We start from the raw sequence: 72,089 nt of genomic DNA, 5'->3' as shown, positions 1-72,089 counted from the left end.
GCAGTTTTATTGCACTCCTCTCTCAGACAAGCCTTCAGTGGGAATGTTGCCAGCAAAAAGTCTGCAGGATTTGGGCTTATAATTATGTGCTGTCACACAAACAAACCCGCATACACACACTCCCATGAAATTTTTACCTTTACTTCAGAAAAAGGAAAAAATAACCCCTTTCCTTGGTGTCTTGTTAACCTGAATTCCCTGCTATTTTGCAGGCTGGGGGAGGGGAGCGCCTGTGCCTGAGACAAGCGTAAACCAGTGCAATTCATTAGCGCCGACGCCCCTGGAGAGCAATTGGCATTTCGAGATCAATCTCTGCCAGGAGCCGGGTAGGAGCATCCTGCAGCAAAGCCGAGCACATTCTACCCTCACAATTAGGCAGCTAAAAATATAATGCTGGTGAAGATGAGGCCCTCGGCAGACCCCAGCGGCCCGCAGGCGCCTGAGCCTCGCTGGAGGCTTGCTGCCCCGCGCGGGGCCGAGCCGGGGTCAGGCGGCGGCGGCGGGGAGCTGCGGCGGGATGCAGGGCGCCCTGCACGTGCAGCTGGGCTCTGGAGGAGCGCGGGGGCGGCGGCGCCAGCCCGGTGCCGGGGTCGCTGTGACCGCTCCGGAAGCACAGAGCCAGGGGAGGCAACCCGCGTGCGTCAGCCAGCGCTGCTGCTGCCCTCCCCGCTTGCATCGGCAGAGCCGTTTCGGCAGTGCCCCCAGCCGCCAGCCCCGGCGCGAGGTCCTCCCGCCCTGCTCCGTCCCGCGCGGCCGCTCCTGAGCGGCGGTGCCCCAGAGGGGGGGACCGGCCTGCCCCAGGCTGCCTCGGCGCGGGAACCAGAGGGGTCTGGGGCAAGAGGGGCCGGAGGGGGCAGAGCCGCCGCGGGCACCGCTGCAGGCGCATCCTCCCGCCCGCTCGCCTCTGCTCCCCCGCCCGCTCGTCCAGCTCCGGGCGACAGCTTCCTTCGTTAGCGTCACCCCTCTGCTCCGGGGATCGGAGCTGCGCTGCTGCCTTCCCGCGGGAGCAAAGCTCCTCTGCCTTTCCAGAGCTGAGCAGCTGGACGGTCTCCATGGACCAATTAGTCACTGGCCTCGGAGCTGCAAAGGACAGCGAGGGGCGCCGCGGACCCCTAGGGCAGCTTAGCGCACAGGGAGCACATCGGCGGCTGCAAAAGCCGGGGCAGCACCTCCTTCTGCCTGGGGAGCTAAGATTAAGAGTGTTTGCAGCTATTTATCCATGCAGAGGGTTGCTAGAGGCTGGCAGTAACGGAGAGGCCCCAGGACAGTGGGGTGTCCCCAGGGGGAGCAGCGGCGGGAAGGTCTGGGGGCGACAGGAGGAGACCATCAAACACGGAGGTTCGACCAGCCTGTCCTCGGCTTGCAGGGGCCATGTCCACACCGCTGGATAAAACACACCTGGGCCAGCGCCCCGACCCTGATCAGACAAGCCTGTTGTGCCCACGTGGCTCAACTCAACTCCTGCCCCCCCCCCAAATTACAGATAGCGTCGCCCCGGCCCGTGGGAAAGTGCTGGCCTGCACACCAGAGGAAAGAAGAAACCTGGGAAGCAGCTGAACCACGGGCTGCCGCAGAGGTCCGCAGGACTCGGAGCCGCAGGGGCCGGACCACGGTCCTGAGCGGGGCTGCCTCTGCAGCAGGGGTCTCCGCGGCGGGCGCCGGGGCGCTGCGCATCTTAGGCTTTTTGCAGATTTACCCTGCGGCTCCGCTGGAAGCCTGCTAAATACTTATCGGCTTCCTTAGGCAGCTAAATACCATAGAAAATCTAGCCAAATAGTGATGGTTATGCTTCAAAGTCACTTACACCTAAGCTGGATTTGGATTTAGTGCATAGCTGAATTAGAGACCTGCTTTAAACCACTTTTTTTAGACTAAATAACCACCGAATTGGACAATAAATGAGTCTGGAAGTGGGAAAGCATGGGGAGGATTAAGCTCTAAAAACAACTCTGGCCTCATCCTGAGAAATAGGCTCCCAGGTGCTCCGCTATGGCCACGCCGGACGGAGGGCGATGGGAGCTGCCGGGCTTCAAACCCGCAGAGCCGAGCACTTCCAGAGCAAGAAGCAGAGCAGTCCTTAGGTCCTGCGTAAGGAAAGCCGCCGCGCCAAAGCGGGAGAAGCCGAGCCCGCGATCCCGGCAGCACGCGGCCGTCGGCTGCTGCTGCCGCCCCTTCTTCGGAAGTGTAAGTGGGAACTGGGTTCCCGCAGGGTAGGTAGGAGTCTGCTCCAGGGAGGCGCTGAGCTGGAGACTTCCAAACAGCACCGAGCGAGGAACTGGATAATGCATTTTTTTTTTTTTATGCCGTGAGGATAAAAAAATCACTTCCTACTTCTTAGATCCCATCTGATGCACGTTTTTTTTCTCCCTCCCTCCAGGCTGCAAGTGGCTGCCGTGTGGGCTGAACACTGTCTTCTGCAGGATCTGCACTAAGTCAAGCTCAGGGCAGCGAAAACAGACGGCGACGGCCACAATCTCACTGCGAGTTCCCAGCCTGGTCCACGCACACGCATGCGTGAGGAGTGCCGAGCCGTGCTTGCGACGCCTGCGTGGTGCCCGCCGCGCTCATCCCCTGCCTTCTCCACCAGAGAGGCCTCAGCAGCTCGCAAGAATTATGTTCTTTCCCACTTAGCATCACCCAAGTGAAATCCTGCTCCAGCACCGTTCTCAGAAACTCCCGGACAGTCTGGCCTGAGAATTTCACGGGCTTCCCCCACGCACAGCAAACTCCCATTTTCTCCTTCAAAAGTTGGCCTGACAAAAAAAATTCAACCAAAACAGAAACTAAAAAATGATTTTCTTATAATGATAACCTGCTCCCAGCCCCGACTTTGCTTTCGTTTATATACACACACGTATATGCACAGAAATAGCAGTGGGAATGCAGCAAAACCAACCTGTCTGGAAGTACAAACACGGATATTTTGAAGTCCCGGTACACCTACACTCTGCCCCATCGCCATGCACAGCGAACACCCCAGGCCACGCCGGCTCGGGCGGCCCGTTTCGGTCCCTGGGCCCGTACATAAATGCATACAGGACTGCACGTGCGCACGCCCCGGTGACAGCCCCGCAAGGCAGAGGAGGGCTGGGGGAGGCCGAAGGACGGGCTCCCCGCGGCAGCAGGCACTGTCCGCCCGCAAGCTCCTCGCCGGCTGCGCATTTTGTCCTCTGATCCTGCAGCCAGCAGCAGCCTCCCTTTATTTATTTTCTTTTTTTTGACCAAAGACTGCATAGCATCTCCATGGCGACTCGAAAGCTTAATGAATTCCTGCTGGTTTAAGTGATTAATTCTCCGGACAGCTGAGACCAAGCCCAGGTGCTTGGCTTCGGGGCGGGCGGCTGCCGGGCGCCCGCACGGAGCCCCTGCTTCGCCCCCCGCGCCGCCGGTCGGAGCGCGGGGCCAGCCTCGGGGCTTCCCAGGCTTGGCTTTTGCAAGGCTAAGGCTATAACGAGCAATGTCGCTTCGCAGTTATGCGCTTTGCAGGCCTCCGATGAAAGCACTTGAGAAATATTATACATCCATCTGCAAGTAAAATAAAACCTACCAGAGTGATATTTTGCTCTTTTCTTCTCTAGGTAAATTCCACATCATTCATTACATGGTGTTTGTACGTATTTCCAGAGTATATTCTTTCCTTTGAAAATTCATATTTAAAATGCCATGAAAATAAAGCAACTCCTCCCAATATTTGTAGAGGAGTTAAACGTGGCACCGGGCGCTATTAAAGCATCAAATCTATTAGCGGCGGAGACAACCCGAACAAACCAGACCACATAAATCTCCGGGGCTTGCTGGGATTTAACGGCTGAGAAAAGAGGAAAGGCACCGCGGCCAGGCTGCAGCCTCCCTCCGACCCCAAACCGGCGGCCCGGCCCGGCCCGGCGACGCGAGCAGCTCCCGGCCGGCGCAGTAGGAAGCTCCAGGGCCAGATCCCACCACGTGGCCCGGGCGCCTCGACGGTGGGCAAGTCACCCCACCCCGGGGTGCTTTTTCCATGAAGAAACCCTCTTTGCTCCAAAATAAAGCTGGGGCCACGCCGCCCACGAGCTTTTAACGTTGTCTCCCCTGCAGAGCCTTTGGATTTTGTAAAAACAAGCAAACCCTCCCCGGTTCGCTGGCGGCTCCCGGCACGGACGGGCTCCTGGCGCCCGGGCCAGGCTTGGCCCTGCAGCCCGCTCCGGTCTCCGATTCCAGCACGCCGCTTCCGCAGTGCTGGGCACGTCACACCGCGCCTGCCCCGGCGTTGCCGAAGAAAAGGGTAAAAAGCAACAGCGTTTGGAAAGAAAATTTCTTGAGCTATGCTTTAGGGTTTCCCAAAACAGTTTGTTTTCATTTAAAAATATTTTTATGTCAGCTTCACTCAGCTTCTGCTTGGGGCGAGTCCCTGTTCTGCCACGATTTGGTGCTTCCTAAACAGACTACTGCAAAGGTTTCAGCTCCTGATTTTTTTTTCTTTCCTCTTGGGAGGAAAAAAAAAACAAATTTCTTCCAACAGAAATTGTCTTTAAAACAAAAACTAAGAAGAAAAGATAATCACAGAAGGGGATTTTCTGGCTCCACCTCTAATTTCCATAATTTCCACAAGAACACGGACCAACATGGGCTGCTGTAAATCTTGTTTCACACCCCAGCTGAGGCTTCTCTGCAAGTCGGACTGGACTAAGGAGCAAAATGTCCAAGTCCCATGTGGGAGGGAGGTTTCCGGTACCGCCGCGTTGCGACCCCGCGTTAACTGTGCTCCCCCCCCAGCCCGCCCTGTGCGCCAGTGCCCAGCCTTACCATGTCCTTCACGGGGTGGGGAGACCTGACAAACACAGAGATGGCCTGCAAGAAAAGCAAAAAAAAGGCCTCAGGGCATTTTCCATGAGCAGGTGAGGAATTTTTCCAAATGTTATATTTTTGGGGTTTAAAAAAAAAAAAAAAAAAGAGCCACAGGTACCTTGTCCCTCTCAAAGTGAATCACATCGCTGGCACACGGGACTCTGCCTTCCTCCCAGTTGGAAGCGGTTTCGAAGTTGGTGTTTGGAAGCCACTCTTTGTACACAGCGACCGCAGCAGCTGGGAGAGGCAAGGAAACCCGCCGTAACGCAACGCTCCTCGAGCGCCGGCACCGCGTGGGCCAGGCCCACGGGGAGCACCACGTCCCGTGCGTCTCCTGCGGTCGCCGGACCGGCGGGGGTTTTACAGCCGCTGCAGCCTAGACCTGCATGGCCACGGGACACCCCCCTGCCGATGCCCTCGGCCGTCCCCGAGGGGCTGCCGCGCCAGCTGGACGAGGCGGCCGCCGCGCAGGGCGTCTCTGCAGCCTGCTCCCGTGGCTGTTTCGGTGCGCTCTTTTACACAGCCCGCCAAGTCGTGCAACAGGTCAGCTGTGCCTCGCTGGGCCAGACGAAATGCTGCGCCCGCGGCAGCGCCCGCGGCTCGCAGGCGCGTGTGGGCATTCACAGCGCTTCAGAGTCCCAGTCCTCCCCCTCCTCCCAGGGCCTCCCTCTGCAAGGGATTTTTTTGGTTTAGGTGATATTTTTATCCCACCCAGGTGGAAAGATGAGTACGGGACCAATACTTCACAAGGAGAGACAAGGCAGCAAAGGCCTGCAGGCAACGGACAAGAATAACGTACAACCAGATACCTAAGCTTTAAGTTCAGTGGTTTCTTCTGAGCTTGGGACCTCAGTACACTAGACACTAATGAACGATGCAGAGAGCCTCTCATCCTTGGTGTTTCTAATCGGAATGAAGTGAGCAAACAGGGCCATGAGGATGAGATAAGAGGAGAAAAGGGTTTGCCCAGAGCACCTGAAGTGAGTCCTGCATGTGTAGCACAGTAAGTTGGCTGGTTTCATGCAGGTGTGTTCGAGGGTAGGAGTATTGTGGTCTCCACTGCCTGAGGCAGCACTGTGTTGGTTGACTCCCTGTGCACATCCTTTCCTCTCCCCTACGAACCCACTAGCAGCATGTTGGAAACTTCTTCGCAGAGGGAGTTAAGAAAGAGAGGAAGGGGTTGGCTGGGGAGATGGAGATGTCCTCACCAGCCATGGCAGTGGGGCTCTCTCAGGCCATGACAGTGCATTGGTGGCACCTGCTTGTAATTCCCAGCAGCAATGGCCCCACTTACTCAGGGAATCTGCCATCACTGAGGTTAGTTCCCACTCTAACCTTTTCTATTTGCACAAGAGCTTCTGAAACTTGCATCACCAAGCCTGACATTTCCCAGGCTTGACTTCCACTTGAAGATGAATCTCAAGTGGCCTGAATTAAATGGCTTCAGGCAAGTGAGTTATGAGAGAGGAAAGAAAAAATAAGAATCTTTGCTGTTAATATGCTTCATCTTTTCCTTCTAGAAAAAAAAAAGAAAAAGAAAAAGAAAGCACAGCAAAATACAAAGCTGGTTTGGGAGGGGATGGGGTAGTGGATGGGGAGGAGTGTAGCTTCAGCGCTGGAGATAGTTGGTGCTCCAGTGGGAGAAGGCAGGGAGAGCAGAGGTGGCGACAAGGGCAGGAAGAGCCACAGGGAGATCCCACCTTGCCTTCTCCCAACCACCCCAAGCCCTTCACCATCCCTGCCCTCCTCACTAGGGAAGTCGTCTCCAGTCGGGCTGCCACTGACTTTCACTAGTGAGGAAAGAAAGTGGCAGGAGAAGAGAAAAGGCAGGCGTGAGCGGGCCTGAATGGCTATGGGTGGCAGAAGAAGTTGCAAAGGAGAAAGTCAAAGCTGCTAGTGTAAATGTCGGGAAGGAGATTGGACTCGTGTGCACTAAGCAGGCTTTGTGGAGGCTTTATCAGCAAGTAATGATCTCCTTTGGAGCCTAATTGCACATTTGTGCTGTCTGACTCTGCCAGGGGCACTGCTGAGACAATTTTTTTGTAAATAGTCATGTCCAGACTAAGAGGAAATGATGTATTTTTAACCTGAGCCCTATGTATGAACAGGCGCCGGAGCTGAGGTGTGCAGCAGTAGGTTCGAGAGGAGCGACGTTGATGAGGAGCAAAGGGGCTTCCTCAGCCGGGCTGGAAACTCATCTGTCAAACCTGCTGAACGCAAGGTCTTGTGGAGGATGGGAGCCCACAAAATGGCTGAAAAACCTTTTGCTAATAGCAGTTAAAGATTAGAGCAGAATCAAAGCTTTCTTCATTTGTCACTCACTAAAAAAAAGACCTTGCTATTCTTTGATGTATGGCTTTCACCAAGTAAAGCGATGCACAACCCACCTGGGGACCCGGCTCTGCACTGCCCAGCCTCTCCAACCCCCTTCAGCGCTGACGTTCATCCACTCTGAGGCTGAATAGCCAAACTGAGGCTATTCCCAGGGAAAGGCCTGATCCAGCGGGATCCTTCACTTTGGCCTGACACTATGCACACAATCTCCCTGAGCTCAACTGTGGGCAACTTCCAGTTCCCTTGTGGCTGAGCCATTAATTAGAGCAAACCCCCCTCCCCCCCCAACATCTACTTTAAAGCTCTTTGAGAGGGAAAAGGACCCTGACAGGGTCCTGATGAGGATCAGACCCGAGGAGCTGCTTTTGGAGTTAAGGATGGCTGCAGCCACAAAAAGCTCGCTGCCTGGGAGACAAAAAAATCTTAAAGCCAAAGCCCTGGCGTATTAATTGCAAGTTGTTCTGCCCATGCTACGGTTGACTGGTGTCCTTCCAGCGGCTGAAAGCTGGGGAAGGGAGAGGTTAAAGCTCCAGCCGAAAGGCTCAGCGGCCACTTTCTGCACAAGCGTCACGTCCCCGCCGGCTACCCGCGGCGGCTGCACGGCACGTTGTCGCGTGTGCGCGCATGCACAGCAGAGAGGGCTCTGCACCCCGGCTCGGCTCGGCCGGCATCGGCGCAGCGCGGCCGTGCACGGCGGCCAGGGGCTCCGGCACTGAGGAGGTTAATCTGCTGGTGCCGAAGCTGTGCAAAGGTTTTTTTTCGTGTGCAGCTGTGCTGATGCATTCCTGCACCTTCTACATCCCTGGAAATATCAGCGTGCTATTTAATCAGCCTTGTCTCCGGGGAATCGCAGTCCTTGAACATCAAAGCTACATTCATATTCAATAGAAAATGGATCCTGTGGTGCAGAGCTGCTGGCTTCAAATAAGAGCAGAAAAGCCTGAGAGGCAGAGATGCAGCAAGTGTGATACATAAATCACAGGCTGAGCACCCAAGCCCGTTCTCTTTCCTTCGCTCTGTCCACTTGGAAATGTATTTTTCCATTTGCATTACAAATACACTTTAAGTGACGGAGCCTCCAGTTCTGCTCTGAAATGGGTTGCCCGAAGTGCACCTGAGACGGCTAAGTCATTGCCCGGCCACCCATGTTCTCCGTTGCCGTTGGGCCCTGGGTGTACTCACCAAGGAGCTGCAGGCATCCGAGGAAGAAAAACGGGCTCTTCATTTTGCAGCCTGCTGCCAGCACTCGCCCTCACAGCCTCAGCCCTGGCCGGACCTTGGACTGCCTGGAGGCACGTGACGGGCTCAGCCCTGGGCCGTCTACAGGGAGACGACTAAACCAGCACTGGGACGTGGGCTTCCCCGGTGGGAGCCAGAGCCTGGAGCAACCCAGAAGCCAGTTTGCCGTTAGCTCTTTTCTCAAGCTCTCCAGTTTCTTGGCATCTGTGCGGAGCTTGAGAAAGCCGTTGGGGAATGAGACAGGGAAAATGAGATTCGTGGGACTTTCCCGCAGCAGCCCCTGTTCACCAGATTAGTGAGTGAACCCATTCACACCTTAGTTCCTCCCTTGGTCGGTTTGGGGGCCTGCTGGAGGGTGGCGAGAGCAAACACACCACGTTCAAGTCCAACACGACTGCTGCATGCTGCTCTCCCCTGCAGCACGCCCGCGACTTTTTCGTCGCTAGTAGGGGTCTCGGTGCATTTTCAATTAGCAGCTCCCGGTGACGACTTGCAGTTGCCATCCCGGCTCTTCGCTCCGGCCCTGGCGCGGCAGTGGGGAGAGGAGCAGCTTTCGCCTCCCGGCCACCGGCTCTGGGGGAGCCACCGCGGATGCAGGCGCAAGGAGGCAGGCGCTCCTGCCCCCCGTGCATGCACACTGGTATGCTCACGTGCACTCAGGTGCATTTGCGTGTGCACACGCCTGTGCACACACACACATACACACACATATGGGCTGGCTTCCCACAGCCCCTGCATGTTGCCAGCTGGTGCCCACCAGCCTCACGACGGGACGCTCCTGATTTGTTTCCTGGGGGAGGTGGACCTTGGGAAAAGGCCAGACCAGCATATCCCATACACGGCTGCCAAATGGCCCACGAGACACGTAGCGGTGGATCTCCACAAGGGAAGTGGGGATGAATGTAAAGTAAGGCACAGGGGGAGAGTAATTGTAATTTCATGTATAAAACCATGGGCTTGGAGCTGACCACGCGGCTCGGGAGCGAGATGACAGAGGAGGGTTGTAGACAGCTCAGTGAGAATAAGCTGCTGGAGCTCAGGAGCAGCCAAAAATCATGATCAAGTGTCAGGAAAGGGGAGGAAAGGAACCAAAACCAAAGCAGAAGCCATCGCCATGAAGCTGTACAAACACGTGGTACGTGCCTGCTGCAAGAGCTTCCTGGAGCCTGGGAGGAGGCCAGAGAAGTGCTTGGAAAGGACGTGAGGAGGCAACGGGCTGAGCAGAGAGGAGGGAGCAGCGGGGAGAGCACGGGGGTGGCACCCCGTGCCCAGGAGTGCCCCGGCTCGGCCCTGGGCATCCCACCCCACAGCAGAAGGAGAGTTGTGGCTCCTGCCCCGTCCTTTCCCGTGCCAGGACGTGCAGCCCCGCGCTGGCCGAGAGGAAAGTCTCATCGGCAGCGGCTCCCTGCCTGGATACGAGTCAAAATTGAGTCAGCGTTTTCCAGGCAGGGAGCTGGCTGCCAAGCGATGTCCTGGAGGTGAAAGGCTCCCTCTCTCGTTACCACTTGCAAATCCCACCCTGGGGACTCTCTGGCTGAAGGCTGGCTGCAGTGAAAACGCCCATGTTTTAATAGGCAAGGAGAGCTGGGGAGGACACGAGGACGCTCAGCGACAGAAGCCTGAAGATCCAGCGTGGGCACTGGCTGTCCCAGCGCGGGTTTGACTTACCTCCTCACCATCTTCTGTGATAATAATATTAGGCCCTGTGGCCTCAAACAGAGAAGAATCGGAGCAGATGCTTCAACCCACCCAAGCGCAGAAGCTCACACCCTGCAGGGTGCCAGCCAGCTGCACAGGACATGGACTTCTGACCACATCGCGGTGCCCATCCTGCAGCTGAAAGAGCACCAGGATGTTCAAATGAAGGAGAAGAGAGCAGACGCTAAGCCAAGGGCTCCGTGGTCACGGCAGGCATGAAACCATTTTGGACTGGTGCAGATCTCAGCAAAACGCTACCCTTGCTCTCAGGGGCAGCTCCTGCTAAAAGCAGCTTGCCAAGGCTGTTCACAGGGCGCGATCACGGGCCCTTCTGTATCCAGCGACGCAGCCGGCATTGATTTGTGAATCTCCTTGGCACAGTGTACTGTTGCTTAAGCTTTGGTCGTCAAGCTAATCCTTAACTATGAGGAGCATACGGTCCCTAAGGTTAGGCAGTCAGTAACTGTTACTGCCTGGTACCTCCCACCCACCTCAAAGCCACCGGCTACTAGCTGTGATGATAGGATGGAGAAAAATCACATCCCACATGGATGTTTTTCTGTTTAAGAGAATGTTAAAGTCCCCATTGCAACAGCACATTTTATGCCGTCATGGTTTAGGCCGATCCCTGGTGGTGGAAGAGCCACGTGCCCATCTGGGAGAGCCACGGCCCTGCGCCACGGGGCCCGTCAGAGCACTAAGGCTGCACATTCAGTCAGCCCGTGAGGGCCACCTGCTTGGGGACTCCTTACCGACTCGGGAAGATGAACTTGTCCTGCTTTCACATGTCCCACAGATATCACGAAAAGGAGCCCAGGCTCATTGAGAAATGGATCACCAGGACCTCCTTCCCCCGCAGCACGGTTCCTCAGCAGTCCAAGAGCCGCGGTGCCTGCTGACCGTGGGGCTGCCTCATAACGTGTGTGGCCCTCACCGCTCGCCTGCACCAGGAGGCCTGTGCCTCCAGCAGTTATGTGGTTACCTTCTCCCAGAGGTAACAGCGAGATGAGAGAAGGTGCCAGAAGGCTTCACAGCTGCCTGCTTTTCCATGCTTAACCAAAACTGCTAGAAAGCCTCTTTCCCAGGGAGGCTGCACTCGCCTGAATGCCAAACCGATGGAGAGGGAGGAAGGGGCGATGCCCACTTGAGCTGGAGCTGTTTCCCCTTCCAGCCAGCACCAAGCCAGGAGCAAGACTGCTTTGAGGGAGGGCGCCCACACCAAAGCGCACCCAGTCCATGCAGCCCTCCTGCCCTTCTGCACACGTGGGTAGGGGTTACCCTGCAGCGCTGCTGTGAGACTGGCCACAAAGGACGGCTTTTATTGGCCAGACAATCAGTGATTTGGGCTGCAGTTGCCCAGAAACTAGAGATACCACGGCTGCCTTCCCTTTGCCATGCCCACCAGAGGACTGCTCTGCAAGAGCTTATGCGGCTTTACAACACTAGCAAGACCTGAGGTACTTTGGCGTTCTCAAATTGTGTAAAATACAGAGGAGCCAGCCAGTGCTGGAGAGCGAGGGGAGAGGCTGGAGCCTCAGCCGAGACAAGGCCCACACGCTTTCCTGGGGAGCTCCTGGAGCGCTTTCCTCCAACGTGGAAGTTAAAGGGGCACAAGCTCTTCCAAGCTCACTCCGTGGGAGAGCAATGTTTGAGTCCGGGCAATGCTGAAGAAGCAATTTTGGCTTCAGAAGGGAGAACAGGATGCCAATGGCCAGGATTTCAGACCTGTCTAGAAGGTGTACTCATACCTGCTTCTTGGCCTGTAGACCCAAGAAAGACAACAAGCAGCTTGCTAAACTTGGACAAGAAGAAGCAGTTACAGCATCAGATTACTGCACCTAACTGCTGCATGCAGATTCAGAAATTTGAGTAACAAGGCCTGTTTTTTCACATGCTGAGCTAAGACCCTGCCAGATACAATAATCGGCCCACATCATCCTGTCCCCATGCTTAGATAAAATTTCTTTTATACTCTGAAGACTAACTAGCCTTCATTTGCTACCCCTTAAACACCTGCTAAAGGAGAAATATCTAGCAAGGGAACAGTTTAAGCCTTGTCTGTATTCCAGCCAGTTGATGGCATCAGTTACACTGAGAGAAGTGTTTCAACAAGCTCTCCTAGAGAGATGCCATTTTTCACCAGCCAGGGCTGTTCTAAATAATCTCCTCTGTGGGAGCTTCTGTGTTGGCACAAAGTGGCAATTCAGCGTCCATAGCAATGTCTGCAAACAACTCGTGTCTCTAACCAGCACAGCTATGCTGTCAAAACACAAGTTTCTGCCAGCTGTGGCAAGTAGTGTAAGTTGTCACCAAACACCTCTTACTCCAATTTACGGTCCATACAGTGGAAGTCATTCCCTCAGCTTCTCTCCCACTTTTACAGAAACGGTCTGTGGGACTTCAGTGCTCCTGCTATCTCCACACTTGGGCCATTTTCTGTTCTTACATGACCACACTAGAGCAGGCCGCTGGTATCCAAGACTAACCGCTAACAGACACAACTCTGGGGTCAGACCAAAAAGCTGAATCACTCATCTCTACACTTTTCAACTCAGAGCAAGCACTGGGGGCTCCTCCGCCCCTGCACTGCCAGAGCTGTTGAGCAATGAGACAAGTTCCACAAACAGGACAACAATACTGGTGCTTCTGTGGTTCTTGGTATGTCCTATTTTGTCTGGGCACTACTGCTCTTTCTAGGTGCCAGTGTGACGTTACAGCTTGCCTTATCAAGGTTATTTCTAAACACGCATCTGTTCCAGGTTTTTTTCAAAGCCCAACTTCTACAAAAAGTAATAGCCCTAAAACAACCGATTTTCTGGTTTGCTTCTTTGAATCGTCAAATGTCTCCAATTCTTGTAGTTCAAGAAAACTTTCGAAAAGAAGGAGCAAAGGGGCATGGGAAGTATGGAAAGACTTAGGTTACTGTTTGTTTAGCGAAACAGTAGAAGCTTCGTGTAGAATGACAAACCAAACACGTTACCTTTCAGCGACACCCTTCACGGCCCAACCCAGCCGTGCAGGAGGGAAACACATGGCTGACTCATGGAAAACTGACTTTGGGGAAAGAAGGCGGAAATCATCACTTTCACTGTTTATTTTGACCACCAGATATTTCCCCCCTTCCTCAGACAGTTCCAAGACTTCATCATACAGAAGCAGGCTATTACTTTGAAAATGAGAATTTTCATAACTATCCGTATGACCAAAGAGTCAGAAGTCCTTAAAAAATATTTTTCTGGTATCTTTTAGGCAGTGAATAGAAAAACCCAAGGCTCTAAACACTTTAGGACTTTAAAATCTTAAATCTTTAAAATCTTTTAAAAACCTTTTTAAAGTCTTAAGAAAGACTTAAAAATAATAATAATAATAAAAAAAAAAATCCTTCCTTCAATTCTTGCAAGAGATGGTCCTAGCACCCCGGCCAGGTTTCAAGCCAGGTGCATGTCCACACAGCACCCTCCGTAGACCAGAACAAGTGCTTTTCATCCCCATTTTCAACTACTACTTTGTACTCTGAGAGCTGGCACTCTCTTCCTGTCATCTTCAGTAATGTATTGCCTTCCAGGGAAAAGCACGCTATAAAGCTGTAGTTGCCTTCTGTGACCTGTCTCATGGAAGAAATCTATAAAAACTCATTCTTGCCAGGAATAGCATAATGTATCATTCCAATTATGATTCATTGCTGGGGGAGGAGGAGCACGAAGGAGAAGGGAGAATCAATGTTAGTCTTCATGTTTAAAGTGATTTGTTTCTTCTCTACTTATCCCGCTACACTGAAATGACAGAAGTCTGAGCAGCACCAAACCAAATTTAGAAAACAGGATCGGCTGTAGGGACAGCAAAGGCTGCTTTTCCTTAAGGAGGGCTCTGTTTGAAGGTGATTCACTTCATTAATAAAAGACAAGAAAGTTCTTTGTCTTCTCGTGTTCCGCAACAAGGAGCGGGAAGAACTTTGCCCAACACAGCCTTAAGAGCTGGCTGTGAGTGCACAAGTGGAAAGCCTGACGTGCAGGGCAGCGGATGCCAGAGCATCTCGAGTTGCTTGCAAGTAGCTCTGATAGCAGAAGTGTATATCCACCTCAGCACACCCTGAACACAGCAAAATTTCTTGGCTACCTTTCCCCTTCTCTCTATGCCTTCTTGCATTCACCATTTGGTTTGTATGTCTTTCATCAAAAAAATCAAAAAAAAAAAAAAAAAAAAAAAAAAAAAAAAAAAAAACCCACCTGCCACACAACACAGAGCTCTGTATCAAGCAATCTGCTTCACCCACACTCCTCAGGGGCTTTCCAGCAATCTTAAACTACCTGCTGCAAACCCCAGCATCTGCTGGCTGATCAGCATGTACTCCCTTTCAGGTATGGTCCCACCACCTGTAGTGCAGCTGCTTTTGCTGTGGTGACTCCCAGGAGAAGCTCTCAAGGCAGCACCTCCAGTCCTACAGCACACAGCTCAACAGCCCTCCTTCTAAGGACAGCAGCATGGCCAAGGCCCCTGTTACCATTGCCCACACTACGATGCAAGCCATGGGTTTGGTCTTGCCTATGAGCACGGACAGTATGTTCCCATGTTGCTAAACTACATGTTACCATTGCAGAGTGAAGTGAAAGAGGGAAAATGGGAACTTCAGTAAGAGGTGACAGGGAAGAGAGTGAACAGAAAATGGAAGGATGAACAGACCAGTGGACTTCGTGAAAATTGCATACTTTATACATCACCACTGGGAACCCCAGTGTCTTCACCACTATACTGAATCTGAAATGTGGTAAACATTATTGCTTCCATGATTTCAAAACTCTACACTACTTCTACCTACAACACACTGTCCCATGATGTAAAACAGTTTTGCATCTGGGAATAGAAGATTTACTAATAACACTGGAGTAGAAATAGAATTTTTTTTTTTTTTTTTAAGAAAATAAAACTATAACTTTTCCCTTCAGTCACCTCTTCTGAGAAAGTAATGTAATACAAATGCAAGGAAAATAATTTTAGTTATTTCTGCTCTACTTGCACATGGACTGTTGACATTGACAGTTTATTCTAACCAAGACTTAACAGGATCCTACTTTCCATGTGAAAACGTAAGACAAGTTTCCTGTGAATAGGAAGGCAAAATGTGCTAAGATAATAAAGGTCTATCAGGTGCACACGAGTGTAAAGCACTAAATAGCCAGGTTTATCAGTGAGTACACAGAAGCAAAAGGATCCATTTTTACCCTGTTTGCAAGTAAACACCAGTCATTCAAATTCAACACAGTAAGTTTTTTTTAAAAATACGATTTCCTACTTAGATTTATTTTTCCTTTAATAACACAGTTTAGCATTTCAGAGTTTTGCATTTTACACTCTTACACACTGTCCTTGTTTATTAGCATTTAAACACAAAAAGACGTAGCAAGACCTCCAAACACAAATAAATACAAAAACACAATATACAATAAACTGAAATACAACATATAATAATGCTATTGAGAAATTAAGACATGTTGCTAATCCTTTTTTTATTATTATTTTAACAACATGGTTATTGCTGAGCAATAAATTATACATTTTAAAGTCGTTTTTCCTCAAAAAAAGAAAAAAAAGAAAAAAGACGAGAACCACTGGTTACCAGATCACTTGCACTGTATTCTTACAGCTATTGATAATTAAGACAGGCAGAATATACACAATAAAATGAGGTTGGCCTTCTTTGGTCTTTGTTTTTGATCATAAACTGAACACAAGTGTACCGTTCACTGAAGAGTATGAGATTAAAGAAATGGTTACACAAGTTTTAAACACATTAATTTGTACATTTTTCTTGATCACTGATGTCTTTTCCATAGATATTTCTTACAGAATTTCTTGGAAACAAATGTCAGCTTTAGTTGTCCCAATTATTACGTTGTTCCATGCATCTTAAAGGTTATCCTACTTGTCTAAGAGAAATGGACCTATGTTGAGCCCATCATCTCCTAATGGGAGATTTTTCACAGCTCTCTAGTCACCATTAAATCATTGGAGTTTTATACTCTGTAGAAAAAATCCTGAACTTCCCCTATTTTTTTTCTATAAAACTGAAAAAATATATAAATCAAACAACAGCTAGAAGAAAAACAAAAGAGGTGGATTCACATGATGCATCAGCAACAATGGAAGCTTGTACCTTCCCATTCCACAAGTACAGATTATACAACTCTCTGCCAGTGACGCAGGTCATAGTTGGAAGATGTGTCCTCTCAAATGCGAGCTATATTCAAGTTCAAAGCTCAGAACACTATGCAAGAAAATGACCTTTACGAATGATAATGCTGGTTTATCTCAATAACCCTTAGACAGAGTCAAATTTTATCACTACGCATCACACTGCCAGCAATGGAGCGTGTGAACACCGGCATTGCTAAGAAGTTAAAAAGTCCTTGCAGAACTGGCAACCAAATTAAAAGCTTAGTTCCAAAGGACCAAAAACACAAACACTACATACAGACAACAAATCCTTCCCTAAATAGGTAGGTTAGTAAGCCACAGAGCTGGGATCCAGATTTGAATTTCACATGAAATCTGGGATGTTTGGATCCAGGATTTTGGTTCAGGCGCTTCTCTGTGAAATTTAGAACTTATTTGAACCCTAAGGAACTAATCCTAACTTGGAGGGAAAAAAAAACCCACCAAAAAAAAAAAAAAAAAAAAAAATCAAACAGCCAAGTATCTACACTAAGATCATGAAATGGAAGACAAAAGCTGCAGTCTTGCCATACATTAGAAGAGAACTAGGAATAGTCAGATCCCTTACATGTTGTACATCTTTGCTCTTCTAAATCTTAAGAGGATGTCCCTGAATCAGCATTCCAGAGTTTTCCACTACCCTCATCTATCTGGTGCTTCTCTGCAAAGGCCTGGGTTAAAAGGCAGGAAAGAACAGTTAAGCCCTCCATATTTTGGTTTAAAGAAAAGGAAAAAACAACAAAAAAAAACCAAACACACAAGAAAGGGTCAGTTGCACTATAGCTGATAGAACCAAGATTAATCCACTGTAAAATGGTATTGTTCTCTCTGCTCCGTTAAGAAAGGTATAAGAGGAGTCTTATTTTGCTGGCCAGTTCTGAGCAAGCAGAGCAGGACACCAACATTTGCTGCTATTATACACACAGACATGTTGTGCTGGCCTTCCACTCTGCAAATTGTGCGAAGTACAGCTAAGTAGTTAGCAATGCCTGGGCCACCACATACGTACAACCCCAAATCATGACAGCTTCTATTTTAATTCTAGCCCTTACTGTCTTGATGTGGGTCTTTAAGGTATGTCAACTTGCTTTTCAGTTCCTTTAAGAGACAAATATATTGGAAGAGTAAAACCAGTGATGTAACATAACACTAGGGAACTGGAACCTTTCATTTAGCCCTGGCTCCAGGAGACTCCTGGAATTTGTGACTCTAGGCAAGTCACTTCATTTCTTGGCCTCCATTTCCTTTTTCCAGAAAAGACAAATAGTACTTGCTATAAGAGAATGTTTGCAGAGACAAAGTGGTTACTACACTGTACATAGCACTAAAACTATTTTCAGACAGACCAAATTCCAGAATTGATTTTTTTTTATTGCAGTAGCTATGATTTCTGGATCAATCAGAATATAGAGGTATTGACTGAACAGGATAGGAATTCCAGAAGGAGGTCCAGCTGCTTTTTATCACTTTTGCTCCCAGATTAAAAAAAGACTAAATTTGCAATTAACAAGATGCCCATAACGATATTTGTTTAAAATACATGAATCTCCTAATTAGCTGAGTATGAGGAAGGACATGTGTCCTAGATGACATTCCAAGGTCTTCAGAGAGGCTAAGCAAACTGCTCATTTCCCATTTGATAACAGCTTTTTTGATATATATATATATATATATATATGTATATATATATATATGTACACACACACACACACATAGGTCTTCAAACCTGGAGGATGGGAATCTAAAGTTTGCCCTTAGCCCAGATGCTCCCTTAGCAGCAGCAAGTTACGTTTGCACCACTTGATTAAATATAACCTGGGGGATTAGGGTTTTGTTTCATCACTTGTACATAAAGCCTTTGCATATATATGTGCATGTGTGTCTGTGTGTATGTGTATGTATGCACCTGCACATATATGACTATTATAAGGAGCAAAAAATAAAAAACTAGGTATGCAACCCAAGAATTTTCCCCCCTCACCTATTTGTATATTTGCATAGTTAAAACATATCAAGGCATCAATACTGCAGTAACATTTTTTACTCTTCTGAGGTGCAGGCAACTTTTCATGTCACTCTCTAGATGCCCCTGTCTTAGACCAAACAGCACCATTACGTAAAAAAGATAAAATAAATAAAAAACAACCCTAAACCCAAACCACTGCATTGTTGGTGAAATGCCTATTCCACATGATGGAATACAGATACAAATAGGTGGTAGCTTTTAAACTCGATCTCAACAACCCATAATTGTGGCAAGCTGAGAAAAACGAACAATACAATCACAACCTAACATGGGTTCAACACGTAAATTACAATTAACACGGATCTCTTATCTTTGCATTTGAGAAATTCACCAGGCACAGAAACAGGCACATATCTTCGACTTTCCTTTTCCATGTAGGAAAACCCACCAAAAAAGTAAATTGAACTGTATTTCATATTTATAAGACAACTAGCACGTTACCCACAACATTTTCAATCAAAATTATGCCACTCTTCGCTTTTTCCTATTGCACGTTCTCTTTGTGAAGAACATTTACAGTACAAGGCTGAAATCAACATTGCATAATATAAGTCAGCAGTTGACTTAAGTCAGCTTAAGTCATGAAGGTGTACCATGCAGACAGTAACTGAAACAAGACCCCTTTAATAAGATCAGAGAATTAATGCAGACATGGTCGTGCATAATGATCGCAGGTTGGTCTTTAAACACTGAAGTAGTTTCATCCTGTTTTAGAATTCCAGACTTCCTAAATGAAGGATACGCACACCCCATACTGAACAGTGTATAAAAAGGGCAACATCCAGCTTCTCACACCTTGGAATCTGCCTAGACAAAGCTAGAAATGGGAGAGACATGTACGTTACTTGGAGAGTCATCACTAAAGCAACAGACTTCAGTTGTGCACTGCTAAGAATTACTAGGCGGGGGGTGGGGGAGGTTCCACTGAAGAAATCCTATTCATGATAAAGCAAATACTCCGGGACCCCCATACGCTCATGGCACCCCACACAATTCAAGTGGGTTTCAAGAGAGTATCTAGGGGCAGACTGTTGCCCTATGAACCATTTTATGTAGACAGTCCCTAAAGAAGTTTGGATACCTGGTCAGAATAAACAGGAAAACAAGAAAGGGTGTATCAATGATGAGAGAAAAAGTTTTAAATAATTTGAAGTGTTGTGTAAAGCACCAGGCATCTTTCTTTTCAATTTAGAGAATATACAGTGGCCCTGTTTTCACAAAATGCTACATAATCCTTGCTGGAAAGCAGAGGAAAACCATTTATATGTACACAGTAAGAACTGTACAGAGACGGTCTGCTAGTTCTGCAGAAAAAGGGGTGTTACAGTCAAGGCTTCAGGTATTCCACAGCAGGCGGTGTTTATGTTTTGTAGCAAGATCCTGGATTTCACAGTATGCAGGGTTGGCAAACTGGAAATTCTCTGGCAGCTTCATGTAGTTTTACAAAATAAGTGCAGTAGGCCTCCATTTTATTAACTGTGATAAAAAGCATATATGCAAAAATATTTTTATATTGATAGCACATTACTGCATTATAAAAGCTGCCCAAGTGAAGCTGAAGATTTTGGCAGCTGGTGCTTTTGGCACTTGGGAGATGTGGAAAGCAGCATAGAGATCTGTGAAACAAGAACAGTGACTGATGTTTCTGCTACAGTGATCGGCATTAATATAGTTAGCAGTGTTCATATTTAAACTTCTCTATGAAGTTTCTGAGTCAATATCCCACTAAGAGGGGATATTCAGATCTCTTAAAGCTACTGGTTTAGGCTGTGTGCAGACTCAGGAAGACTTCCCTATTAGTTTACACTCTTCTCTTGTTCTAAGTCCTCTTTCAATCATAAAGGCTGGAAACTCTTTTTCCTCCTCTTTAAAAGAGCCTGGATTTAGAAGCACAATTCTGTCACAGGAGTTGGAAACTGCGGTCAGAAACCTGCAAAACATGCCGGGCCATGCTTATACCAGAATTCTCCTCCAAGTCCCAGACAGAAACAGGATATAAACTCTTTTGAGATGGCCAAACATTTAAGTTTACAAGACATGCATTAGCAATGGGAGGAGAGTCCTTTGGACATTTCCACTTGGGAATCCTGTTTTCAGTAAAATTCTGTGATGCACAAACACAAAAGCTCAGCTGCCCACATTCACAATTATTAAAATGACACAAGTTGAGCAAACCTTCGCCCAAAAGCCTAAGTGATGGGTTTGTTTATGCAGCCTGCATAAAACTGCAAGTGCCATATAATTATATCTAGAGATACAGACATGGGTATATCTATAGATACTTGTCTCTTGTGCAGAATGTCCTCCTTCTGTGCTAGAAGTGCCAGCACATGCCTCCATATTTTAGCTTGCACCGGTTGACAGCTATGTACCATAAAGGAAATACAGTACCTGGACAATGGAAGGCAAGAACAGGAAGACAAGTTGCTACTGAGGGCTCTGACTGTCAGTAGCAGGCAGTATTCTAGCAGGTGCCTGGAAAACCCATGAAGATCACTTAGCATGCATTGTATAATCATAAATACTTCTTGCAGGCACTGTGTGTGAAGGCACAGCCAAAAAAGACAACAGCAAAGACAAGCTGAAATACAAAGGCATGAATTCAACTGCACCTTAGACAAAAATCGTGACTATGCCTCAAAAAGTAGGAGCTGACACAACCTGATAGTAAAGACTAAGGTGCACCCTCTTCTTTCAAGCCCACAAAGGCGAAACACAGTGGTGCAAGTCAGCTCTGTTTAAGCGGTTCTCGGATTTTAAAAAGCACCACAATCAGGGTATGTCCCTAGATTTGCTTGTCACAGACTATTAAATAGAAGCAGATGAACACAGCAGTTGCAATCAGCATGTTTCAGGGCTTGCAAATGCTTTCCATGAAGTTCAGGCTGTTACAAGAAGGAAGCCTGTGCATTCCCTGTTAGGATGCTTGTCTGCTATGAGAAGCTGCCATGAGCGTATACATTCATAGCCCACAGAATTCTCACGAGTCCGTTTAAAGCCATGCTACTTTCCAACCACAGGCATTAGAGGAAAAATGTTGCCTTCCTTCTCACTGGCCACGGAGACTGTCTAGTCCAAGCTCCATAGGAGCACTGAGCATAACATTCCAGCACCTGATTAAAGATAGATTTCGCCATGGCCAAGCCACAGAAGCTGCAGTGACCAAAAGAAATGGACTTGGGCTTCTATTTTGCACATCATAAGATACCTAAGGGCTCTGAAGATAAGGCTAAACATTATGCCTGACGTCCAATTAAACTACCATTTCAGTTATCAGAATTAATCTGAATAAAAAGCTGTGGTTTATAAGCAGCATAGCACATCTAAGGCACATGTATGCATGCAAGTCACCATCACTGCATTAAGACATTGCTGATTTGTCCTTAAAGAAGCAATGATTGCTAGTACAGAACAAACATACAGGCTTCTTTTCAGCACTACTCCTCCTCCCCAATACTGAAAATACTATATAGTGCTGACAGCATAATGTGCAACATATATAGCTTGATTGGAAAGCATGGGGCAGAACTTTAAAAAATGTACAGGATTCCGTTTAGAACTCCAAAGTTCAACAAATGCCCTATTTTAGGGTGAAAACAATTATATATCTGATAATGATGCACAGCATCCATGAGTGATTTTTCCTTAATTTTGAAATAGTGTCATTAACTACGACATATATTGTAGGTTTACATTTCTAACGAGAAATAACAGAATTGAATAGTTTTTTTTCCTATCACAAGTGATAACCAGTGTTTGGTATCTTCTATTTTTCTTCCAAGAAATATCAGTCTATCAACAGTTTTAAAATAAAATGTTTTCTGTAACAATAGAACTTTAAATAAAAATATGATTTTGATTCAGTTACTTTTAAGAAGACATGGATACTTTTCCAAGATCTTCTGGCAAAGTAATTATTAAAACAGAGACCAGATGAGGCCTTAAAAAGACAATATACTATATTTCAGACAAGATTGCACCTCAGTTTTTCAAATAATACCATAATTGCAACATTACTTCATCATTTCTTCTTTTAACATGCTGACAATTTCCAGCTAGCCCACATGTGAACTTCTTTGTTTTTAATTCTAGCTTAAAGGAATAAGAGTCAGTAATTTATTCAGCACATACTGTATATGTCTTTTCACCTCCAATTGACTATTGATCATTAATAAGTTAAAAAAAAATCCCCTCTGACCATAATCATTATCCTCATGAGGGATAAATGATTCTTCAGAGCTTAAGTGTTTCTAGTTCTATTAAAAAATATACCATGGTATGATTTCTTAATGTGTTGCTACTTTCGCAATTGGACCCTATGCAGTTATGCCTTCAAACTCTTCCTTCTGTTCCACAAGGTGGTTCTGTGAGCTTTAAAACCTCTGATTGAAGACAAACTGATATAAAACCCCCAAACGGAGTTGTCTTCTGCTTAATCTGCCTCCCCCATTGTATGTCAGGGGTCTGGTAGATCCGATGTATCCACTATGACTTTAATAAAAATAGTATCATCTTTAATATACGTTCCATTCTCTAGAACAGTTTGAGCCACAAAGACTGGACAGCCAGATGCAATGTTCATTTCTCCAGTTGGCTTCTTGAAACTGCTGCTGTTTGGATCTGGCTTGAAGGCATCTCCTAAGTGGCGTCGAGACGGTCCCTGATCCATTAGCATAAGAGTCACTTTCTGTTTAAATGGCCAAGGAAGCAATGCATCATATTCTCCACGCATTATGACAAAAAACAGTGACAAGTGCGTCCCTTTTCCCATGCCATCTCCATTAAGGTAAACTCTGGCACACATCTTGTATCCAAAGTATCCAGTATAAAAGGGCTGGCTGTACAAGGACAGAGTCTTCCCCATGACTGCCTCTTGCTTCCGACGTTTATAATCTCGTATTTTCCAAATTAATACTCCGTTGTAACTGGCTGTTTCTAAAACTTGGAATCGAAGGTCCATGTCAGCCAGCCTAATATCATGAACACTCAGCATCTGATCATGTCTGCTCAGCTGGGTCTCTAGCAGGCCTATTAGAAAATGGGAAGGATAAGTGTGAAAAAAGTGCTTTTTCTAAAGATTGTTAAAAAATATATCAGTCACCATAATAAGCAATATAACCAGAGGCTTCCATTTTTTGAGAAAACAGTTAATAGCATTATCTGTAGATCATCATCATCATCAGTGGAGGCCTTAGAAAGAGTCTGATATCCTACATAATCACTCTAAAATTCAGAAGCACCACTGGTTACTCAAAGAGATGCTGCGTCTCATCTAAAGTTGATCATAACAGAACAGAAAATTCAAGCCAAGTATTATCCTACAAGCTCTACATTATGATGTAGATCATTCTACATTCTGATGTAGAATAACCATCCAGTTTGGAAGGGGGTTCATTTTTAACATCACCTTTCTTTCTCTTGCATGAAAGTTAATACATTATTCTTTCTCTTTGCATACTGGCAATGCTGGCCAATATGCAATACAAGGAGGCAGATGCACTTGTAAAGCAGGCTTATCTTACATGATTTTATTTAAATGTTAAGTTCCTTGGCCTGATTGTTTGAACTCTTAAATATGATCTACCCTATCTTGACAAATTCCAGTTTTCATTTTGTTCGGCAAGCAAACAGACCTCCTACTGTTCTTTGGATGAAATATCCCCCTCTGTAATAGATATCAAAACAGGTAGTTTCAGGTGGATACTCACATCATTAACAAAGTGATAATAGTTTCCTATTTAAGAATCAGAAGAATTAGCATTATTGATGTTTCCACAGGGAAAAAACAGTGGGAGTGACATTCAAGGGATATCATCTTTCCTTTGACAAACTGCTGTGTAGCATTTCAGTTCACTGTGCTTACACTTACTTGTGTTTCGAGCTCCTTGCCCTGCAGTTTTATCAACGCTTTCCAGCTCAGTCACTCTGTTCTGGAGGGATTCTACACTGCTCTTCATGCTGTCAGCCTCCTCCCAGTTCTGTCGGAAGGGGCGGATTTCTTTGTCCAGTTCTTTCAGTTTCTCTGCTTGACTGTCTATCACTCGCTTTATTAAACAAATTAGAGTTAAAAGAAAAAAAAATCAAAAAGACAAATTATGCAAATTAAATAAGGATTATATACCTATAACAAGATTTATTTCAAATATAAACAGGTTTCACTAAGGTCAAATATTTTAATAGCACAAAACCTTTAAAATTCAAAAGAATAAGGATGGAATTAAAAACAGAGAATTTAAAAAATTATGCAAACACTCCAGCAGAGCTATCCTCCTTTATTATATGGCCATAAGGAAGTCTCTGGACATCTCAGCTTCCGTCAGTTGCAAAACAAAGTGTCAACTTAACTAAAAGCATTGCTAAACCCAAGTATTTATAAAACACTTGGCAAATAATATTAGAGCACTGTCAGAATAATCAATACAATTAAAAAAAAAAACAAAACTGGTAATGTGCTCTTGCCTTAAAAAAAAAAGTTTTCAGTGTAAGAACAATACTCTGAATACCTCTGTGTCAGTATTACGGGGTGGCATATGTTGGATTAATTCAAGAGTACTTAAGCAATACAGTATGGGCACAGCAATAACTTAGCACAGTGTGAACCAAGTGGCTGCCCACATGCATGTGTTTATCAAGGGGTAAAAGCAAAATAACCTACCCCTCAGGAAATATGTTAGCTCTCTTATACTCCACATGGAGCAAAAGTATGCACATGTGCAGACAAAACAACATTAGTAGCAGGCTATAAGTTCACACAGTAACTTCAGCTTTAGTAATAGCTTTGTGTGCCCATATCCTTAGGAGCGCAAGTCCTAAAGAGCGTAAGTAGAACTAGTACATAAGTAGAACTTAAGTACTTTTAAAATTCCCACACTTGCTTACTAAATTGAATAGGCCATCCATCCTGAAGGTGCTTGCTGGATTTTGGAAGGTCATGAAACATTCATTTATATTCCCTGAATGTAAATTCAGGGAATACAGAAAGTCTACTATTCCCTGAAAGAAGGATATTGCAAGCACCTCAGTACCTTATAAAGAACATCACATTCTCCAGTCTACTTCAAACTTGATGCAAGAAATATATAGTATTTTATATTGTCACAGCTAAGTTGGACTAGCAGGAATTTTAGCCAGAACCTCATATTCAGTTGTGAAGCTTAAATGAGAACAGAAATATTAGAGACAAGAAACTACTTTTGCTACCAGTTACAGTTAAATTCCAAATCTAACTTTATAGTTTATGTACAGTATCATATAGTATACACAACTGTAAAATATTTTTTCAATTAATTATTCAATTAATTTTTAAAAAGTACCTCTGCAGTATAAAACAAGAAAATACAAAGTTATTTTGCACTTGCTTTCTGGTTAGGCGTATGGATTCAGTTTTCCCCACCAATGGGGAAAACCCTTCTGGCTCATGCAGCCTTCACTTCCCCTTTTAGACATTTGCTTTTAATCATGTGGTTTCAGTTATACTGAAAGTCTGTAATGATTAATTGAAAACTGTCAATTTGACAAGTCAACTAGCAAAATCATTATGTTCTAGGGTTTTATTTTGTTGCATCTCAAAACTACCACCTAATTTCAAAATTAGCTATTTACTGCTATGTTGGTGCATTAAAACAAGCTTACATATATCAATTGCAATATTACGACTTTGTAAAGGAAAGCTGCATACTGAATCTGAAATACATGGGCTGTGGTCTTAGACATACCATTCATCAGCTACCAACACATTCATACCCTCTTCTTTTAGACTGATGGTAATCAGAAAACAAAACACAGGACCATTGTTAGCTATACACATAAAATGAAACATACCATTAAGTGGCATGAATTAACATTGTAAAAGCAAAGCCACAAGATTTTGCCAGCAGCTTACAGTTAACATGCAAAAATAGGTGTAAGGTGTGCCTAAATTTGATCTTTCCCTTCTACTCTCAGCAAATAAACTCTCCAAGGAAGGAACAATAACATTGTTACTGGTTTGCACAGTGCCTCATACAGAGAAGCTCTGATTTCTAATTGGGACCTCTTGGCCCTAATATAATATCAAATACAATAAATAAATACATTTTTCAATGAATCAGAAAAGCAGCAAAGATGTAGAACTGTACGCTATTTTTCTTCTAGGAGAAAGTTTTCTGAGAGTTATTACTAGGGGCCAGTTCTTCTCCACCAACTGGTATGCGATACTCCAGCTCTTTTTACACAATCTATTTTAGTTTTTAGCTTATTGTCAACAAATACATAGTATTTCAACTAACTCTTCATGACATACAATAATAAAAATTAGATCTATATTCCACTTTTGTAAAGCACTAGGATTTTTATCATTTTACCCAACAGAGATCCGTAAGTCTCTTGCTGGGAGATACTGACATACTTAATCTGAATTTAATGCAGCAGTGAAGAATTTCATTCTCTCTAATTATGCCATCAGAAATCACATCGATGTCTCACACTGTACTCATAAATTTTCAAGTAGACATCAATTTTCTGCATGGACTTTCTATTCCAGCAACTGACCTCTCCATATCATTAATCTACAGTTGCACATCTGGTAAGTCATTTAGGGTTCTTCTGGATGTTGATTTTAATCTAGTTTTTTTTTTTTTTTTAATAAACTATTTCCAGAAGTTTAATACTATTTTATTAATAAAAAAAACTTAGGAAATTTCATAAAGAACTAAAGAAAGCTATATTTGCAGTTATCCATCTTTTAGATGTTCATAGCACACATTGCCATTGCAACTTACATAGCAAAACTGAAAAAAGAAAATAAAAGGAATTAAAGGTACTACTTGACTGCAGAAATGAACTGTGCATCCTCCCTCTGTGAAGGAATTTATCTATTCAGTCATGTTATATTCATAATGTCATTGCTTCTTCTGTCTTTTTTTCTTTTTGTTGCATGTCCACACTCAGCTTACAACTTGACTTGCTAGAATGCTTTCATGCACTCAATAAGAGACACTGCAAAAGTTCCTTTCCACAAGACAACAATCGAGAAAATATCACATGCCCTCTTGGTAAAGCTAGTAGAAATGAGACAGAAGAAGTAGTAACACTTTCCTTGGAGACTAGTACATACAAAATTAATTTGATCTCAAGGCAGAGCTTCCTGCCAGTGCCCAGACACCTCTCACACTTTTACACTAGTTGCACTAAATGTCTCACAGTACAGGTGATGCCAACTGTGCTCAATAAAAGAGTTGCTCCCAAGTTAACAAAGGTTGCATGAAAACTATTACTGAAACTATACTGGAAATTACTAGCATGCATAGGACTTGGAGACTAAGCAAATAATGCCTGTGTGCCTACACTGGAAATATCTATGGCTCCAGCATAGCCATAGTGGCTCAACACAGCCTGGAGGGGGAAAGAAGAGAGAGAAGAGAAAAGAAGAAGAAGAAGAGAAAGAAGAGAGAGAAGAGAAAAGAAGAAGAAGAAGAGAAAGAAGAGAGAGAAGAGAAAAGAAGAAGAAGAAGAGAAAGAAGAGAGAGAAGAGAAAAGAAGAAGAAGAAGAGAAAGAAGAGAAAAGAAGAAAGAGAAAAAAGAAAAAAAAAAGAAAAAAGCAAGAGGTAACTAATTCCTTCAGCTCCTAGTGAGCAACAAAAGGAGGCTAACCAAATTGCCCAAGGAAAAACAACTGAGGTGCATCTCCAGAATGCCCTTACCAACCTAACTGAACCAGGCCGTTCCAGTAAGCAGAAGAAATCAGGTTGAAACAGCTCTAAAACAGAGTTTGGCTTAAAATAACTAAACTGAAATAGCTGGCAAGAAGCAGTAAAGAGAAGGAGAGACAAAACAAAACAAAAAAATACCCAAATATCCTCTCCACTACTTGTTACAACCAAAATGCCACCTGCTGGAATCTGCCAACTTTTTTTTTTTTTTTTTTTTTTTTAATTTTTTTCTTCATGAACACATATTGTTTGAAAATTTATTCTAGTAACACTCTTGCAGCTTAGGCAAATTGAGACATCGCAACTAATTATCAGGACAATCAAAAAATTCTGCTCTGCTTTTCTCTGTTTCTTTTCTCATTACAGATTGAGAAAGAATGTGTGAAAAGCCACTCTTGCATATTAACTTACCTCCTGGTAGATTCAATTAGCAATACCAATAATTACAAGACTTAATCTCCCAGTGTCAGAATGCAATATTGTAAGCATCAGCCATATTCTAAACAATCATTAGACCAAATAATAGTGACTAAGGAGAGCACGACTGGTTACTACGTGGACTGAATGTGGCAAGAACTAAGTACTATAGAGAGAAACGTTGCTATTGCCAAACTTGTAGCTATCCTTATAAAGCAACATTGAGGGTTCTCCTGGCTCTGAGCTCTTGTATATGATACCCTCTGAATTTCAGTCATACAACAGTTGCTTCTATTTGTATTCCTTTAAGGTGGATGCTAAAGCAGGTATCTGGTACTCTAGCAGTAGATATGCTATGATGTGTAAATGATGTCTTTGTAGCAGTTTGTCAAATGTCTCCTGAGGTTTACCCAATTGTAGTTAATATCATCCAAGATAATACAAATTCCCAACAACCACATTTCAAGTCAGCTCTGAATGCAAAGTAAATTATTTCACCCTGGGCTAAGCACTGTGCTAGAGCATTCACAGGACTTTTGGTTTGACACTGGCTTGTGGGCCAGGCAATTCAGAGCACAAAATTAAACTCAGACCTACTGGCAAAAGACTATATAGATACGTTTTCCTCAGAAGGCTCGAAGACAAGGAACAAAGATTTTTAAAAGTATGTTCAAATGCATTGCACTGGGTTTAGATGAATTCCACACAAGTCTTTTTCACTCATGATTAATGCTTTTTAATATACCAACAAGTAGAAAATAAATATACAACAAATATATAACAGTTTTAAGGGGCCTAATGTTTTCCTCCAATTTGGCAGTAGTTCCTCAAGCAAACTCTTTTTTTTTCAATGAAAGGAAAAAAAAATAATGATGATGATTCTTCAGGTGATATTTGTAATTTTGCTTGTCCTTTTTTTTCCCTTTTTAAACAAATCTTCTCCATTTTAGCATGGGATAGAAATGTGCAATGTTTTAGCAAAGTATTTTACTCCAACAAACATAGCAAACCAGCTACTGACCAGAAGAAAAGAATTTCAGAATACCTTCGTAACAAGGTAGACTCTCCCCCCCTCAGAACACCTCACTTCAACAGAAGCTACTATCATTTCTGCTTTAATGGGGAGATTCTGAATTTCTTACCTGTAAATGAAGTATTTTAGATTCATTATTCCGCAGCATTTCCTTCTGTCTTTCAATTTCTATTTCAAAGCTACAAATCTGATTATGTAAAGTTTGTATACTCTTGTTCTTTTCCAAACTTTCATTCTGGAGCAAGGCCACCTGGAAAAAATTCTACAATTACTCCTGCCAATGTTTATTAAGAATACCTACAACTTCAATATTTTTAAACTATATTACATATATGATTGAGATGAGATCCTAGTAAAATCTCTCTCCATGTCTTGTTAGGGGAAAAATAAATTTTAAAAATGGCTTCTGATAGCTACTTTTCCACTTCCACTGAGTGGTATTGGTACAATTTAGGCTGATAAAGGAGCAGATGGGATACACAAACAGCAACAGAACTTATGTCTAAATATAATCTTTCCTTTATCTGTTTTGCTATTTAATGGTCTGGTTCCCTAGTTTCAGCTTACTAACTTAGGACTGGCTTGGTGTTTTGAGGAAACAACCCATTTAGTTCTAGATTTGTGTTAAGAACCTGAGCTCTGCACAGACAGTAATGCCAGAGAACAGCTAGCCAGGGGAAAGAAACATTAATCTTCTTCAGCTACTTCAATCTATTCTTATCTATAGCAAATTTAAAGAAATATGGCATCTGCACAGGATTGGCTTGGCTTCACAGAATGTGATGGTGATGAAAACTACTGACATGAGGTAATACAGAAGCAATCCATGCATCTGAAGGAAAAAAAAAAAATCCAACAGTGTCTCCTAGTAGAGAGGGACTAAAGAGCTGGAGATGCAGACCGCACATTATATTCTCTCTCTGTATAGATATTTTATGAATATATTCATTAGTGACTCATTCTGATTTTAAAACATGAGCCTTGTTACAAGAATATCATATAATATATATCCTGGGAGACAAAAGTAATACAGAAAATATTCTCTGTCACTGCAGATACACTAATGAACAGAGCACAAAATAGGGTGTATTGGTGGGGTCTTTTTCTGCTTTTTTTTAAATCTCATTTTCCTCAGGCAAGATTATTCAGCTGCAAACTTGTAGAAAATAAGACACAAACATCCACACCAAAATGACATGCAGACATGGCCTGACTGATTAGATCCTAAGTTAGATTCTTGGATAAGAAGCAGCACTACTTTTGATCCAATAAAACACTTTGAAAATACTTCCCATTAAGATCAATTATTTGTTCATTTCACATGCCAAAAGAATCTAACCCATTTCAATACAATTGCTATAGTTTATGAGGTCAAGTAACTTTTACCTCTAACGTGGATACCCCTGTGGTAGTCCACTACCTTAGCTGTCCTCTGATCTGATGAAACTGTATTACTTATATGTCACTGTATACCTACACTCAAGAAGCTACTCTGCTGTATATATAAAACAGTAAATAATTTTGTTCCCCAAACTAGCCAAACTGGACATAAAAGGATTGTCAAAGGCCTGCAGACTTTCAGCATGTTCACTGGACAGAGGCCCAAAAATACAGAGACCATTCTTATATGTGTATATCTAATTTTCAATATAGTACAGCATGTGTGTGTCTGTATGTATATATCTATATATAGATATAGATATAGATATATATAGATATAGATATATACACACACATAAATACATATATTAGTTGGTTATTTTATATATGAAAAACTAGCAAGATAGGCTCACAGAAACGAGCCAAAGCTAAATTTGCCAGTACAGAGAGAAATAATCCTGATGATGAAGGAATACTTGCCTAGATACTGGAAATGATTATCAAGAACAAGTGGAAATTTAAACTAGTACCCTGACTCCCACATATTTCACATCTGCTGGGTAGCTACTTGATATCCTCCTTTTCCTTAATGAATTAGTTATTTAGTTAATTGTGATCTTTATATTCCTCTTCATTCATGGATTCCTCCCCTGGCATCCTAATCATAAGGCGGTTGTGCTTTATGTCACTAGCATCACATTTTCATTTTTGTACAAGCTACAATATGTGGGTCTATCTTATACTGAGATTTTCCACACAATTTTACAGAACAGGAGAAACAGTTATTATGTCCTGCAGTCCTTAATCATACAGAACTGCCATTGCTAACTCAATAATTGTAGTTCAGTGGCAATTTGTGAATAAGAAATCTTTAACATTAAATACAGTTTCCTAATTGTATTTGGCATAAGCCTTTGAATTTATTTTAATGTAAAAAACAGCATAAAGGAAACACAGCATCTACTTACAAACTGCATCATGAATCAGATTCCTTTCCTCCCTTCTCAGAACTAAAATACTAAGTATAAGATAAATGTGTTCTTACTTAGCTGTTTTTCAAATCAAGTTATTGTGTACTTTTGCTTTATTGCTTACTAAAAAAGAACAAAAAAACTCTTGTATGACACAAAAAATTGGATTAAAATAGACATGCCCCATGTTTAAGTCATACATTAAAAGGCAAAAATATTTTACAGCAGATTTTTTTAAGGATGGGACCAGGACACAAGATCAGGATCAAATCATTACCTCCAACACCACAGAAATCTGAGGGAGCTCAAACTCCCACAGTGAACAAAGCACCACATTTTATTTCATCCCCTAGAAAGTTTTGATGCAAGATTTTAAGCCTGACCTCCTCTTACTACTTTTTGTCGACAATACCATTCAAATACAAAACTCCTAACTTAGCACAAGCTTTGCAAGTCTAAAGACTTTCAGTTTGCATATCTGCGAACACTGTTAAAGAACACATTGCTGCTTCTCCTTCACCCTCCGTACAAACCAAGCTGAGTGTCTCTAACGAAATCTTGACTCCACTGAAACCAGGGACAAGACTTCCACTGACTAAAAATGGGTCCAGGATTTCAGTGATAACCATCAACTAAGTCAACTTTGCACTATCTTCCTGCAGTGCATTGATTAATTTTTATCTAGAAGAAGAGAAAAACAATGAAGTTGCAAATCATTTTATTACCCTTCTCTAGCGTAAAGTCACTGACATATGATATGTGGTTAGCTATTCTTGTAACTTGGCACTGTCCTGGGATTTCCAATGATTCAACTCTTTATTATGAATAGGAAGAAGTCTACAAAGCAGGAAGTGAAAAGAAAAAAGGGGGAAGGGAAGCAAACAAACAATGATAAGTGATTACGTCCTAAAAGGATGTTAAAAAAAAAAAAACTCAGCATAAAAAAAAAAATGTAGCAAAGTGTTTATTCTCTTAGATCTACGAAAGAAAAACAAAGAATTGCTGAGCATTTTCAAATGATAAAGCACCTCCCTGGAACTAACAAAAGGCAGAAAACTATCTATACTAGAAGCTAAAAGGAAATACCTTTCTTTTTTTCCCAAATGATATAGTTGTAATCAGATTAATGACAAAAGAACTAAGGATATGAATTTGTTATGTGTTAAAACAAAAACACAGTTTCTGTATTATCACAGAGATTTAAATGCAAAAGTAAACCAAAATATTTTTAGTGATCAAACTAAAACTTACACACCTGGTAAAAACTGCATCCTAAAAACAAAACAAAACTACCCTAGACTTCTAGATTCAATAGACTATTTCCTAATGGAACTTCAGGTTTAAAAGAAACTTGCAGTTCATGGACCAAGGTGCTTGGGACACCATCAAACTTTGCTCTTCCTGTTAACTTCTGCTTTAAAACTACACTTCAGTGGCTGTAGGATCTTGCTGGAAATCCATAGGACAGAGATCACTATGGTGGATCAAAAGGAAATATGCTTTCCAGACAGGGCTTGCTAAACTCTAGCTAGTGATCTGCTGTGAGAGGACAGAAGTCAAAAGTCATATATACCTAATCATCACTGAGCTTCCACTGGGATCTTCACGCTTACTGAATTGCTAGACTCATTCTAGTAAAAACCTAAAGAGACTCACGACTCTTCTGCCTGCCTTTGTAGCACAGTTGTTGTAATTTTGTGGACTATTTCCACCACCACACCGCAAAAAAAGTAAAATAAAATAATTATTTTAATGGTTATTTAAAACAATAAGTTCTTTCAAAAGATTTAAGATAAAATTTAAAATATAAAATCACTTAAGTCTTTCATTTTATTTCAAGACTATAAGGCTAAGCAATTTAAACTATTCACAAGATTGTGGCTGTTACTGATGTGATCTCCAGCATCTCCCAAATCCCAAAGACTTTCTAAAAACCAGGAGTGCAAAAGAAGCACTGCAACATGAATTTCACTCTGGTCCAGCAATAAAGCAGAAATCAACACACCCAAGAATTACTGTATGTCTAATTTAATCAACCCTTGCAGGTCATTAAGTTTGGAGAGCAATAATGAAAGTAAATAAAGTAAACAATTGGTTTATTACATGGCATTCCTAATAATCTTATCTCAAAAAAAATATATATATGTACATATACACTGAGGTAACAAAAATACAGGTCACAGCACTGCCAGTTTCCTGAACCCTTTCCTTTACAAGAAAGCAGCTTGGACAGGAAACTTAATGTAGGACAGTTTATCCATGTAAACAGGCTATTATTAAGTTACCAATCAGGATAATTGAATACGGAGTTGTGAAGCCAAGTTTCTCACAGCATTTTTTTATAATAAAGGTACAGTTATGCTAAGTGACTTATTACTTTTGGATCCTACTGGTGCTTTAGCTGTACTGTTGAACAGCTGTTAGACAAAAAAAAAAAAAAAAAAAAAGGCGCTTCTTCCAGTACTCTGATATGTTTTAAAGAAATTAACGAAAGTTAGAAGTGAGTAGAAGATATACCTTATTTTCTAGAGCATTGCTCCACTCTTTCAATAAGTTAACATGCTGCACTGCTGAGCTGGCTTCATGTGCTTTAATTTGTTGGTTTGTTCCCTGTGACAACAAAGAATTTATACATTTTAGCCAATTCCACTTCTTTTAAACCTACAAAGAAAGAGTATATCAAGACATCGAACCAACACTACATATTTTGGTTCATGGATGCATGTTGGAGAATTGTAGAGAGAAGGTAAGTCTACTTGGGAATTTACAGAAGTCAGGAATACATTTAATACAGCAAGAGTTTTATTCAACTGCCATATATCTCCATCCAATGCGCTCAATACATCAGAGATGACATAGATTAACAGATTTACAAAGTGAATTGAGTTTTAGAGTCTTCTGGGTAGCCTTGCACTAAATAAATTACAATAAAACTCCTGAGTCATTTAAAAAACCCTAAAATGTCCAATTCCCCAAATCATAATTTAAACTTGTGTTGTATTTCATAAACAGCTTCATAAGCACTGAATTTTCCCTCAGTTGAGTATTTAAGAAAAATAAATATTTGAGATAAATTTATCATCACTGCCAGCTTTATAAACTATTTGGAGAGATATTACAATGACTAGTTTGTCTCTTAAGATGCTACCATGATTGCTCTGCGATATTCTAATATGCTGCCTCTGCACGACCTACAACTGCTGTTACAAATATCCACTATATAGGAGTTTACAGAACACACATAGATCATATACAGAGTACATAAGATGCAGACCATATCATTTTATTTGTATTGTGTTGCATTACACCTTCTTCAGTGTTTTGCAATGCAGTATACATTAGCTTCAGTGATAGATGTGCTGCAAAGCGGATTTCAATGATCGTCAAGGTATGTACTCTATATAAAATACTAAAAATATATATGTGGATATATGTACATATATGCACACATATACATACATAAAATGAATGGCAATACATAAGACATAACAGTGGGCAGGGTTATAGTATTGATCAGTTCTACCACTAAGAGCATTACTGTACTGTCAATATTTAAAGAGACGAATGCTCGTTGTTTTGAGAAGCTGGAAATACCTGCAGTAAGTAGTTTATTGAGAAGTGTTGCTGCTTATAGTTCTTGTCTCTAAGTTACCATGGCCTTTCAAATTAATGACACTCTCTGATAAACTCAATTTTTTCCTGTCAGCAGTTTCTGAAATTTCCTGAATAATCCCTTCATTATAATTTGATAAGCATCAAAATTCCCTAAGATATAGGTATAGGAAGTAGAATATTGAAAGAGAATGGAAATAATATGACTGAAACTAAATTTGAGGGCTTGGCTTTGTTTTATTTTTTTTAGACACATCACAGTGATTGCCAGGATTAAAATCTACAATTTTGGTAAATTGGTGCTATGCTTTTATTACACAGCTATGTGCACAGACATACGAATGCACATAAAAACGTATGTTTTAAGTGGGCTACCCTATGTTTAACCTTAATAAAAATATTAAGGCACACAAACAAGAGAAAATATAAACATATCTAGCTCAAGAAAATAAATTCTTTCACAGCAACAACTGAAGTTACTATACTATTTTCTGAAGAACAAAAGTGACCTTCCTTTTATTCTAAGTAAAAAAGTTCTTTGCATATATCATTTTTCTATTTCAACATGACATACCTAATAATTTAACTCCCAAAGCATTGCAGGAATGTGTGGGCCTTTTATATTGTCTATTTTTGAAGTGCAAACCCAAGCATCTGCTACATAATCACTTGTGAAACTAGATAACTTTTTCTTAACCAATACTAGAGAAGATCAAAATTTTCATGTCAAAGCGTTAAGTTGTATTTGCAGATTTTTATCAATTGGGAAGTATAATTGTTATATACTGACCTGAAAAGTGCAGCCATAACGCTTAAAACTACAGGTACTTGGGGCATTAATACATTCTGACAAATGTGCATTCAACTGCAATAGGAAAAAAACGTGAGTTTTGGCAAAAGACGTTTGCATGATAATGCTCAAAACATAAAGGGCACAGGTTATCAGATTTGTATTGTGTGCGCCATTTGCAGAACATACAATACACGTGTGTATATTTTTTCCAATCTGACCTAAAGTGCAAATACTATATATACACATATGTAAACCACACGCACATGCCAATACAGTATACAGTATGATACATTTAATATACAGTGAAACTTCTACTAAAGACCATTTCAATAGGCAATCCAATTAAAAAAAGCAAACAAAAAGAACATGCTCTACAATTATCTGCATGATTTCATTTGACTTCAATGAGTGACTAGTTTTTTCAACAAGTCATTTTTACTGGTCTTCTGGATAAGTCTTCTAAGATCAGTTTCACTGTAGTAAAGTACATCTTTTCCAATCCTAATTTCATGAGAAACCAATTTTTCAAAACAAAACATGCAATTCTCAGTGCCAAAATTTAACAGTTAAACTACACAAAGACTGCATGAAACAGACAGTTTTATAATAGGTACAATCGAATCACTTTTAAAATGCAGTTCACAGGATTAAAACGAATTAGTAAAATGCCTGCATTTTTCACAGATTGAGATTTATTGCATTTTTTGGATTACTATGAGCACAGAACACTTCTCATTTAAATAACCAATTCACAGAAGCATGTACATATATACAGACAGCAGCCATTGCAGCACAAAAGGCAGATGCAAACTGCCTAGAAGTTAAAGAGCCATTTTTAGAAAGGATAGCATAAGAACGAGATTTGCAATTTGTATTTCCCATAAAGCAGACATGAGCTAGGGGCTAGCTCCTCAGCTGGCATCATTATTTTGGGTTTCAAGATCTCATCTGAAATTCCCCTACAAAAAGCCCCATGCAACTTAGCTCATCCACCTTCAAGAAAAGAAGGGGTGAACCAATTCTGCTTTGAACCTGTAGCTCTAGTACAGACAGGACAGTCTTTAAAATCTGAGATGCATAAATCACTTCTCTGATATACACTTATTATATTCTAAACACTATCTATAGAAATTCATTCTATGTCTCAAAAGAAATACACAGATTAAAAAAAAGACCAAATAAGAAAGAGACATGGTGTAACAGGCTTTTCTAGAACACTACTTCTTCAATTTCTCCAAACTAGAAGTCTACCAACGAGTTATGGATTAAAAATGAAAAATTGCCTTTTATTCTACAAAAAGATATCCACTTTTTACACATTACAGATTTTTTTCTCAAACTGTTAGGCAGGCATTTTCCCATTTTCTGCATTAGAGTAGTTGTACCTAACCATGCAGCTGAGTAATACATACATTTGCATAATATCAGAAAAAATTAAACAACATAGGACAACAGATGATATAGGTAGGGCAAGATGATGATTTAAGTTCTAATTCTGCCAATGGTTTCAGAATCCAATTTCGGCTATATGTGAAAAAGCTACAAATTGCATGATACACTGACCTAAGCTTTAATGAGATAATTCTTATCAGCACTCAGATATACCTCACCTCAAAATAGTGCTGAAGTCAAGATTTTAAAATAAGCCTAAGTGCTCCAGTACCAGGGTCTAATCTCAGAAGCAAGCACTGACAGAATTAGCCCAAACAGCTAACACAGGTATATACACACTTTCTCTCTCAGTATCTATCATATATTTTAGATTTTGCTACCCTGGCAGAAAAGACTACCTCTGTGCTTGGCAGGTGCCATATGCACCCTAGTCACTATGATGTGATTATTAATTCCTCAATATAACTGAAGAAACAAAAAGAATCCAACTTTAGAAGTAAGTATCAATGAAAAAGTTCAACCTCATGTCTAAAACTAACTTTCCTTACATGAGGCTTACAAACACTGCTGAAGACACAAATAAGCTCTTTCCCATCTTAGGTGAATAATTTTGTCTTTAGAAAAAAAATATGCACATTGACTTTGACAGATGCTACTTACATCTGCCTATACACAAGGACATGGATCCGTTCGAACAAGACAGGGTTTTTTCATCTGGTTAAAACATTAATGGAAGTTTCTATACAATAGAGAAATCATCACTGCTTGTTGCATTTGGTTGCAGGAATGCCATATTCACATAATCCGGTATCTTAAACTAATACTCTGAAGTGTCACTACTTCTTTTTTCCCCTGAAAATTTGATAGATTTAATGGCACTTTAAATTTTTGCACGTACCGGTTCTACACATTACCTACTCATTTATATGATCTTTCTAGTCTTCATTAACTCTTGTCAATGTGCACTGAATTTTAGTTCTCTCAGTCTCTTTTCAGTACAAGCGAGCTACTGCTACCCCCAGGAGACTGCTTTGCTGCGCTCAACAGATGCTTCACACTAAGGGAGGGGGGTGAGGGTGGTATTAGAAATGAAAGCAGGAAAGACATGCGCTAATTTTGGACAAGCCAAGTGTAATAAAGACAGAAAATTAAAAGATTAATTTTTGCAAGATAATTTTCCAATAAATCTTTAAAAATATTTGAGTGTTATCACACTTAACTGTGTGGTAGAAAAAGCTTTTCTTTAGATCTCACATTTTAAAGTAAATGGCTTCTGGCAAAATTCTTGCGAGATCTTACTAAAAAAATTCTAAACAACTATTTTATTTTTCAGCACAATATTGGACATGACTTCTTACCTCGCTCCTCATGAGTGTTTTAACACTACATTTATGAGGACACGAAACCATGACACATGGGCAGTCTGCATCTTCATGTTTCTACAGAGGAAGAGAAAAAATAAAAGAGAAAAATCAAACAAACCACAAATCAACTCTTAATCCGAAATTAGTGAGAGGACTTACCTAGAAAGAAAAGCATCCTACAATAATAAAAAAGAACATAAATGATTTTTGACAACTTAATCCCTATTGGCCAAGTGACACAGAACTGCAACTGCTCAAATAGTTTATGCTTTTAATAGATGGCTCTCTATCCTGAAACAAAATAAGGTTTTTCTCATATTTTCCTCATGCAGAGTCAATCTATTTGCTTCCCATTACATTTTTTCACATAGAGCAACACAAAAATAGCAATAAAAAGTTTTCTCCCCAAGAATTACGACAAAAATGGACACTTTAAGAGAGCAGACCCTTTGCAGATGTCCTTTCAGTAAGAGTATACAGTGCGTGGGAAAGCTCTTCAGAAGCATGTGCTGCACACTCAGCAAATCTATGTGCAGATATTCCCTTTCCAATTCTTCTCTAATTTTGACTTCCACACATCTGAATGAATTGCACTGCTATACATCCAAAGTTCAAAGAGATGTTGAAATTTATCATACTGCAAGGTAGGCATGTTGATCTGAACCTAGCTGATGACAGCATAGCAGTCAAACCAAATCACCATAGCAAATGAAGAAAGTAAGGTCCAATCAAAATGAATTCACATTTCTTTTCTGTTTTTCCTCATCAAAATGAAAAATCTGGAAAAAGATTTTCTGTGTGTCAGTTGAAGTGTTCCATTCAACCTCAAACAAATTGTTTCATTTCTGGTAGTTGAGAAAAGGAAGAAACAAAGGGTTAGCTGGGTAAGATTGCTAGAAAGGAAGAACCGGTAGCAATAATGCCCAGTAATGATGTCTATTTCTGACATAAAACATGGAGTAAAGGAGACCTAAGCTCTGAGATATGCCTCAAATCTCTGCCATGAACATGGGGAATATTTGAAAATGTTTTCCTCCTCGTTTCTAAAAACAGATCATCAAAAATGCTGATGGCAGCTTGCAGTCCCTCCTACTCACAGTGGTTCCTCAGGGTAACACATGGACAGTCAGAGACAGAAAGCAAAAGAAAGCTCAAGTTGCTTCTTAGCCTGGTAGCTAGGATATCATCCTAACAGAGGAGGAGGAGGGGGCTAGATTCAGCCCTCCCCACCAGGAAATGCTAACACAACAGGCCAACAATACCTCTCCCCAGAATACACTCTATCACGGCAACCAGGGTACTCTCCCAGCAAATGACAGCTACAGGACCGTATCTGTTCAGACATACTAAGAAACTGAACCTGGAACCTTTCCCTTCTCTGAACACCTATGTTATTGGGTTAAAAGGACAACATAGGCTACCAGCAGCATTAGGAGCCTACTCTCCTACAAACCTCTCTGCTTAGCAAATATAAAACTATAAATAAATAAATAAATTCTATCATTCTAGATAGAATGTTCACTATTCTAGATAGATGTTCACTGGCAGTCCTGGCCTGTGAACAGCTCAGTTGTCTTTCAGCCCATGGAGCAGAGTCCAGACTGTCTTGGCAAGGTCTGACTAGGACCATCCTTCTGTGGCCAGGGCAGTAGTGAAAAGCCTAGGCTCTAAGTAATGCTGCCCTTCTAGGTCTGCACCATAATACTGCTATCCAGTTATCAGTTTTATGGGAAAAGCACTTTAATTCTGGTAGATTCTCCCTAGAGGAGTAGAACAATTCAGAAGCATTTCAGGCTATTATTTTCTTTTAACAATGCCACATCTTTGTCTGCCAGAAAAAAAGATGAAAGAAGGTAGCTTTATAATAAAATACATGTATGTACATATGTACGGGTCAAATAGAAAAACAATTGACAAGTTAACTCATCCAGTGACAGTGCAGGCAAGACTAATGCAATCTAAAATAAGGCAAACTAACATTACTAACTGAAGAGTTAGTCTTCAACAACGGGGATTTCCTACCCCACAGGTCATGGGATTCTATGAAGACATGAACCATATGGACTCCGGTAAAATTATTTTTGTTTTCATTTGCATATCTTTTTTCTTGGTATGCTCCCCTCTGTCACCATTTTCAGTTCAAGTCACTGAGACCTGCTTCATTTGTTCATACATTAAAAAAAAGCTGGCTACAGGAGCTAGAGATGAACTCAAACTCTGGGTGAGAAAACTGAACCGAAAACTCAAAAAAAGCCCTTCATTTGATTGTAGAGTAGCATTAAGCTTCTAATCCTCATTACTAAAGTACAATTAGGAAACACTTTATCAGGTCACAACACAGACATCAGCATTTATATAGTCACATCTAGTCAATAAAAACATTAACAAGCAATACCAGGCAATTGCTGATCTTCTAATTGTAGATGCTTTTGCATCCACAAAGCAACTGTCTTTTTTTTGTTTTACGTTCATTGAAACATATAAACAATGACCATATTAGAACATTTGACATTCCTTGGAAATGTTGTGATTTATAAATGTAGCCTTATTTAGAACATTACAGGAAGTTGAATACCAGTACCAACTTTAATACAAGCAAAACAGTGACAAGTGCAGTATAAAACTGCACTTAAAGCTCTTTGGACAAGTAAATGTTATCACCTCCAACAGCAACTCAAAACTCTACTGTTGAAGATTCTGGAAAAGAACCAATACTCTTTTCTGCAGTTCAGAATAATATGCCATTCTCATTACCAACAAGAGCATCTAAAACATGAATTACTGAAAATTAAAACAAGTGATAGACTAAAAGTTGTCTCAGTTCCTGTGTATCTGGAAAGCTACTGGTAGTTCAAAGATTTCATAAAAGTACATTTATTTTTAAGAAAAATGTTAAATCCATCAACACTTGATTAAAGGGAGACTTCTTGAACTAAAATGGACTTTTGTGCTCTTCCAAAAGATTAGGATGGTTTCAGACTCTTGAAACTTAAGTGCATTGCAATTGTAATGTCACTGCCAGTATAAAAAAAGCCAATGCCTACAAGCAGCTTGTGAGTATATTGGTTAGATATGGAAATCTAGCTGTACAGCAAGACTCATTTAATACTCATTGATTTTGTCAGTTAAGACTCTAGGCATTCTTGAATGTAATTCTTTGTCTAACAATTTCTAATCTAAACAAAATTCTTGGAGAACAGCATCCATAATCTATCTATGTAAACATTCTGATACAGATGTAAAGATGAAACTGTAAGAATAAGCATAGTGTAAACTTAATCTCTGTCTCTTTTCACATCAGTTACTTTACGCCAGAAAACACACGAAGCACCAAACTTTGCAAGTATATACCCATAAGCGAGAGAGAGATGTAATCAGAACTTGGAAAGATTCTGCCTGTGCCTTTTCATAAAGGCACCTCTCTGCAAACAGTGCTTCTCATCATTGTGAGACTTCATCTAACAATAGCAAAAAGTACAAATGAAAATGAAGTTTTGATCACTCTTACTGTACTAAGAGGTTCTAAAATCTGAGATTGTCAAACTATAGAAACTATACAAATAAAGTAAAAATAAGTATTAAAATTACTTAAGTAAGAGAGATTCAACATCATACAGTGCAATGGGAAATAATGCAAACACACTCCAGTTACACGTTAAACAAATATAGCTTTCTCAATACCTACCCTGAAGCACAGTAAGGTGTGTATCAGACAAGCTACTTATACGCCCAGAATAGCAGTAACGTTCTCTAGGCGTAACAAATACCATTACTGGTAATGCTAAGACATGTTTTAATGTTGCACTATTTCTTCCTTTCAGAAGAAAGGAATAATAGCTCACAAAGGACCAGGAAAGGCTGGATAGAAAGGCACTATCACTCCAGCCGGTGGCTAGGCTCATGTTCTTCCTGTATAGCATTTAATTGTTACAATGGTAGTTGTGTGTACTATATCAACTCATGGAAAAATCGAAATGCTTAGCAAAAGTTATTTTAGGATCGGTATTACTTGATGGATGTGATTTTCTTTTCTAAAACGCAAAATCTGAACATTAGAAAAACAAAGAAAACAATTCTCGGACAATGCAGCAGCAGTGCTTCCACAGCAAAAATACGTTTTGAAAGTTCTGAAGTTCAAAAGTTTTACTACTGAACGTAAGAAAATACTCTTTCACCGTCAGGGTGCTTGAACACTGCAACAGGTTGACCAGAGAGATACTGTGGAGTCTCCACCCTTGGAGATACTCAAAAACTGACTGGGCATGATCCTGGGCACCCTGTCTAGCTGATACTCTCTGAGTAAGGAGGGCTGGACCAGATGATCTTCAGAGGTCCCTGACAACCTCAACTATTCTGTGATTCTGTGAAGTCAGCCTGTTTTCTTTTTTGACTTAGTAATTTATGCCAAGTGGCCAATACTCCGACAGCTAAACAGAAGCACAGGGAGAGTTGTTATTCCTTATAATATATGGAATCTTGTTCTATATACAAAATAAATACTGCACCTGCAGGGTAATCATTGGGACTTGGCTTTTACAGTATTTACAAGTTGTTTCCCGGTATTTACAGGTCTTTTCTACATGGTCTGGCAAGTCTTTTCTCAGTATTTTTTCTTTGCAATCAGCACGAGGACACGGAAGTTCTTCAAACTGACAGTCAGTTTTTAAATGCGTCTGAAAGATTGAAAAGAAACAGGCCAAATAAGTTTTGTGCATTTCTTTTATCCTTTGAAGACATTCCATAATAAATAAATTCAGAACCAAAGTAAGCTTAGAACCACAGTAAGCTAAGATACCTGTTCACAGTATTGTGCAAGAGCAAACAGTAATAAATCTACTCAGGAATAAGTTTCCGACATCGCGCTCCATTTACCTACAGAGCAGATGTCAGAGCAATATAGACATATCTGACCTGGCTTAGTACTGAACGTGTTCTAACATGGTACAAATTTCACACAAGTTAATTTAATCAAGGGTAAACATTCTTGTTTTAAGGTATATTATCCCATACAAATACATATGTTAGTTTAAGTAGTTTCAGTACCTGAGCTAGGTCATTCAAAACAAATTTAAGTACCTACACATCTCATCGTAGACTGCTGTGTAACCATCCCTTCCAGTTGTCAGACCACTGGATTACTGCCATGTTACACTTTCACAAAACTAAGCTACAAGTTATTTTGTACAAGTCTGGGGATGGAACAGGTTTAACAACTCCAAGTAAAAACCACAACTCATATCAGAAGACCAAAACTAGTAATAAACCAATAAACAAATACAAATTAAATTATATAAAGACACCAAAAAAATTCAAGGAGAGACACCAAAAAGGAATTCAAATTTCTCACACTTGTAAAGCACAGATTATAATCTTTCCTCAATTTTGGCTCTCCCTTCAGCTCCCATTCGTATCGTATGTTTGTATTCTAGTATATTACCGTCACAGAACCTCTTAATTTCTGACTATAATTCCTTACAGGTCATCAAAAAGCAGAATTTCTAAACAACTTAACTCTATTCTAACTTTTATTAGTCGTAAGATTAACCACAAGCTTAACCTAATCTAGAAATATACTGGGGTTTTCACTTGCAACATTCCTTCTCCTTCTTATGACTATGTCAGATTACTTACCAGTAATTGACCCAAAGATAGTTGTTCTTTACAGCCCTTATTTTCATTTCTGCAATATATCTGAAGGGCAAGTAATTCTCTCCTGCAACAATTATCCTTAAATACCTGAAAATCAGAAGCCACTTCATTTTAAAAACTTAAAACTATTCAAGAATATTCAAGTTCAAATAAAATAGAAGTCATGCAATTCCACTACAATAATGTCATTTAATTCTACCTTTATATGCCAGAAATAAAACCCAATCATTCAATTTTTCTTAAATGCGCACTGCATCAAGATTCCTTTGCCATGAACCATCCCAATGAAAGAAAATATTTGGGCAGATGCTCTACTGTTTATTTCACTTTTACTATAAATACAGTTTAGAAAGGACTAAGATTTTGAGCATTTGCTCGCCAGTAATATATCTGCATAAGAAAGCTGGTGTATTAGGTATGATACCATAAGGCACAAAAGAACCAATGTACAGATGTTTAGAGGGTTCAGGAGTTTAAGAAAGGCAGTCACACAATCTACTAGACTGTTTATACACTTCAGTGCTAACACCTACCTACAGAAATTTTCTGAGTTCTTAGATTTGAGTAGGATTTAAAAATCTCCCTATTTTAATGTTTAAAAGACTTTCTGGAGGTTTTTTTTTTTTTTTTTTTTTTTTTTCCTCCTATAATAGAGCTACAAAAAAGTTAGAAATAGAGAGCTTAGGATTTGAATTTTTAACCTGTTACAGGTGACATGCCATAAAAGACTGCAATCACTGATCAAGAGCCGAAAGCAGTTAACACTGTCAAGAAGCCCTGTTGCTAAGGACAGAAACCACAGAAGGGAGCTGAAGAATATTACTGCTATTTTGAAATCCAAAATGAAGGGATAAAAACTTCTAGTTAATTGCAATTGCCTTCATGACTTTTTAGAAACCTTAAAGGTTACGATTACTTTATTGAGAAGTTTAATTTTGAGATTCTGTGAACACCAAGGGAATAATGTAATTACAGAAGTGTTCTGCACACTAACAAAAAAAAGTTACATTGGGTCTGTTCACAGACACTGTGATGCTATCCCCAGCATCAGTACAGAAGGAAGCGCTGCAGCCATCCATCCTCATCTGACCTACTGCCTGTTACAAACCAATGGTTTCTGTTTACTTTTTAGATACACCGGTGAAGCTTAATGAATCAACCAATCTCATCTGAATAATCAATGTTGGCACTGAAGTATTTTATCGAAATAATTCATAGTGTAACAAGGGTATAGTTTTGCTTATCATAGCTAAGATAATGAAAGAATTTTGAAACAGCTTTGAGAGAACTGCCTAAAAATGCTTTAGTAATCCCAGGCATCAGTATTCTAAGGGAAAAGAGACGTCTTCAGTTTCATGAAAACCACTGAATTGCAGAGTTAGACTAACATGCATTTAATACACACTGCCCTTCAGGCCTTCTTCCTTTGTTAGAGGAATTTGAAGTTTTGTAACATATCCGCCCATTCGCACGCATCAGGAGGTAAGAAGTCACGACACTGCCAGCTGACAGGATGAACAAGCTAGACATTGTCATTACTGGTCTGAGATGCTAGACAAGCCATCCAAAGGAGAAACTAATATAACCACTAACCTTTAACCCAAAACATTTACTGTTAGAAGAAAAAATATTTAGGTAGTAAAGAATTAACCAAACACTTCAGAAAAATCTAGTGTAAAAACTGCACAAACAAAATACTATACCAAAAAAAATTTTTATGCTAAACCTTCCAAAGGCAAGACAAAGTTTTCCTGTTAAAAAAAAAAAAAAAAAAAAAAAAAAAAAAACAGTAAAGAAGATGAAAAAGCTCCGATTCCGATTCCATTATGATTACCGTAACACCACACTGCTTTGGTTCCAGTGTGTTTCATAGGACAAAACATTGTAAAATAAGATTATTCAAACAGTAGACACTGATCTGGAGCCAAACCAGGAGTAAGGTTTGCCTAGATCTGTCACAGTCTCAGTATCCTTACAGGAGATGCGCTATTTGTTATCATCCTCTCAATAAATAGGAGAATGGCTACAATGTGTTGCTGCAGCTCCCTGCTATGAAAACAGGATGCGACACCTGGCTGGACCATTACGGATGGCTGGCACACTGTCTTCTGCCACGTGGCTAACAGTAAAAACCGAGTTGTCTTCATGTATAGAATACATGGCTTAGATTCTGTTACAGAATCATCTTCACTAGGTAGTTTATTAGACTTAAAAAACAATTCCCACAAAGCGCTAACATCTCATTTATGTTACTCAATATTCAAGTAAGAAACAATTTTAACAATACCTTATCTTTTACTATGCTTTCTTGACACGCTGTACATTTTGGACTAGATGAACTAGAAAGAAAATAAAACAGAAAAACACTCTACTGTGTTTCTATAGTACAAGAATTCCAGCTTTAGACATTTTACTTGGTTAGTATTATTCAATAATTGCTTCTTAAAGCACGTTAAAAACGAATACAATTCATTATAATAAGATAACGTGACATCTTTTCAAGAGATTTGAAATCTGAGTTTTCAGTGTACAGTAGCTAGCATTTCTGAGGAAGTAAAACGACTGCAATGCCTCTAGCCAGCTGAACAGTGGTATTCTTGAATAAGTCAAAATTCACTCCCAATTTTAAAGCCTGCCCCTGAGCCAAAAGTTCTCATTATTTCACAACCTATCAGTGCAAACAGGCAAAATTAGCAAGATTTGGGATATCTTGCACAGCAGCTGGACTAGGGGACAGAGTAGTCTAAAGGATTGAAATTGAACTGAAGTGTAGGCATCTGGGTTTTTATAGCCACTTCTGGTCCTGACCTTCTAGATGTCCTAAGCCAAATCCCTTAATTTCTCTGTAGCTCCATTTCCCTAAGTAATATGGAGATAATCACACTGATCTCCCTTGCAAAGTACTATGGATGAAAAGAACTAGGTAAGGGCTAAATTATTTTGTAAAGCATCTCATCGATAGAATATACAAACTACTGCTGTTAGTAGCTTTGTGGATCAGTGTAAAAGGCTGAATCAGTTTGATTATTTCAATCAAATTATCTCACTGACTTCTGCTCCCTGAATTGACCGTGCTATGTGAATCTCATAACATTTCTGAGCATCTTATATACCTTGCAGCTTCAATATCTGTAATTTTTTAAGGAAAAAAAACTAATCCACTTGAGGATATATGGTGTTTAATACAATATCACCCTTTTCTAGTTTTTACTGAATGCACTCAAGCATCCTCACTTGCTCTTTTAAACTATCGCTGCATACTGAACAGAAATCTTTATTGTGCTATCTACACTGCTTCCCAATCTTTTGTCCTCAAATAACCCTGGAACAGAACCGCTAGCATGTAATCGGTTTGTGTGCAGCAGCATATGACACTAAATACAAAATTTTGTATCAAATACAGAAATAATGTAAGTTTAGTCTGCTTCTAGTTTTATGGCATACAGCTCATTTTTTGAAAAATGAGCTGTAAATTTAATTTTAATAAAAAAATTTGTTTGCAACAAACACTGAAATAATAGCTTATGTGAAATACCTAGAATGAAAGGGTAGTGTTATAGATATAGTGTGGTGGTCTTACCCATGCATCCTTTTCAATAAAAGGCTGGTTGATAAGACAGGATGGTGAAATTATGCCTACTATACTGCAGCTAAAATATGCATATGTGTATGTCTCACAGCAGGAAAAAAAACTGCCAAGATTCCAGCAAACGTCAGAATTCTAACTGCTTAGATTGCTAAGGGTCTGCTCAGTCCATTTGCACATGTCCAAGCACACAAGGTGTTTGCTTTTCTGCAGTCACTATTACAAACTATGTAAGATCTTCCCAAAAACATATATCCAGAAAGAAATGATTGCACTTCTTAAACATAAACTACATCTCACCCGAAAACATGTACACCTAAAAGAAAGCCTATTTTTGAGCTTATTTTTGCTGTTGAGAGCTTTTTTTTTTCCCCTTTTAAATTTGTCATGCTGCAGTAGGACAAAAAGTTACAAGAGTGGATTAGTAAGCTATAACCTCTTGCTCACGTTAGTCCAGGCTATTACAAAGGCTATTCTTATGTGACAGGGGAACGTAGTATCTTCCCACCTCTTCTGCTATGCTACACGTAGTCTTGACTTGGAAATACTATATTCTCAGGAAAATACAAGTGAAGTATAAACTACAGCTAGCCTAGCTGGTCACAAGAAATGCACAATGGATCACAAAGACCTTTCAAAGTCAAATCCTCTCTGTTACTAGCCACAGTGTTTAACACCCAGTGAGTTTCTTCTCTTTTGCATCTCCACATTCCCAATGGTGCAGCAGGAGTACTGACTACTTATATGCCCAGAGAGACTAGAGCTTACAGACACTGCTCACCGTACATTAGACTAAGCTTTGAAATCACACCACTGAACACAATCAGTAGCAATACATCAAAGCTGAGGGGCAAGGAAACATACTTCTAGCTTTTAAAAAATACTTATATGTCAATAGATTTTTCTTTTTAAAAAAACTATTTTTATTCTTATCTAGAATAGAAAAGATTTGTCTCTCTCAGCATTCATTTTATGACCATAAAGTTCACTCACCCATTCTGCACTCCAATCTAAACATCTCAGTTATAAGCAAGCCAGCCTTCCTGACTCTACTGGAACCACATAACCAACAGTTATAAAGCCTCAGGACATACAGATATATATGGCTATTGGAAAAGGAAGCTCCACAAGCAACCAGGTTTATCCAAGAGTCCCAAAACTCAACTGTAAGGTTGGGTCCACAGCTAGGCTGGGTACTATCACTAAGGAGCCTCTGAAGGCTTCTACAGCCATGAATTCACATTACTAAATGAATTCTGTAACTGCCAATGCTATGTTTTGTTAAGTGAAACAGTTGCTAACTCTACACTGCACAGGCAATGAAATTCTTATATAACACATCACTACATATGACTGAAATGCCTTTGCCACAGTTTCAACACTATTTAAGGAAAGCTTATTTAACCTCATCTTGATCTACACTAAAACTAATTTAACCAGAAAAAAAAAGTTACCAAGTCAGTATGACACAGGAATGCTTGTACCAGCACATGGGTGAGAAATAAGCAAGCAAGCAACAAGCAGAAGACTGCTTCCAGACAGGGCATTAACTTAAAGTATTCACAAAACTATTGTGTAGTCCATACGGTTTTCAGCAGTTCACAAGATTTAAAGGTATGAACACATTTTATCACAACAGAAAACATACCTTAACAAGGCATTCATGCAGGTCTCACAGTATCTGTGTCCACACTCAGTCTGTTTAGGATTGCATAAAATGAGATGACATTTTTCACATTTATACTTATCCTCCACTGCATTTACAAATTTTTCTTTGTAGCCGCCTTGTTCTGGAACATAAATTGATGCTGAAGGACTACGATCAGGATTGGCCCTTTGCTGTACCATTTCTACGGATAAAGGGGGTTCTGTCTTTTTACTGGTGTCCATGCTCTAGGATAATTTCTGCAAAGAAGTAGAACAAGAAATCTGTGAGAAATGAACAATCTTTGTTCCAATTAAATAAACAAGACAAATATAGCATTTCTGATAGACTACATTATTACAGAAAGCATTAATAACAGATGTGCGTGCATGCATCTTGTGAACATAATACGTAAAGTAAGTACATATGTATATTATAGACAGCAAATCTGTAAAATATTCTATGTTTTTTCAAAGGCTTTAGAAAAATCAAGACTTAAATCCTACACCTGAAAGTATAGTCTTAGTTAACTGTGCGTGTAGCTAGGGACAAGTATCAGCAGAGCTCATACTCCTCCATCTCTATCTCTGAAAAACGTCCCTAGTATTGAAGTTACACCATTAAAGACGACAGTAGGAGGTGGGGTAGAGAAGATGGTGCACTGGTACAGTACTATGCACAACACTACTCACATGCTTCTGTGAGTTGCAGAACTACCCCAGTATCATATAAAAGGTACGTAGAGTCTATGCAGCTCCACTGTCAATTTTTACTGTTCACCCCATTCAGTAGCAATGTGTAAGACATACTGTTTTAAGTTGGTTTTAGAATGAAATGATGGGCTTTTACACATTAAACATCTTCCAACCTTTTCATCATATATTCCCACATGAAGAGAAAAGGTGATGTAAGTCTAATTGCCAGGAGAAATAGGTCTACATAACATGGCCACTTTACTAATTCACCAGGACTAAGCACAATTAGTATGCAGCTGAGAAAACAATTAACACGGTTGAAGACTGATTTACAACGCCTATGATCCTGGACTGTGATAGTTTTAGATCAGCATGTAAAGATTTGGCAGATCAACAGAGAAAGAATACCCTAAGATATATCATTAAAATGGCTTTGAATAATTTCCTAGCTTACCTTGCAATTCAGAAAAGTCTGTAAGATCTTATCAAAAAAAACTCAGTAGAAAAAGGAGAGAGCACAGTTGGAAGATAGCACACCTATCTACACAAGAGAAATACCCACCTATTTGCAAAAGAAAGGTATACTTCAATTCTCCTTCCATATTAACTGACATTTTAAGTATAAACTTTTTCCTCTACTCTACAATTAACTCCTAACCACTACAGTTATAATTCAACTTTAGGAAGAAGAATTAAGAAATGAAGCATAGTTCATTTCTCATTTAAAACAGTAAGTCTACCAGTACTGGAGGGAGTTAAATACCTTGTGTTCCAAACACAAAAACCCACAAACCCCACACTTTCTTCTTTTACATAGTTCTTGCAAACTCGTAGCTTCCTTTGCTAAATCTAAAACAAGTACTTGTACTTAAACGTATCTCCTAGTAGTTCTTTTCTGCATCTGCAGCTTCAGAGCTAATATATCAGAAAAAGTCACACTGCCTAACTTTAAGTACAGAATGCTCCACAGAGACTAAATATACAAGGAAAATTCTTTCTTTGCTTTCTGATGTAAACTTTTCTTTCTAGGAAAGAGACAAAAATCATTGCAACTTCTCACCAATACCATTTCACATATTTACTAATACCAACAGAGCAGGGATAGAGCCAGCAGAATCCACACATCAGTGCCCCAAAACACAACCACCACCACAGGAAAGCCTCTTTCTGCCTCTCCATTAAATGCACAGAGTTTAAGGAAATCATCCTCGTAAATCAGTACTTGAGCCCAATGACTAAGTCATACTCAAAACTATCAGCAAAAAAAAGTTTCTATAATATCAGGAACGGGAAATATGAAGTCTAGTCCATAATTTGACTAGACATCTGTCTGTTCCTGGTCTAGTCTTTGAAGGCTACAGAGCCTGATGCCTTGGCAGAAAAATCTGAAGAAACATGAGAAAAATCACTGTTGAACTGAAAGTAACTTGCACTTACTCTTTAAAATGAGTAAAAACAGACTAAGTCAGACCAGGGAGTTAAGTAAAGCCTGAACTAGAGCTTCAGCAGCAAGCACCAAGACTAGATTGACTGCACTAAAGACAGACTTCAGGAGATTGTAACCAGCATACAAGAAATGAGATGTGATGCTGAGAACGAGAGTCGGGGAAACAAGAAGGTTAGAGAACTGTCATGGGTGAGAAAGAAAAGCAGCTAATGAAGTAGTTTAGCTTCAGAGACTGTTCCAAGACATGATTGGCATTGCTGAACATCCATGGCTGAATAAAGGGATCCCAGCTCCAGGCTACGGACTTGGTAGTTTGTTGAAGCTGTGAGAAAAAAGATTGGGGGGGGGGGGAGGGAGAATAAAAAAAAAGAAAAAGAAAAACTGCAATTCTATAAGCATCATAATCACTGAAACCTGGTTTTGCCTCTTGTGGATGATTACGAGAAAAACTCCATTTAGAGTTTGCAGTTTAGGAATCTGTAAAGGTTTCAAGTTCTCTGCTGATTTATAATTTGCTTCTCCTACCCCTGCAACAACATATTCTCATGTATATTCTATTACCATTTCTGAGACCTCTGCTGTCAACTCTTGAACTCAGCAGCCAACTTCATGCACATTCACCATTGAGAACAGCAACACAGGGAATGTGCTAACACTAGCCTTTTTTCCTTAAAGTGCCAGGATAAAACAAAAGGTAGTCTGATTCTGACCCACAGAAGAAATTCAGAAAAAGGGTCACTTGAAAGGACAATCAGGAAATCAGGAGAACACAAAGTCCCCAAATTTACTGAACGCCTGTTTCCTTATTTTCTTCCAAGCAAAAAGAAACTGAAGATAACTAAAGATGTGCAGTCTTTCAATAGTATTATTTCTTCATGGAAATTGAGTAGTCACAGGGAGGCGGGGGGAGGGGAAGAATAGTCAAGATTTAACTGAGAAAGAGTACCGAACATCGAATGAGCAGCAGGTGAGAGTTTCACAAAGATATGAAACTGCTAAGGGGCTGGATTGTCAGCTGGCAAGAGACCTCATAGCAAAATAGCTGCACAAGGCTCCACAGGATTCCACTTTTTAACTGACATATTGGATATCTTGTCACAGAAAATAACCAGAAAGCACACTGATAAATAAAATTTACTATGCAATATGCCTAGCAGTGAGATGTGTTTGCTTCAGCTTTTTTCTTCATAAAACAGAAATGTAAAAGTCAGACAAGAAAAGCTAAAAGAGTGCCAGGAGGGTCAGGAATTTTCTTTCACAATATTCTGAAGAGCATATTCTTATAGACCAAAAAAAAAAAAAAAAAAAAAAAAAAAAAAAAAAAAAAAAAAAGAGAGAGAGAAAGAGAGAGAGAGAGAGAGAGAGAAGGAAAAAAAAAACAGGAAGCCATTCATAAAGTATTTTGGTCACAATAAAGTAGTTCTTGGTGCTCTTTTAAGCTCAGTTCTCTGTTGCATTTTAACAGAGAACCGCATTTAACGAAAGAGTTGGGGAGGCTTGATGTTTATCTCAAACTGCACACACAGATCAGACTGTTGCATGCATGGAGCTATTTCCTCATGCATAAGAGTTACACGCTACTACATGTGTATACAGAATCAGTAAGGAACAGAAGTTCCTTAAGAAGGGAAGAGAACCTAAAAGAAGATATAGTCTAATTTAGTCATTTTTTAGGGTAAAAAAGCTTTTTAATCAAATAAAAATTTGTACTTACATCAAAAGTTATTCAATTGTAACAGTGCTGCATACACAATATCTAAGTTAATCTCTCTCAAAAAAAAACCCTGAAGTTCAACAGGGAGCTAAAGATCACAGCAGAAGAATCATCAGTAAAGATTATCCAATCTTTCTTCTTCAAAAAGCAATGTATTTATCTGGAAATCATACAAACACACATACCACACTTCAATGCCTCATGCTAATTAGGTTATTTGTGGTAATTTGAGATGCTTTCTTTTTAGTTTAACTTTTCATGAGATAAGACTTGTAATTGTTCAGTTCATCGTCCTATTGAAGCATCAGCCTTTCAAAAACATTTGAGAACCAAATGGACAGATATTTTTCCAAAAAATCAGCAAGTATGAGGGGAACAGAAAGAGAAACTTAACGTAGCATCCCAGTGAGCAAAAGGCTGTAGTGCAACCTCAATCATTACCTCCTCTAGGTGGTAGATCAACTGACCAGTCAGTGTATAGTCGCATCAAAACTAGGCAAGGCCATTTGCTCCCTCCTGTCTAGGCAACATTCACGGTCCCAGTCTGCTCCAATATCATCTTATTTGTGAGCTTTTAGTAATTGTGGGTTTTTTTTGGGGGGGGGGGGGGGTGAGGGGGAGAACAGAGGTGGAAAAAATGGACAGAGTGCATAGATCTGCAGGAAATCAAACTTTTCCAGTTTCACTCTTCACAGAATTTTCTTTTTTTAAAATTTACAGGATACCCCCAAAGAACCAAAGTATTAGGTAACTAGACTGGTAATTTATGAGACTTAAGTTTTGCTAGCCTTTGTGCTTTTGATCACTAAGAATTATTGTTTCATGTTATCTTACAAACATTTTCATCTTAAAATAAATGATAAAAAACCTTTGCCTAACATTTCAGTGTTTTTAGTGGTTAACAAATTCTTAGTACACATATGTATTTACTGAAAAGAACATACATCTTCCTTTCATTATTTTTTAGACAGTCCTATTTCTACTTCTAAATACAATTATAATATACAGCATAAGGCCGTAACCTGATGACCAATTAAAACAATAATGCAAGCTGAAAGCATTACACTGGAGACAACATTATCCATTACTCAGAGCAACACGTATGTCAGAAACCTTAAAGACGAGCAGGGAGGTCCGCCACAAGAATCACGCCTCTAGAGCTCTCAGACACAGGATACATTGCTGTAGAGACCTGTTCTCACAACATCCAACCACTGCCTCAATACAGCATTCAGGGAAAAGCCCCACAGCTGACTGTGGACAGGGGCACAGAAGAACAGCTAAAAAGTAAAATGTAAATAGCTCTGATCACTCCCCTAGAATACACAGGCGATGACTGAAGCAGATTGGAGTGGCAGTTCTGAAGGCACAAAACTGCCCCCAATTTTGCCTTCTACAAAAATCAGGGGTCTTGTCATTTTCCTGCTCTTGTTTGTAGAGGGCAACTATTGATTTTCTTTTTTCCCCATGTACTTGTCATGTTTGAAGCACTGATCATGTTTGCTGTACAACACGTATAGGAGATGCAATCAGTACCGAGATATTTCCAGAATCTGCTTTATGAGGAAATGCTGGAGTGGGAGTGATGGTTCACTGCTGGCAACCAGCACCAGATACCACTTTACACAGTGAACAGATGAGACCATTCTTTACCATCTTTCATGCAATATATTCAAATATTAATTAATTCCCATGCAAAAATAAAAGTAGTACTAATACATAATACTGTTTTTCTTTGTGTTAAAAATAATCGGATATTTTAACTATTTTAAACTTCATCCAGCATTTCTACCAGCACGCATCTCCTTTGCGTAAACAAATGGAAGTCAACTGTGAAGATGACCTTGAGATCATACGCAAAATAGAAACGATGAAGATCAATAGAAAAAAATAGTACTTGGATATAAGCAAATAGGATAGGAACATTTGTGTACACATACAAAAGGTAATTCTCTGCAATAAAAGCTTGACTGCTACTTGAATGTTCTTCACAGTTATTTACTACTGTAGAACCCTAGAAATGTTTAGGTTGGATATACAATACCAATACATCAATCACTATGTTCTCAAGCAACTGAACTATATTTCACTATAATTTTTAAGGACTTTATTCTGCAAAAATGACCTAGTCAATAGCAAAACTACTTATGGCTTGAGTAGTACAGAGTATTCCTCATTTTCCTATCTGAAATAGAAAATTAGAAGTATAAAAATTGATGTTCTTGCAAAAGAACAACCTTGCACGCCACTTGAATCACAGACATAACATTGAGTCTTTCTCATGTTCTAGTTTGCAAGAAGACTGAAAACAAAAAATGAATAGTAAGTTACATGTATATAGTTTTACTCTGTGTACCTTCTTCCTCAGCTTTACAGTGTAACATATATCCTGCTAGTGGGAGAAAGGGGGGGGAGGGGGAGGAAATCAAATTCCTAAGACATTATGTTTAATTGTTACTTTCTGAAAATTAACAGCATTTCTTTTGAATCATATCATATGCCCTGGCAAAATGGCTTTAAGTTTTAAGATTGTTTTCACTACTGCCTCAGGCTCAAAGTACTGTATTTGAATTACACTTGCTAACTACAGCTCTTAATAATTATTTCATAATCTCAGTAGGCTACCAAAACACATTAGAAATATCATTTGAAGCACAAGAAATCAAAAGACTTTTTTTTAGAAATCAAAGATCTCAAGCTTTGAAAGCCTGGGTCACAGTTCAGCAGATAAGAGACATGCTGTCCAAACTAACAGTAAGCACACACTTTCTTCAGTATTTTGAATTCCAACTTGGGTTCTTGCTTATGGGTGAGGGAAAGAAAGAGAACACATACAAGATTATTGCATTTCACCTATGAAATTAACCTCCATTTTGGATCCATATTCCTGTAGGAGGTCTTTGAAACACTAAAGGAACAGGAAAGGTCAAAGAATAGTCAGATGCATCTCAGAACAAAAAATACTTCAATTTCTTCCTCTGCTGTTTTGGGGAAGTTATGTATGCCAGTCTCATGCTGAGGAAGTGGGTCAACATCGTATATTTTTTGTAACATTTGGCTCTGTTTACAAAATACTCAACTATCACAAAACACAAAGACTAAGATCAGACATTCTGGGAAATGCCTGTGCCATAATCATCTATTTGAACTTAAAGGTACTTTCCTTTTATGGAACTACTTTATAAACACTTTGAAAAAAGAGCTAGTGAAAATGGTTTGTATTCACACTCTGAACACTCTGTCTTCATGAGAAACTATTTACATCAATCCAGATTTTCTGCACTTCCCATTTTACAATAAGCTTAACATTTCCTTTGTTTTTGTTGCACAGCAATCATTGATTCACATTACAAATGGCAAGTTCAAATCACATGCAGCCAGAAGTTGTCATTCACAATGTTTCCCATTCACACCTACTACGATGAGGAAACAATAAATTTGAACCACCCATGACACATCCTAACAGGGAACAAGGAGGATTAAGATGACAATCCAAATGGTTTTGGCCAAAACATACCGTCCTAGTAAAAGGCATCTCATGTAAGTGTCCTAAAAGAGTTCACTCTTCCTCCAGAGGTCTGACTTCAAGAAGAATCTCTTGTGTGATTTATATGAAACACCTTGCTTTTAAACTACATCAATTCAAGACACCAAAATCGTTTTATCCTGTCACTAATATGAAAACGTTAAAAAAAAAAAAAAAAAGATCAAAAAATCTGCAGCCTTTTAAAGTCAAGTCACCGAGGGGCTGGGGTTTTTTTGATCTATTGATGGATGCTATGTTTTTTCCACTCAGTTAATCAATTAGATCTTATTTTCAAACCCAATGAAATTTTATCTGTTTAGCAGCATCGCAGCGGACAATCTACACTGCTGGCGAGTAAGCGCATGAAGAATACTTTCTGCATTGCCGGTTTCTGGAAGAATACATCTGTGCTGACTCTAAAGTGAATTCAGCCTTGAAATCTGATCTGCAGTACTACCTAGCTTAACACCCCTTACCTCAATTCCTGCTGTTACGAAAAAAAGATACCTGTTTGTTATAAATAATTTCAGGAAAACTGCCTTCCTTAAGAATCCCCAGAATATTAGTTAATCCAGTTTTAAAATGCAGCTGATGTTTAACAGAATCATCCTCCCAGGAAATTCTGAATATAGTAGAGTATAGAGGAAGCTGGTAAAATAAATAAGTACAACTTCAGTATAGTTCTACAATTTTTGAATTCAATGCTGAAATTAAGTATTATGGAACTAGAAATGGTTATCCCAGAAAACTGAGATGATGATACCTGATTTCCACAAGAAATTATTTCTAGTCTATCCAAATTAAGTTTTCTAAGCCTACGTCCAAAGCTCAAAAACCAAAGTAATGCAGTCCCAGTCCTATGGAAGCTAACTCATCTACATAAAACATTACCTTGTCTTCCATTTTGTAACTTTTTAATACTATAAATACAAATCAGTAAGAATTACTTTTGCTACATTGGAAAACCCCAAATATTAGTCAAATTGCAGAAACTAACAAGCAAAAAGGTTATTGTCAGAACATTTTATTTAACATTAAATTGCCTGGAAGACATTCATTTGTACACAAATCATGATCTCTCACTCTTAGGTGGATTTTTCCACCATTCTAGAAGACCCCTTCAGGTTTGCCTATAAGCACTGCTTGTATTCACGAAGAAAGGGGGGGATTCATAAGGACAACTTCCTCTTCATTTGCCTTTATTTATTTATCATAATGTAGGGGAACACAAAAAAAATTATTTGTTTAATCAAGCAAGATAAACCTTATCTTCAGTGTCTTGCTTTGTATTATATTTTCTATGACCAACATTAAGTTTGGGAAAGGTTAGGGTTTTTTTTGATTGCTCAACCAAAAAACATAAATAAAATTCAAATAGAATCTGAAGAAAAGTGCCACTTGTGTTGTATTTCTGCTTATACTGAAATGCATTCTAGTTTTTACATTTCTAATAAAAATTTATTACTGAATTTGAGTTTAAGAGCAAAATGAGGTTCTATGATTTTTATCAAACACTAAGTCAGACCCAGAACGTTCTGAATAAGAAGTTCCTTGCTTTGTAAACTATTTTTGCCTTTTTAAAGGTATTCATGGAAGAAGCTCGGATTTTTTAACTGTAGATTGACAGAACATTTGCAGGTAATGCAAGAAGAGAACTAATTCGTTGCTTTCTGTTGTTGTCATTCAGGCTTTATGATTATGCTGTTGAAGACCAAATCATTATGTACGAGAAACATATAAAATCCCTCTGGTGTAAAACAGTTATTTGTTTTTCTAGCTGCACAGTCTCATTAAGAAGATTATTCTACCTGGAACCTGAATGCAAATTCACATTTTCTCAGATTATGATTACTTTCCAAAATATCAAAGTATTTTATTATTTTGCTTCACCAATGCTAAGTTGCAGGTTTACCTCAACCTTCTCAAGGTTTCAGATCAGTAGATACTGTTAACATTCTGAGAACAAATCATTTCTAAAACAGCAGTTTAGACAGGACACTATTAAAGATAAAGCAACAGGTCCCTTTGAATGCTCATTTCTTGCACTAGGTTTTAAGAATTAACCAAAAAGCAAAACAAAAAAAACCCACCAGCCAGGATTTTGTCCCTTCTACAATACACTTAGTGTGAAGACTGAGACTGCTTTACAAATTCTTCTGACTAAATTTCACGTTACTACCCAAAAGCAAGTGTTTATCACTCTTGTACAACCAAAAAGTAAAATCATGAAAGATAAGCAAACTTTCAAACACAGTTCTGGTAGAACTGTATAGGACTGCTGCTTCTGAAAGAGAGACATTAAAAGTTGCAGCTTTCCACATCATTCACGGGCCTCAAAGACTTCTGTGTTCAGATTTGGAATATGAAGTTGACAGTTTTGGTTGAAAACTTCTTATGACATGCTTAAAGTCAAAGGGCTCTTTTACTTAGTATCAGTGAAACAGTGCTCATCTCTACCAAATAAATATTGGACAGAGCATTTTTTTTTTATGTACTAATGACAATTTAATTACTTAATCATGCATTTTTATTTCTAAAAAATTGAAATCTGAAAGCCTCTAGGTGTTGCAATAGGAACTAAAGGAAAATACTTAAGAGATCTCTTGGGGAATTTCCAAAGACTATCTGCAAGATCCACGCAACTACACTCTAGATATGCAAAATGCAAAGAATAACTTCCAGGTGGAACGAATACCAAATTTAAAAGTATGTAGAGGGCTTCCACTATCAGAGCAAGAGGCTTGAGTCTTTAATATTAGAGGAGAGTTTAAAAGCTGCTGCATTAATCATGGTTATTCAAAGGACAGACAGCTGTGATTCCCCACTTTTTGTAAATAAATCATGTCTAGGCTTTGAAGTTTCCAATAATACAGGGGCAGTTTGGAATTTTGTCACCAATCTACTGAATGGCTACATGACTTTAAGACACTGTCACTTTGTCCCTCCCTCCCCCCCGCTGTAAAATAAGCACAATATTGCTTACCCTTTACAACATCCCTGGTCTGCACAAGCAGAAAATACTATTTTTGGAGTGTTCTTCCACTGAGATTTAAGAGTTACCAGCGAATTTAAGAATCCTAGAGTTTAAGTCTGGATAAGAAGAAACCATTCTCTCACCCCTTCTTATACCCTCTACTCCTCATCATCCAAAAAGGGCTCTTTCTTGTCATAATACTTTCCAAACAAAGTGTAGCCCAATGCTTTGTGATCTATGTGAAGCAATTCCAGAATATGATTACACTATGCATAATATTGTAGACAAACAGCTACAGAGGTCGTGGTACCCTCATCTTAACACATGAGCTCAACTACCACTACAACATCTTACAACCTCCTGTGAAGAAACTATTCCTGAGCATTGACTGCACTAGTTTTACTAAACCACAGCTTTCAACAGCACAGCTGTCACCAAGTAAGTATAAGTGAAGGTTATCCCATTTTAGAACAAGGATATGTTGTATTATCAGTCCAAACAACTACTGTACTTGTCTAAAGTAAAGGGTTTCATTAATGCAGTTACAGAGGGTAGATCATGTAACTAGGGCAAAGCCACAGTACCCAAGTGCAGCTGAACGAGGACAATCCCAATTTTCTCTCTTCCCATATAAATAACCTAAATCTCTAATGACCTGTAAAAATCATCTCCAGACTCTGCATCCCTGGAAATGAGTGACCAGAGCTGAATATAACACGCAAGTAAGAGCTCATTTCTATTAATATAAACTTTTTATATCAGTAAGAAAAACAAAGCTATATAAAGGATGGCTTATTTGCTGCATTTTGACCGGTAGTTTCAATCAAGCCCTCTGCTGGCACATCTAAGTTTTACCTTGAAACATGACATTAAAAAAAAAAAAAAAAAAAAAAAAAAAAAAAAAAAAATCTACAACACTGATTTTTGCAGTAATTCTTTCCTGGAGTCTACCTTTCATCACAGCAGCAGTGTAATGGAACCAACTGTCACACGTGGAAATTCTGACCAAGGTCATCAAAATAAATGTCGACTCTCACTGAAAGCTATGTTGCATTTTTGATGCCCATGAGAAGGAAATTGTGAATGTGTGCAACTAGATGCTGAATCAAAAACAAGGCACAAAAGGAAAAGATTTCCAGTAAAGTTAGAGGTGATAAGTGGAAAGATTCTCTGCACCAGCCCTAATCACTTATTTCAATACAGCAGAAAGGTACAATGTTCTCCTCTAAAGCATGAGTGTTTGGGAAGGAGAGCGGAGAGAGCAGAGGGAAACCCACAAACTCCTTAACAAATATAGTAGCAAAACCTCCTTTTATCTTCTACTCATAAACTAGTGAGCTCACACATTTTGCATGGAGCAAAATCCAGCTCAGCTAGGATTCAAATAAAGGCAGAAATACCTATGAGAGAAGGACAAATCTACAATTCCAAATAAATCTGCCCTCCTCAAAATTTATCTAACATTATCATAATTTTTAATCTTGCAAACACAACATCTGTCCCAGCAGCCAAAAAAATTATATTAAAACTAAATATACGAAGAAAGAATTTCACCTGATCATAGTCACACAAAGCAATGCAGTGCCACTGGAGATTTTATACACATGTAATTAGTATCAAGAAACCCCCAATGCACAAACATCAGATGATTAAAGACAAGCATCAGATGATTAAAGACAAGTCTCCAAACTAGCAGTTAAAGCACAATTCCAGAAAAATCTGTGTTTTCTTCAAATCTGCTCTTTAGCACAGGTTCCCCATAAAAATTGGTTGCAAAAACCTCTTTCATTTAAACACATCAGTACATAGGTTGTTATCAGTATAGCACAATGCTTGAAATCTTTAATAGCTGTTGCTTCTTTCCACCTTTGCTCTTACTCACTGCCTCTTCTAACCTATTCTCTAGCTATATACTACTAGGTAAATTGAGTATCTGAAAACAATGTTGTACTCCACACATGCAATTCTCCTCGAAAAACAACTGAAGAGACCACTATACTAAAAGTAGACTTGTTAGCTTAAAAAGCTACTCTTAATTTCCACAGCAACAGCATTAGTATCGTTAATGAAACCTGTACCCTTCTTTCCTTCATATTCTAAACCTCCCCTGAGTTTGGAACGAACTTTTTGATTGCTTACATCTCCTTTGTTTTATTTGAATCTCATTTGATCTGCAGCTTGAGGAGAGAGAAGAACAGGCTTTCTCAATGCCTTGGAAATGTTCTTCTTACTCTTGACAGTAAGAAGAGCTTTGCTATAGTTTGTACAGTTTCTCTCTTTGTCCTAAAGAAAGAAAAACGTAAGTTATTTTACCCGCATTCACAAACCCTAAATAGGTTTTTCAGCATCTATGAAGCTAGTCTAATGAACCGGAGGAAATTAGACAAGTTCTTAATGACAAACTTTAAAAATAAAATAGATGAAGGGCAGCATGGCAACATACCAATGTATGATTTTTAAATGATTGTTTTCTTCTCCATCACAATTTGCAAAGGACTTCTCAGCAACACAATGTTACAGAAGGACATGTACAAAGTACAAAATTATGGCCAGTCTTTCCTGACCTCACATGCACACAAATTTCTCCAACCAGATACATTTGTTGTTGTTACAGACTATGCAAAATCTTCACAGAAGTGCAATTTTCTTGTTAACAGTCTTAAATTCATTTAGAAATGTTAAGCCAATTCTGGGAAACTAATTGTTCTAGCGTTTCTTTAACAACAAAGAAAAAACAAAACAAAAAAGCCCTAAGAAAGCATCCTGGTTCCAGGAAGCTTGGTTGAGCTCTAAGTTTTTTTTACAGACACTGAGAAAAGAGGAAGAGTTTGAAAACAATTAAAGCAAATCTCCCATCAAGTATTTAAATTTTCTACATGCACTTCAATAAGTTCCTAGTCAAGTTTAGATGCAACAAATACCCAAGCCCCCTGTATACTAGATCTGAAGTCCCCACAGAGTATCTGTGGGAGAGTGGGGAAGCTAAATTTACACTTTAATAACAACATTGTTGACTCTTATAATATACACAATCAAAACACATTTTCGCAATACCTTCAGTCTTTCAACTCATGTCAATTAAATTTGTGCCCATCTACCACAGAATTTAAAAGCGTCAGTGTACTCTGAAAAATCTGACCAGCTATTCCTACTGCCACAGCAATGATGTTCCCAAATGACACTAAGCAGACTGGCACCAAGGGCTCACCTTAGCAGTGTATTCCCAGATGTCATCCTGCACAGAATGCTGCAAAAGAGGACCAGCCTCAGTAGTTACACAGAACTGGTTACAGAAATTTAGAAACAGTCACAGAATTACATACCTGCCACTAGATGTACTGAGCCTTCATTCTCATAATCATATCTAATGCAAGCTATTTTGTACCATGAGACCAAGATAACACTTATTCAGTTTTGAGGAATGTTGTAGACTTCCAGAGCTATTCAGTGAGTCCTTTTTGGCCTTTATTTTTTGATCTCTGTCACACACTTCAACTCAGATTTGGACCTCTGGCAGAGAAAAGGCAAGGCTGTCACTATTAACAAAGTAGCAGCCATGCCACCAGTGGACCAAAATCCTTCCAAGTACCAGGCATTATTGACCAATGAAAGCTCAATCTGTTTCACTCTAGAAACAAAGTAGCTGTAAAAATAGGCAACTACTAAGATTTAAAGGAAAATATACGAATAAACTCTTACTCATATAAAAAAGGAAGCACGCAATTACGTAAGACTTGCCCCACGAAAACAGCAGAAACTCCAAATCAGTCCATAATTTTTATAGATGTGACAAACCAAGTACTATTTTCTGGCCTAAATGTTTTTATAGTAACTCCGCAAGAAATCTAAGTTCTAAATCAGCCTCCACACAAACTCTGTAGTATACGTGGTTACTGTGCAGGAAACCAGCCATTGCCCTGGCTGCTCTGCATTTCACATTCTCAGCTACAAAGCTGAATATAGTGCAGGGAGTTCTGAGTTTCCAGCCATCATTTTCTCTTCCTACATTCCAATCCCTTCTGATGAACACAGGCTTTAGTCCTAGTTTTCATTCTTGCTGAAAATTAAAGCTAAATTGCAGCATTGTTACAGAGCCATACCCTTAAAATCCTGAATTTACAAACAAACAAACAAACCAACAGCCCACTGTATACAACATAGAACAGATTTTATATTAATCTTAACAGCTAAAAAAACAAGGAGAAACATTCCAAGAACACTGCTTTCGAAAACAATTCTTCATTATTATATTGGATAATCAAAGTAAAAAACTAACTCAAAAAAAAACTTCTAATATGGATAAAGTGCAAATAATGTATGTAACACAAATAACTTGTGACCCGTAAATACCTGTTTGTCAGCTTTAAAATGCTAGGTAATTCAAGGATTTTAGTACAATGAATTTCAATAAGTTACTAGCAATAAAAAGGGTAATTGAAACTTTTACTTTCTAATAGAACTCAGTTACTGTTGCATGCTACAACATGCAGCAATCGCTTTCATTATCCTTTAAACGGTACACAACAACAATCATCACCTTACCTTATTCTCCACTGTCTGAGCACATAGAATTAAAAACAAAGTATTAGGCATAAACTGCAAGCTTCTGTATTAAAGAAAATAGCACTGCATCAATAAATTGAGTGGCTGTGCTGCATAGTATGCCACTACTAGGAACACCTAAAGAAGACTTATCCAAGTCCTTTTCTGCAAGCAGAAACATCTCAAAATTTGGAACACGAGGGCATCTATTCACTATCTCCTACTCCAAAATGCAGATCTTGGTAACACAACACAGCAAGAGGAGAGTCACCACAGCTTGAGTTTCCCCTCCTGCTAATAATCCTTACCAATTACTGCACTGCAATCTTTCAGAAGGCTATGCAACCAGGGGAGTGTTGAAAGAGCCCAGGAAATAAACAAGTTACAGTAAAGTTTGTTCAAGTCATATCATATCTTATTAGATGTGGTCCAACGAAAAACTGCAGAGCTTTATGGGATCTCCAGGATTCTCTCTACTGTTCCTCTTCTCGCATTCCTGCATCTCTTTTTCTCTGTTTTTCATAAGATTAAATTTAATTTTTTTGTAATTACCTCTATTTAGCTGAAAATTCAAAAATTAAAATAGCTACATAAACATTGCTCTGTGAGAAACGGCTGTGAGAGCTGAGCCTGTTTAGCTTGAAGAGAAGAGAAGACTGAAGAAGGATCCTATCAATGTCTAGAAGCACCTGAAGGGAGGGTGTCAAGGGGATGGGGCTAAACTCTTTTGAGTGGTCGCATGCAACAGGACAAGAGGCAACGGGCGCAAACTGAACCACAGGAAGTTCCACCTGAACCTGAGAGGGAATTTGGTCACTATGAGAGTGACAGAGCACTGGAGCAGGTTGCCCAGAGAGGTTGTGGAGTCTCCTTCTCTGGAGATATTCAAGGCCCACCTGGATGCAACCCTGTCTAACCTGCTCTAGGTGACCCTGCTTGAGCAGGGGGGTTGGACTAGATGATCTCCAGAGGTCCTTTCCAACCTCAGCCGTTCTGCGATCTAAGTCACTAAATAAACAACTTCAATATTTTAATATCCATTTACAGTTTCAAATTTAAAGGTGTCAAAAAAAATTAAGGCAAACAAGGTTTTAAGGTTTTGATGTTTTGTTTTTGTTGCCTGAATCAGGGAGTTTAGTCAATTAACTATTTTAACACTTGGATGCCTTTCTCTACACAATTAAAACTGCCATGATTACCCAGCAGTGACATCTGTGCCCCCTGCTCAGCAGCAGCATTCGTGGCAGGCTTTTTTGTTTTGTTTTTGTCTTTTTTTAAAAAAGTGTTCCAGAATGGCAGCTAAAGAATACATCATAGCATTAAGGAAGTTTCAGACACTGAAGGCCTAATTTTATACTCACTTTAACAGAGAACTTTGGTTTAGCTCCTCTTCCCCACCCCCAACCCTTCACCACAGCTGCATTTAGGAGCAACAATGAGAGTCTCAGCATCAATCAGCTAGTTACTAGCTCATCTGCAACAATACTCTCATTACTGCTTTAACCTCTCCTTCCCTTTGCATCCTACAGAGTAAGGCTCAGTGCCAGATCTTTCACCCCAGAGCAGCCCTGCTGTCTACCATCAGCTGATATTATTCCTTTAGATTCATGTCCTCCTTAGGGGAGGATCCTGTTCAGTCTTCCCAGTCTTGACCTCACTGGAACATTAAGTAAGGCTGAACCCATGCTAGCAATGATATCCAAAGCTCAGAAATCTTCAATAGCTCTTCAATATCTATTGCACCTCCCCTCACCACCTCCTGCTGCTTCCCTTCCAGGAGGAGAGAGCTATCATCCAAAGTAGGTCATTTGGGGATAAGCAGAAAGGAAATGGGAAAGAGTTTGGAGGCATGCATATCCTTTTGGCTTCAGGCTCACAGTAATGAAAATGTTGGTTGTTTTTGGTGGCATCTTTTATCAGAGTGTACACTGACCTTTTTAAAGAAAAAGTAACAGGCAATCTAGGTAGACTCACAGGTATGATTAACACATATTACCCATTCCCCCACCTACAGATGAAAAAAAAATTAATTTCCCACAGCAATGCACAAGTCACTTCTTACTGTTCAGAGGAACTACTAAATTCCTATGCACTGTTCCTATGATAGCAGCTTTACTTCTACCTCCTGCCTCTCTTTCCCCTCCTCACCTTTCTCTCTCCTCTCTTTTCTGCAATGGACAATGTATATTCAGTTTAGGCCCCCTAACAAGGTTTTAGTTAGTTTTATTTTAAGGTTGTTTCTACTAAAAAGAATATATTTAACACTAAAGGTCATCTTCAATTTAGAATCTCTTCCTCAGTTTGTAAAATAAACATTAAGTACTACATCAAAAAAAAAAAAATACGATAGCGGGCTTGAAAAGGGTCAGATAGTTGGCTTTGAAACAGAACGAATTCAGAACTATCAGACACTTTCTGCATGTCTTAGAGCACTTCTGTACATTTTCATTTTCCTTTACTGAGGAACAGGTATAATGCTTCCTTTCTCTCATCTTACCTGGACACCTACTAAGCTCCCATCTCTTCATACACTTGTATATGTATTACCTTGTATAAAAGGACTTCAGTCTTACGTTGGAACTGCCAAAAGTGAAAAAATAACTGGAAATAACACAAAAAAAGCATAATTATATCTCTTGTTAAATTTGGAGGGAAGGAGGACCAAAAAAAAATGCCTTTCCTTCTAAAAATAAACATAAATGGTAAAATAAGATTTAATAGTTTTCACTTTACGCATTTAGTATAGAATAGCAATTTAGTAACACTTTAACCTGCTTTGCTTCAGAACACCAGGAATGCTTTGAAGACAGCCATGTGCATCCCAATTGCTTCCTACCTGTGATTCACATACTATTAAGGATGTGCACAGCACTTTGAGGGCCACGAGGGGCAGGCAGGGCAGGGGAAGTGCCTAGCACTGAGTTAGAAGATCTGGCCAACACAGAAATTTTTACAGAAAGATATGAAGATAGTTTGCTTAGGAACAGGCCACAGACCCTCGAGCTGATTACTCAGTCCCCAAGCTACTATGATACAATCCCTACTGCTCATCTAAGGATCAAAGCATTTCCTGTGTTCTTGTCCAGAAACTGAAAGGACTCTGTTTCACCTTTTTGCCCAGTCCTGTTTTACAGTTCAAACTGAAAGCAAACAGGACTGCTAACTTTTTAGAGAATCACTATTTCTTTTCAAACTCCAGAAAAATCGGGGGGGGGGGGGGGGAACAGAGTCTCAAGCACACTTAATGTACCATTCTCTAAGATTCAGGATGTAATCTCCTCTTGAAACTAAGCTACAATGTAGTTTCCCTAATTCAACATTGCTGACTGGGGAAGCTGGCTACCACCTGTGAGCTCTAAACATATTATTTAACTATTTGCAAAATCTCTCTTTACTTCAGATTGTTAACAGAAGGAGATAACAACTTGCTTACCTTGCTTACAAATACAACAGAACTGATAAAAGGCACCAAAAATTCATAAACAAACAATTCTCCATATACTCTCAGGAAGAAATACTTGGTAACTTAATTCCATCAGACAGAGAGCATGGAAAAACTTGCTAAATAGTCCACTCTGACTGTGTAGAAAACAGAAGTACAGCAAGACTGTAAGAGGGCTTACTAACAGAAATAAAATGAAACTTGCTTGAGTTTTGAGCTATCACCCTTATTCATAACTAAAGTGAGTCTGAGCACTGAAGACAATTAGTACAGTTAACACCATCAATTGATAAAGACGTGAAAACACAAAAGGAAGACAATCTATTTTAATAGTTTCATGCAATGGTTCAAATACTATCGCTACAAAAAAAAACTGTCATGAGGTTTCTACATATATGTAGTAAGAAAACAATGCATTCATCAGAAGAATTGTCACTACCTACCTGTTCGCATGTAAAAAGTCACAACACAAACCACAGTGATATACAAGACTACAGTCTGTGCTTCCAATGGATTAATATATTGTCTCCCACTGTTGAAAGCTGGTCTTGATTCTGTTAAAGCCTAAGCACTCAGGCCTTCCTGCTGGGAAACAAACAAGTAAAGTTGGTTTCACGTGTCTCCTATTAATACACAGAAGCAATTCTCACAAGCCTAAAGGCAGAGAAGTGAAATAGTAAGTTAAGATTGCATGAAGCCATGCCACGCTATAGCAAAACAACAAACTAAACTGAGATTTATTAGTTCACTAGAACATTCACTGGAAAAATATATTTACTTTATTAGGGAAGTCACCTCTGTCACCATTTAGTGAGTCAAACTAACCTGCAGTATGTTTTACATAATAGGAAAATTTTTACTGGTCAGAGGTTCACAGTGTTCTTAAATTTCCAGAAACTGCAGATGTAAAGATACTTCTCTTAACCTGAGCTAAAACCAAGAAAAGAAACTATTTGAGACGCACGCTCCATTTCACAACATGGGTACTTGAACTTATTCAACATAGGAAAGATTTACACTCCAATATAAAAGGAAGAAAATATGAACACTGAAAACAGAAAGAGTTTTAATACTATCAAACAGTCTTAAAATATTTGGCTAGTGCACTGTGGCCATTTCTGAACTATGACACTGAAAACTGAAGTTTAGTTAAGCTATTATTTCTATTCTTGTAAAAAAATAGTACTAGTGAAACACTTAGAATGGATTTACAAGAAAGTACAGTACTATCTTAGTTCTTCCATTTTCACTTTACTACAAAAGAAATGGCAAATGAGAGCCAAGAATCCTTAAGACAGTCAGTAACAAATTGAAAGGTGTTTTTCATTCTTTTATCAACGAAAACATGATGCAATGCATACTATAGAATAAAATCCAGGTAACTTAAAGCAAAGTGACCTGAAGGAAGGAATCCTTCCTCAGTTTAAGGAGCTTATAACAGCTTGAGAATTGTATTTAAAATTAGACAAATCAAAAATAAATTCACAGGGTGAATTCAAAATGTTTCATAGTTCACATGCTATTCTTCTTGTTCTGCTACAAATACAATTATTTTAAAAATACAGATTTCTTAGATTACAGCATATATTTTGATTTCTGGTTTTAAAAATTTTGTAGTATTGAACAGTAAGTTCAGTTTTTAATTAAATAATTTTCTGAAAGTTGGAAATTGAATAAATATTTTCAGTCAGTGTTGTGGATTGCAAGTGTAAAAGTAATAGAATCCTGAGTTTTTAAAACAGACTCCCAACTACAAAATTTATCACAAATGAAACGCTACTACGAAAAAAGTCTCAAGAACGAAGACCACAATTGCTTTAGTACTAAAGTACAATTCTTTTCTCATGACAGTTTAACATATTTTTCCTAATTGGTCAGAAAGCATTCATGGGGAAAAAAGAAAAATTTCTGAGAGTTAAATTCATCATCTTATCCTAACCTCTAATGTTAGGGCTTCATCAAGCAACACAAACAACCCTTCCTGATGTCCTTATTTTTATTTCTCTTCTGCTTCACAACTCCTTTATAGTTCTGTCCTACTCCAACACAGTTGCCATCCCACTACATATTAAGACATCCCATCTCTAGTTTCTTCCCATAGGTTATTTACTTACGTATTTGCCAACAAAAGCCACATGTGATTACACAAGCCTTATCTTAGCTGATGATAACAGAAGAATGACTGAAAAAGGCCATCTGACTTCAAAAACTGTATGTTCCTTTTTAAACTTGTAACCTAGTAAGAGGGCTTTCACCATTGCAGGATAAAATGGACCTGTAAAATGTCCATTTATATATATATATATATGTATGTATGTATATATATATACACACACATATATATATACACACACAGACACACAAGCAAACAAAAAAAAGCTCACTTTCATCTATTGTCTGGTGACAAGCTCATTCATTCATTCAAAGGCCCAAATTCTACCCTAGATAACCAATGACACAACTGCACTGTCTGAATAACATACCGTGTTGTACTGACCAAAGCAATCTCCTGGAACAGTCCTGAGGACCCAAAGGTATCCAGTAGTTCACAGAAAAGGCAAGCAGTAGCACAGCTTAAGTTCCCTAGATAGATACTTAACACTTTTCCTCACCCGCACCTAACTTGCCAGCTTTCCTTTCCATCCTATCAGTGTTGTACTTCCATTGGTTTCATCTTTATCCACATACCAAATACCAGTCCTCAACCCCACGAGCTGGCAGATTGCACACCCTGTATGCCTTACCAAAAAACCACAGCCAGAACAATACCGGTTTTGTGGTCTGCCTTCGGTTTTCCACCTAAGGCAGTTGCTGCACTTCAAATCACAAGTATAAGCATAGTTCTTCCTATTGTGTTATACATTTGGACATCATGCTAGAACAAGCTTAATCAGATATTTTGCAAGGTGGCCCTACAAAAATCAGAACCCTTTGAGCTACTGTTGTAAACCAGGGCCAGGCCATGAAAATAACACTCCCTGATTCAGATATGAATCCAACATTACAGTGATTTCAGTAGTTCTTGCCTAACAACGTATTTCCACACGGTTCAGGGAAAGACCTCAGTGCAGCGATCCAAAACACAAACTACACAATGACAAAAACGCAAAGGAAAAGGAGAAAGAAAAGCAATACTAGCAAACTAGACTGGAGGCAAAGGAAAGAGAATAAAAGGATTTTTGAGAAAAACAGATCTTTGCAGCAGCAGCAGCAACAAGCAGATGCATTCTGGCCCCCGATCTAACCCTGAAATTAAGAAAGGCGAAAATGAAGGTGGGTATAACAACAAAACACTTAACTGAAAGACTCTTTTTTCTGTCCTGCAGTACTCTGCTTGTGGACAGAATAAGGTAAGGAAAAAGCCTCCTGTATCACTGCTTAAGGACACTTAAAGAGTTCTCTCCTGACATACTATGAGTTCCCAAGACTTTACACCTACAGTCCAATTATTCACAATTCTAAGTATAACAGGAGACCACTTCTGTGTTTATATGACAAGCAACAGTCATCACTGGGTGAATTCTCTTTGGCTAATCTAAAAAATAATGCAACTATGACATGTCTATCTGAAGGCAATGTGAGATCCTCCAATTCCAGGAGAAGACATTATTGATTTAAACATGTAACTTTTGAGGATCTATTTCTCCAATGCATTTCTGCTACATTCAGTAATAGTAGTAGGTCTGTTTTATCAGTTGACATTATCCTGAAAAAAATCACCAACCTGATATCAACTCTTATCCTGCCAATTTTCCTGAAGTTAACAGATTTGTGCTGTCTTCTCCAATTAGTTCTGCCACCATCATGACAAAGCTCTGGTACCATCACAAAGAGGACAAACCATTCTAAGAAACTGCAGGAACAACAACTCGGTCACCAGTTAGTCT

The 72,089-nt window shown here is 39.8% G+C and overlaps 2 protein-coding genes across 2 annotated transcripts in view; both read right to left on the bottom strand.

The window, feature by feature from the left end:
* AMN (amnion associated transmembrane protein) overlaps window positions 1-8,900 on the bottom strand; it is a 24,537-nt gene extending 15,637 nt beyond the window's left edge. Inside the window, 4 exon segments of the mRNA XM_062577696.1 lie at window positions 4,783-4,827; window positions 4,943-5,061; window positions 8,341-8,409; window positions 8,711-8,900. Coding sequence (XP_062433680.1) covers window positions 4,783-4,827; window positions 4,943-5,061; window positions 8,341-8,409; window positions 8,711-8,900 — 423 coding nt within the window.
* A 13,437-nt stretch (window positions 8,901-22,337) lies between these two features.
* TRAF3 (TNF receptor associated factor 3) lies at window positions 22,338-68,723 on the bottom strand. Its single transcript, XM_062576684.1, has 11 exons — window positions 68,646-68,723; window positions 49,866-50,122; window positions 46,919-46,970; window positions 44,614-44,718; window positions 43,488-43,655; window positions 38,977-39,057; window positions 36,224-36,298; window positions 34,339-34,431; window positions 29,580-29,720; window positions 24,201-24,375; window positions 22,338-23,359 (listed from the first exon to the last, which is right to left on the bottom strand). Exons 2-11 carry the CDS (start codon window positions 50,105-50,107, stop codon window positions 22,788-22,790), a joined length of 1,704 nt encoding a protein of 567 aa, XP_062432668.1. The 5' UTR covers window positions 50,108-50,122; window positions 68,646-68,723; the 3' UTR covers window positions 22,338-22,787.
* Window positions 68,724-72,089: the final 3,366 nt, after the last annotated feature.

The sequence above is a fragment of the Rhea pennata genome, chromosome 5, assembly GCF_028389875.1.
Source record: "Rhea pennata isolate bPtePen1 chromosome 5, bPtePen1.pri, whole genome shotgun sequence".
Taxonomy (NCBI): domain Eukaryota; kingdom Metazoa; phylum Chordata; class Aves; order Rheiformes; family Rheidae; genus Rhea; species Rhea pennata.
The sequence above is the reverse complement of the archived record's forward strand: the minus strand, read 5'-3'. Positions and strand labels throughout refer to the sequence as shown.

Bases quoted from the DNA above. Each gene is read 5' to 3' on its own strand.
- TRAF3 (XM_062576684.1), bottom strand. From the start codon at position 50,107: ATGGACACCAGTAAAAAGACAGAACCCCCTTTATCCGTAGAAATGGTA. The intron at 44,719-46,918 runs GTATTGTTAAAA...TCTGATTTTCAG, and splicing joins AAAGCATAGTAAAAGATAAG to GTATTTAAGGATAATTGTTG. The intron at 24,376-29,579 runs GTAAGAAATTCA...TGTTTAATAAAG, and splicing joins CTAAAATACTTCATTTACAG to CGAGTGATAGACAGTCAAGC.